Raw genomic sequence first — 72,089 nt, 5'->3', positions numbered from 1 at the left:
GCCTCTACAACTGAAAGCCACATGTTTTAGAGATCAAACTTGCCAAAACCTGAACTGGACATATCTACTGAACAGATACAGATGAGCTCCTGCTGATTCTGCCTAAGTGGCAACTCATAAGTAGGTTTCTAAGTCTTGCAATTCTTCATCTGACTCCAAACCAGAAATCCATTCTTAATCTCCTTGGGGTAACTCTTCAGTGAAACACTAAGAGTATGAGACAAACTCCCCTTCATCACGTGTTGCCTCTGGATCTTCTCAGAATCTTGTGGACCTCAAGAGCCTCTCAAATCCTGAGTGCTGAGAATGCCTCCCTTAAGCTTCAGCACACTCCTAGGTCAGAAGATGAATGAGAAGAGCCAGCAATGGGCTCATAGGTTTTATAGAAACACACTCCTCACAAGGCACCTCTCATTGAGGAGTGTTTGAAAACCACTAAACTCCTATTCATATTCCAGTGTCTGTAAAAACACTGATGCAAATAGCAAGGAACACATTTGGGACTCTGGCAGGTCTTGAGATTGGCGTGAAAATGACATCAGAATGGAAATGCTGACCGGCACCATTTTGCTGTTCAGCATTACAACAAAATGGCGCTGATTGGCCCTGAGGAACAGCAGCATTTCAATATCACTTTGGTACTGGTCTCAGGGCTGGCTGCGACATTTTAAAGAGACATTGCAAGGCAGGTGTAAGTGGGGATCACTCCAGTCCATTTTAGGGAAACAAAGCAGACCCACACTGAAGGGGTAAACAGGGGTCAGGGAGGTCTAAGGCCTTGGCTCATTTGCGGGGGATGGGTGGCAGGGTAGGTTGGAGTTCTGGGGGAGGCCCTGACTGGGCTTGGCTCCACCAAGCCAAATAGGCCTGGGATATAGTTTATTGGTGGGGTCGGAGGGCCCTGGCAGGTCCCAGAAAGGGTTGGTAGGGGCCTCTGGGGGAAGGGGAGGGCTCAGGAGTCCTGTGGAGGTCATTTTTGTTTCTGTTTTTTTTTTGTTTTGGGGGCCTTTTATATTTATTTCAGTTTGGCAATCAAACAGAACTAAAATAAACATTAAAAATAACTGAAAAATGAATTTAAAAAATCCTCCAAAACAAAAAATGTTTGTCTGCACATTCTTACAGTTCCTCAGCTCTTAAATTGTTGGTAACACAGTTTTATTCCCAGCAATCACGGTGAACCTAGAAGATGTGGTAGGCCTGATTGACATACTGAAAAGTAGTAAATCACCTGGACCGGATGGTATACACCCCAGGGTTCTGAAGGAACTAAAAAATGAAATTTCAGACCTTTTAGTAAAAATTTGAAACCTATCTTTAAAATCATCCATTGTACCTGAAGACTGGAGGGTGGCTAATGTAACCCCAATGTTTAAAAAGGGCTCCAGGGGTGATCTGGGAAACTACAGACCAGTTAGCCTGACTTCAGTGCCAGGAAAAATAGTGGAAAGTGTTCTAAATATCAAAATTACAGAACATATAGAAAGACATGGTTTAATGGAACAAAGTCAGCATGGCTTTACCCAAGGCAAGTCTTGCCTCACAAATCTGCTTCACTTTTTTGAAGGAGTTTATAAACATGTAGATAAAGGCGAACCAGTAGATGTAGTATATTTGGATTTTCAGAAGGCGTTTGACAAAGTTCCTCATGAGAGGCTTCTAGGAAAAGTAAAAAGTCATGGGATAGGTGGCGATGTCTTTTCGTGGATCACAAACTGGCTCAAAGACAGGAAACAGAGTAGGATTAAATGGACAATTTTCTCAGTGGAAGGGAGTGGGCAGTGGAGTGCTTCAGGGATCTGTATTGGGACCCGTACTTTTCAATATATTTATAAATGATCTGGAAAGAAATACAACAAGTAAGGTAATCAAATTTGCAGATGATACAAAATTGTTCAGAGTAGTTAAATTACATGCAGATTGTGATAAATTGCAGGAAGACCTTGTCAGACTGGAAAATTGGGCATCCAAATGGCTGATGAAATTTAATGTGGATAAGTGCAAGGTGATGCATATAGGGAAAAATAACCCATGTTATAGTTACTCAATGTTAGGTTCCATATTAGGAGCTACCACCCAAGAAAGAGATCTAGGCGTCATAGTGGATAACACATTGAAATTGTCGGTTCAGTGTGCTGTGGCAGTCAAAAAAGCAAACAAAATGTTGGGAATTATTAGAAAGGGAATGGTGAATAAAACGGAAAATGTCATAATACCTCTGTATCGTTCCATGGTGAGACCGCACCTTGAATACTGTGAACAATTCTGGTCGCCGCATCTCAAAAAAGATATAGTTGCGATGGAGAAGGTATAGAGAAGGGTGACCAAAATGATAAAGGGAATGGAACAGCTCTCCTATGAGGAAAGACTAAAGAGGTTAGTACTTTTCAGCTTGGAGAAGAGACGGCTGAGTGGGGATATGATAGAGGTGTTTAAAATCATGGAGGTCTAGAACGGGTTAATGTGAATCAGTTATTTACACTTTCAGATAATAGAAAGACTAGGGGACACTCCTTGAAGTTAGCATGTGGCACATTTAAAACTAATCGGAGAAAGTTCTTTTTCACTCAACGCACAATTAAACTCTGGAATTTGTTGCCAGAGGATGTGGTTAGTGCAGTTAGTGTAGCTGTGTTTAAAAATGGATTGGATAAGTTCTTGGAGGAGAAGTCCATTACCTGCTATTAAGTTCACTTAGAGAATAGCCACTGCCATTAGCAATGGTTACATGGAATAGACTTAGTTTTTGGGTACTTGCCAGGTTCTTATGGCCTGGATTGGCCACTGTTGGAAACAGGATGCTGGGCTTGATGGACCCTTGGTCTGACCCAGTATGGCATATTCTTATGTTCTTAATAATGTTTGTATTCTCTGTGGACCAATCTGGTTCCTTAGATGTGGAGCTGGAGGTCTTACTGAAGATTCTAAGCAAACACTTTCTGATCGGTTCAGCTTTATTTTATCAGATCCATTTGGTGGCTTGAGGGTGGCGTTCTAGCCTCCCATTTCAGCGACTTGCTGGTTTAAGGCTGGTCAGAGCACTTTTACCTTTACAAATCCCCTCCTCTCTGTTCCCATACGCAGACTTAAGATTACTCCCCTTCCACTTAACCATACCTGAGAAATCTCCGGATTTGGCCTGGAGACTCTGGAATTTTGGGTCTCTAAGCCAACACCCAAAAAAATGTGGATTACCTGTTGCAGAAGGCCCAGAATAAAAAATGACTGGAGCAGTACAGGCCTGAAGGAGGAGGAATATCAGAGCTGTGCAGAGGACAGGCTGGAGTGTTGGTGCCCGTGCAGCAGGAGGACGAAGAGCAGGTGTGATGGCTCCCCCCACCTCGTGGGGAAGAAGAAATAGGCAGAATCAGCCCCTCAGAGCAGGAAGAAAAGCAGCAGTGTCGATCCCATAATGCAGAAGGAGGAAGAAAAGAAGTGTTGGTCCCGTGGGTTCCTGTGGCTAATGAGGATCGAGGTGAGGAGAGAGAATGAGTGTGCCTGTGTGTGAGAGAGTGCATATGTGTGCGAAAGAGTGAGAGATTTGAGTGTGCAACCGTGTGAGAGAGTGCATATGTGTGTGTGGAAAAAGAATAAAATGCATGTGTGTGAGAGAGTACATATGAGTATAGATGAGGGAGAGAAGTGAGTGAGTTTGCATATCTGTGTGAGAGTGTATGGATAAGGATGAATGTGGAGTGAGCGTGTGTGTGAGAATGAGCATGTATATGTGTGTGAGAGAGTGTTAGTGAACATGTGTGTGTGTGTTAGTGTGTGTATGAGAAAGAAAGTTTGTGCGCGTGCTGCTGCTGCTGGCCAGCTGCCTCCTGTACCCCCTGCTACCCCAGTAATCCGTGACATCTCAAGGTGGTAAGAAATCAGAAGTTCCCAGGTATGCACTATACACACCAATGCCGTTCTCAGATCACGTTCCTCCACTTCCCTCCCCTCCCCCTAACTCACCAACCTGCAGATCCCAGATCACTCCTCCACCCATAGAACTGAAAACACTGCTCTTTCTCCCTCACAGATCTCTAATCCTTTCCACCTACCAACCCCCTATCTCTGGTAGTGGCAGTATCAACAGCAGTTTCCGTGATTGTGGAGACTGAGTCAGTCATTCTCATGGATGCTTACTCAACCTGCTTTTGATTCTGTTAGAGTCAGGGGATTGGAATGGTGGGGGTTGGTGGGGGTGGGGGTGTGTGAGGAGGAGAAGAAAGTAGGTAACAGGAGAGCTGATAGATCTGTGTAAGAGGGGGAGGATGGGACAGAGTACTGGAAGGATGTGACCAGAGGTCTGCAAAGGAAAGAATTTTGCCACCCTTCACACAAGCCTAGTAGGCCTATGTGCAAATCCAATCCTGGGCAAGTTTCCCATTTTCTTCTCTTGGTTCATGGGCTGAGACACGAATAGTCTCTGTCCTCTGCTTCCACTAGCCTCCTCCACCCATTTCTGGTTTCTTTGATGACTGTGATCCCTTCTTTTTTTTTTTTTTTTGCTCTAGGGGAATACATTTGCTTTAAGTTTTTGTTTCCTTTTGTGGGCTATTTAAGCAATCATTACTGAATATCTAACAATCCAACAGGATGTTTAGCACAGCCAATTAGGAGCTCTATATAAACGTGTGTGTTACTGAAATGCATTAGTTACATGTGTTGTGTGATTTTACAGAACTCTCAAACAGCGAGAAGATGAGACCCATAACGCACTTCATCAGTCAAATGCAGTTTTGTTTCCTTCCTGCTTCATAAATGAGCTTCCCATTGCGGATAAAGAAAATATGTCGCTCTGATAACCAAAACAGATAAGCACACTTACAACCACTAACACAGCTGGACAACTGGCTTATGCTTAACAGAAAATGTATATGATAGGGTTTCTTTGTCTTCTTTTTAGCAAAATATTTTAGCGGCTCAGTTCGCACAAATTCTTTTTGGCTTCTGGAGGCTGAACAGTGGAACAATATCCAAACAGCAATTGTTTGAAAGCAGGTATTTTGGAGCTATTTAGTAAAAAAAAAAAAAGAGAATATATCAGACCCGGCCTTGCCAGTCACTAATAGTTTCCCTTTGTAATTTTCCATCGTGGGCAATAGGAAGGGTTTGTTTTTTTTTTGTGTCTGTTTGGAAATCTTTCCCTAGCTTTAAGTTCACCTTTTTGTGGGAGGCTTCTGGGGAGTGTGTATATAGCCCATGGAGCGTGCTCAGAAGGGAGTAGGAAGGAGAGTTAGGAGTGGTTGAATGGAGTAGGAGCTTTGCTGATGGTCATAGCCTTATCCTTTGAGGTTGGTGATTAGAAGGAATAGAAAAGGATTTTGCTGCAGGAGGATTTCTGGATTTTTACCCATGTGGAAGGAAGGGCATCCCCCAGTGTCCAGGAGGGCTGGGTCACAGATTTTTTTTTTTTTTGCCCAACCTGAAAGTCAAAGACAAGGGAAAAGAGAAGATTGGGATTTTGGCCATTCCAGTAGGATTCTCTGGGTTTGGTTGAAATCTGAAGACCTGTTTTGATCTTGAGCACATTTCTTGAACTTTGGGATTTTTTGTCATCTTTGCCCAGTGGATGCTGGATTATTGCATCCCAACTGAAGGGGATGGGTTATTGAATATGAATGAGGGTGCAGAAGACAAATTAGGAGGAACAAAATAGACAAGGAAACTATGATTTTCCTGACTCATATTTTTTGTTTAAATCATTTTTATTGAACATTGAAGAAATAACAAAGGTAAGTAACCAGAAACTGCTTCTCATTTTCACTATTCTAGTTTGGATCCTTAATTTTAAATTGAAGTAAACTGTTTATTTTGAACACTAATTGGACTCAGACTATTTTGTTTTTCCTCATTGGCCCGGTGGTGACTGGTACTGGCATTTGTTTCTTTTCTTTTTTTCCTGGGCTTTTTTTGGGTTCCTCTTGCACCTTCTCATCACCAATCATCTGGATCTTGGGGTTTGAAGACGGGGTTTACTGACCATGCCAGGGACCCATGAAATTTTAGCTTCCCCTCTGCTGGTCAAATCCCGGCAACCGCAGTTCCCCAGATGAAGTCTAACCACCAAACAGGGGTCTCACTACATATCTGTTACAGCCTGAAAAAAAAAGCAATTCAGAGTATGCATGAGGAACCTGCTTAGAATGTTTCACTAAAGCTCTCCATTCCAGCCACAAATGTTTACCCAAATACGTGCCTGCCTGTATTCACCTTCAACAGCTCTCAAAGCCCAAGATAGTTATTCCTACCTGAAGCAGGTGTAAATCTAGGCAGCACGCCTTGCTTTCTATGGGAATAAATCTGACATTTAAAACAATTCTTTTAATGTTTGTTTGAGAAAATCTATCTGGAGTAAGCTCCCATATTTTACTCTGTTGCACAATATCCAAAGATATTTTTTTTCAGAAGATGCAGTTATTTGTAAATAAAGGACCAAAGTAATACCACAAGCTACTAGATGATCTGCATAGCAGATATGGTGCACAGACATGCTACTTATTACGTAATCAAGTGACAACTTGGCCAGCTTCTATGGGCACAACAGTCATGCAGTCACAAACAGCATCATACTTGCTGTCATATACATACATATCATCATTTAAATATGCAAAACATCACTAATAATAACTACCCACCTTCCTGGCAGAAACCACATTCCTGTGATTGAGGAATCCTTTCATCATCCTATTCTTCCTTCTGGTAGATGAATGGTATTTATTTATTTATTTATTTATTTATTAACTTTTATTTACCGACATTCGTGAAACTCATCATGCCGGTTTACAAAAAACTCAAAGGAGGAAAGTTACAATATAACAATAACACAGTAAAACTGATAAATAGGTAAAACAATAGCGTAGTAGAGCAATAGTAGAGGGGAGGGGAGTGGGAAAGGGAGGATACCGGGGAGTGGGAGAGGGGAGGCTAAGGGAAGGGCAAAGGCTGGACAGAAAGGAGTGAAAGAACACAAATAGCTGCAACTATATACAGTTGATGATAAGTACAGTCATAATCAAAATTGTAGAGCTAAGGAGGTAATGAGAGACATTTACTTAAAGTATTCACTTAAATATGAAATAAGAAGGGGGTTAGGATGATTTAAGGGCGGTATAGAAGGGAAAAGGGTTAATGGGTTAGCAAAAGGGTATTGGAGGGGCAGGGTGAGTAGGGCGGGAAAGGGGTACAGAGATTTAAATATACAAGGATCTCTTTACCTACGTAGGGATACGGATCCTCTGTAAAAAAAAAAAAGATGTTTGCTGGTTATTCATCAGCCTGAAAAATAAAGTTGGAAAATAAATGTAAGTCAACTTACTGTATAGTAACATATATGCATAATGGCATCCAGTTCCACCAGTATTATTTCTACACAATCATTTTTACCCATGTAATATACATCAGCTACACTATGACTAACTACAAGGACAGCAAAATTGTCATAAAAATTTCATACAAATGCAAAACATTCTCTCTCTATATGCACCATCAAGAGAAAAAGAGGTTCTCATATATAGGATGCACCAGTTCATAACATTACATTGTCAGAGAATACCCAAGGTGGATTAAATTGCATCTTTTGTTATAATTATTGATCACCCTAAGTACATCATTTTTTAACAATTTTTATAAATGCATTTAAAAACATAACTTTTTGTGCTGTGATGATGTCCACATTGCCCAACATTGGAGCCAATGTTTAGTGTAAAAATACGCTTCCAGTGTTATTACCTGGAAGCGTTACGAAGGTAATAGCCTAAATTACGCTAGAAGCAGCCAGGATCACTGAGAACAGCGATCCCGGTACAGAGGGGCCACTTTTGGAGGTAATAGGTGAATGGACGGGTATAAGCCAGGGGTGGTGGAGGCAGATGACGGGGGAAGGCAGAGAAAGGACATTTAAAGTATTTTTAGTGGGGGGGGGGGGGGGGGGGAACGGACGCCTGGGCCAGAAGTGATCATGTTATGAAAGCTGTAAAGTTTCCAAATTGTTAACGTTTTCGCCAAGTTGTGGAATAGCAAAGGGGGTAAGTGGGGTAGATATATGTGGTGGTTTGAGGGTGGGCATCAGGCCGAGAGGCCTGTGACGTGGTTATTTTTTTCTAAGATGCACTACTTACTCGGATATCTCTGAAGCTACCTGGATAAGTAACCAGATATGCTCGATATTTGGCTAGATTAGCCAGATAACTCAACCCTCCCTGGAATGCCCCTGAAATGCCCCTTTTTTATCCAGCTAAATTATAGCCAGATAACTATGTATCCGGCTATAATTTAGCCGGATAAGAGACTGAAAATGACATGTTTGTCATTTACATGGATAACATTTGAGTTATCCATCTAAAAACTTAGGGGGTAATTTTCAAAAGGAGTTACATGTGTAAATGTAGCTACTATTGTAGCAATTTTCAAAAGCCATTTACTCAAGTAAAGTGCACTTATGTGAGTAAATCCTATAGACAAGTCAATGGCATATATTGTAGCAATTTTCAAAAACCCACTTACTCAAGTAAAATGAATTTACTCCAGTAAACCTGGTTTTTACTCGAGTAAATGCTTTTTAAAATCAGGCCCTTAGATTGTAAGCCCTCTGGGGATAGAGAAAAAAACCCTACAGTACCTGAATGTAAACTGGTGTGATATCTCGATTGAGATCGAATATCGGTATATAAAAAAAAATAACAAATAAATAAATAAATAAATAAATGGCATTTGAATATTGACCTCGTTACCATTAAATCATTGTTTCTAAAATTCTTTACAAGCTCTCTGCAATTCCCTATGCTGTCAGGAGCAGCTGTATTATCAAGAAAGTCAGAGATTACCTCACATTTGCTGGATCTGCTTGGTTAATATTGACTTGTGTCACAAATGATATTTCATGCATTTCATAAACCAGTTGTCCCATTTCATGACAGATAGTTACAGAATTGACACTCTTGATGAAGTAGACAGAATGGGAAGTGGCCTAAGAAAGTTTGGTCAAATGCTTGGCATTTCAGATTTAGTGCAAAAAAAGTACAGAATTGTACATAACATATGGGGCGCAGAAATCTGAAGGAGCAGTATACAGTGAGGGGTGAGAAGCTGAGTGTACCCATCAGAAGAGAATTCTTGGGGTAATCATGTATGATCATCTTAAGGTAGCAAAATAGTATATTAAGGCAGTTGCCAAAGTCAGAGGGATGATGGGGTTCATAGGAAGAATCATAACCAACAACAACAAAAAGAGGTACAGATCATTGGTGAGATTTCACCTTTGTGAGGAGTGGAGGAGTAGCCTAGGGGTTAGGACAGGAAGCTGAAAACCAAGGAATCCTGGGTTCAAATTCTGCTAGTTAGTCATGTCACTCTCCAATTTCTTATAACGTACACATTACAAAATAGCCTAGGCGCGTGTATATGTGTGCTCTGTTTTGCAACTGGGCATGCACAGCCGCACACATCTGGGTATGAGCCGCACAAGTGGAGGAATTTTGTAGCAGATGAGCATCCATGCCATGACCAGTTTGTCCGCAAGTTCCCCCCTTCTTGAGCTAGGTCCTTGAAACCCCCCTGGTTCTTTAGCCTGCCCTCCCCCCAGTTACCCCAGACCCCCTTAAACCAGGCAGCAATGCCTGTTTTTTTTTTTTTAAACTTACACCTCCTCCATAGCAGAAGTAAAATTATGCAGCACTGGCCCTGAGCACACCCCCAGGTAAGTACTTGCGTGCACTTCCTTTCGCCTCACCCCAGAATGCCCGTGCCCCACCCACATGCCCCTTTCTCGTTCCACGTGAGATATTCGTGTATTGAGAGATGCACATGCATATATGTGGCTTTTAAAATCCTAGCTTTTAAAATTCACTTTTAAGCATTTTTCCCATAGACACAAAGGGGTAGATTTTTAAAAACTGCGCCCGCGCACGCTGCCCAAAATCGGCAGCCTGCATGCACCGAGCCGTGCAGCCTGCCTCCATTCCCTCCGAGACAGCTCCGAAATCGAAGCGGCCTCGGAGGGAACTTTCCTTCCACCCCCAGCACCTTCCCTTCCCTTCCCCTACCTAACCCACCCTCCCAGCCCAATCTAAACCCCTCCTACCTTTGTTGGACAAGTTACGCCTGCCCAAGGCAGGCGTAACTTGCGTGCCCCGGGCCAGCCGCCAGCGCGCGATTCCCTGGCCCTGGAGCAGTTTCGGAGGCCTTGGCCATGCCCCCGAAATGCCCCCGGGCCGGAACCATGCTCGCGGCCCCGCCCCTGAATGACGCACTGCCGCGATACGCCCCCGACACGCCCCTCCAGGAAAGCCCCGGGACTTACGCACGTCCTGGGGCTTGCGCACGCCGCCGAGCCTATTCCCTTTGAAAATCTGCCCCAAAATGGGAGAAAATCTTTAGTAAATAGATCCCTTAGATTGTAAGCCCTCTGGAGACACGGAAAAATCTACTGTATTTGAATGTAACTTACCTTGAGCTCCCAATGAAAAGTCATGTCAGGGCTTCTATAATGGGGGACATAAGTGGCTCAAATAGCAGCACTCTTTAGGCACCAGCAGGATTAGTAGTGGAAGTCAGCATAGGGCCTGTAAGCCAGCATGCACTCACAGGCCCTGCCGTGTCCTTCCCTTGCATAAGTTTCTGTGGCAACAGAAAGCCCTACACGAAGAGGGATTGGGGGTCACTGCAGGGCTTGTGAACTTGCACTGGCTCATAGGCTCCACACTGACTTTCATTACTAATGCTGCTGCCACTTACAGATCATCATTGAGCTTAATAATAGCCGGGAGGGAGGGGAGGGGAGGTCTGAGTATGCATTTGCCAGTGGATATTGCCATGGTTCCTCTCTACTCATCCACCAATGAACTTATCCAAGAGAAAAATGTTGCCCCAGTCATCAGCCTGCCCTCTCTTCTCACCAGATGTTTTCTACCTTTGGCCCATGGCCAAAAGAAAAACATTGCTACTGACCCTGGCCAAGGGGATGTTTAGAGAAGGGGCGGTTTGAAGGAAAAGATCAGATACAGGAGGGATTGAGATTGGATCAGCTTGAGAGAGATTGGCCGAAGAAGGTGTATGAGGGGGAATAAAAGAAGACTGACTTGGGGATTTAAGAGAGAAGTTGGTGGATGAGGGGATCAGTGAGAGGGAATTTGAGAGATTGAAAGGGATAAGGTGAGGTTGGGAGGTGAGAGAGAATAGATGGGAATGAGTGAGGAGAGAATGAGGATGGGTGAGAGGGAGGTGATGACAGAGGATCAGTTGGGGGTTATAAGAAGGAAGATGACAAGGCCTAAAGTGGCCTAGCAGCAGAGGTCATGGAGGGCAGTATTTTGGTGGATTCTGGGCACGATTAGTACCAATATGGATGGTGGTAGTGGGAAAAACATTGATGTCAGATAAAAGAAAAGATTTAGGTGGGGGGAGGGGCACAGGAGGGAAGTTGGTATTGGGTTGAATATGGAAATTTGTATGCTTATCTACCACGCATGGAAGAATCTTAACTGGGCAAATTGGATGGGGGAAATGTGATCATTTTTTTGCAGTTACTGTACTGCTATTGTTTCTGAGCATGGTTGATTCAAGGAATTCAGAGGAATTGCAAGCTGCTGTTTTTTTTTTTTTTAAGACTTTCTAATTGATTGGGGGTGAATATTTGACTTCCTGTGAGTACTTTTGAAATAATACACAGTTGGTCTCCCAACCAGGTTAATTCAGAATAGCAGAGTCAAAATCTCAGAAAAGAAAATCAAACATAGATGTTCATATTCAGCCACTGTGGGGCTCAGCTAGTTAGCCGGATACATTTATCCAGATGAGTTAACCTATATATTCAGTGGTGCAGCTGTGCCACTAAATATAGCCAGCTATCTTAAAGTTAGCCGGATAAGTTAGGACAAGTGTATGGATCGACTAGAGTTAGCTAACTCAGCTCCTTCCAATTTCACCCCCGGAACACTTCTGATTTATCCAGCCAATTTTTAGCCAGATAAAAAGTTATCCAGCTAGAAATTAACTAGACAAGTGCCCAAATATGGATCTCTGCAGGTCTTAAGCCAAATCAAGCATCAGGCCACAGTCTATAGTAGCAGATAGGCTGAAGACAGTGGAAACAAAAGTGCTGGATCTTATGTATGCTCCTAGGGCCAATCTGCTCTCTCATAACATCTTTTCACAGGTGTGCTATCAGGTTCCTGACTTGTGGGATCCTACAGTACTATGCAAAGGGAAGTATGACTTTCACATTAAGATACAATTTTAAGAGCATTAAGAAATAATTATGTTCAGTATCATCAGTAAGAATGTCTTGATTTGTTTAATATATTATTCTCACAATGTCATATGTGTTTGATGACTTTCATTTAGCATTATCCAACTGTATAAAAATTCGTCATTTTTGGGGGGCCAGCGCCTTTCGACTGTGGATGTTTAGAATGTCTGAGGAATGTTTGTCCAGGTAGGTCAGCTGTGAAAGTCAGTGGAGCTTTGAAACAGATGTGCCCTTCCCGGATTCAATCATGTGTTTAGATTGCTGACATTCCTGCCAAATGTTAAGAGGGGGCCGTAAGTGGCAACAGGGTCAGATGTGGAGGGACCTAATGAGTTAATACCGCCCTGGAGTAAGTAAGGAAATTACTTTTCAACTGGGGCTTTAAGGCGGAGGAATGCGTGGTGCTTTTTCTGCAGAATGGTGCACCAGTGTGTGGGTGTAAAATGAACGCAGGAGGCATGCGATGACTCTAAAAGGCAACACAACAATTGAATGATGCTTCAGAGTGGGCAGAACACAAGGTTGTGCAAACTTTCCTACAAAATATCAGTGCACCACTTCAGACACAAAGTATCCGGATATGACATGACCTCATACACTTTACTACAATGCATCATTTAGACATTTAATGAGATGGAATTTAGGATTATTTATTTTACTGTCTGTTCAAGCTAGGCCCCCAGAGTAGGGACTAGTTCGATGGTAGTCTTTTACATCTTCATTTAATAAGCACTCTCATTTTTTTTTCAATTCCATATATTAAAGTGGAAAGACTATATAAAATACCTAAATCATGCTATATAAAATAGCTTTAATCTGTCTTAAAGGAGCAGGTTTTTATAACACTTTCATGCTTATTTTTTGATAGCAATAGATATTGGCTAAAAAGTACACTACATGGTGAGCAAACCTGAATTTTGCAAAGGAAAAAAAAATACATAGATGATAGCTGCAGCAATGCACAGGCAAGTTGAATCATATAAGCAATAATAATCCAGCTGGAAATAAGCATATACAACATTTAAGTATGTTAATCCAAGCAATATGGCAAATGTGCATGAGGTTTGTAGATGAAGAGGAGTTTGTAATCTATTTTATGCTTCTACAATAAAGGCACATTTCTCTCCCCCAAAGGATCCTGTCCTTTGTTGGTTAGGAAACCGCAAGTGTGACTGGGAAGTTGCTCCAAAGTTATGACAGGAAACAATGCCTTTTAGCACATGAACCCTCTGAATATTAATAGGAAGGGAATAACAAAAAAATCCTGTCAAATTCAGATTTCTTTATCAAAACTGCTACTCAGCTAAAAGCTGTGAGCCAGATATTCAAAAGGTCTAGGTGCCTAGATTACATAATTAGGTGCCTAGGCTTTTGAAATAAAATGTTTGCTGGCTCTGAGTGCCACAGGTGCCTAAGAGGGGGCAGGGCCTAAGGCAGGTCTAGGGTTGGGGCATGGAGTAAGGAGCTCAGTGTTGAGCGTCTAATTTAGGTTATCCCTATACCATGGCCTTACTTTAGAGCCTCTGTTTATAATGCTAAAATTAGTCAGGTGCCAATAGTCAGAAACATGTTTTAGGCACCTATACTCGCCGAATATTTTATTTATCTATTATACTTTTGATTACCTGCTTGCTATATTTGATAAACAAACCTCAACGTGGCAAACAATTAAAATTTAATTGACAATTTACCCTCAGAAGCCCCAAATTTCTTGAACAATAAAACCAAATGGTAACTATCATGGGTAGATACACATGAATTCTTTAAATACTCAGAGGAGATAAGGTCTAGATTACAAATAGTTGTTTTCACAGTAGCCACTACTTTTTCCATCTTGTAAAAGGGTTATTGGGCAAAATTAAGTCGGAGGTCCCGAAAGTTAAAAAAAGTAAAAAAAAAAAAAAAAAAAAAAAAAAAAAATTTGAAATAGGCCCGCGGCTCACGGGTTGAAAACCAGACGCTCAATTTTGCCGGTGTCCGGTTTCCGAACCAGTGGCTGTCAGCGGGCTCGAGAACCGACACCGGCAAAATTGAGCGTCGGCTGACAAACCCGCTGACAGCTGCCCCTCCTGTCCAAAAAGAGGCGCTAGGGATGCGTTAGTGTCCCTAGCGCCTCTTTTTACCGCCGGCCCTAATTTTACCGCCGGCCCTAATTTAAATAAATTAATTTACTGTATCTTTTTCCATATAAACAAGTTTCTTCTTTATCTGTTGATAACATGTTCTCTAATTTACTGGACGTGCCACTAACAGGAATTATCAAATCACGAGGAGCAATTGATATTAGCTCAAATTGCCAAAATGTTTTCCTCAAAGTAAGTAGCAAACTGCTTATAAGACATTTCCAACCCTGCTAAATCATCTACTGGAGACCTGGAATTTGCCAGTTGTTTATCCAATTGAAAATGTTTTTTTGTTTTTTTTTGGGGGGGGGGGGGATTGTTTGCTGCCGATAGCTGAGTAGCATATAAGATTTTTTGGCTGATTTCTTGCCCTTTTATATCTTTACCTCTGGGAACTTGAAAACTCCCAATTTTGCTTAGTCTTATTATTTTTCCACCTATGCTCGAGCTGTCTCATTTGTTGTTCATGAGGCATAAACCTGCATGATACCATGGTGCTTGCTTCACTGGATTTAAACAGTGCGTTTTTTTTTTTCAGGGGCCCAACAGTTGAAAATGCCTTTCAATTGCATATCCCACTGCTCCAGTGACCTTTCTAAAGATTGCTCATAAGGAACAATAGATACTGCATCCAACATTTCTCTCAGAGTATAAACATTCAGTTCAGATAACTGCCTTGAAGTCATCTTAATTCTACTCTGATGCTCGCAAGTGACACATACTGCAAGTAGAAATCAGATTAAAAAATGATCATACCAAGACAACTGGTCTATCAGTAGAGAATCCAAACTAATAAAATCTCTATTGGTGGTAAATACTAAGTCCAGGGTATGGCCAGTAATATGAGTCTTACTGTTAACCAACTATATCTAAATACACAGTCTACCACTTCATAGGATCCCTAGATTAATTCATTGGCTAGTCAGTGACGTGTATTGATGATTTCAATAAAGAAATAAGTGGAATCATAATTTTCATTTTATATGATTTGGAAAAAGTGTAAAGAATAATAAAATTGTTGTTCATCTAACCTATGATTATAAGAACATAAGAACATAAGAAAATGCCATACTGGGTCAGACCAAGGGTCCATCAAGCCCAGCATTCTGTTTCCAACAGTGGCCAATCCAGGCCAATCCAGGCCATAAGAACCTGGCAAGTACCTGGCAAGTACCCACTAATAAATACTTTGGTGGGTAGTATATACGATGGTCTCTGTTAACTAATGAATTACATCTTGCAATCCTATGAAGTGGTAGATTGTATGTTTGGATTTTTGTCATAAATGGCTGGAATTTTCTTGTATAAAAACCAACCTGTACCTTAATACAAGACATTCCCCTATCCTTAACTTCACTGTATACATTAAAATCTCCTAGTATAGTTATGTTGTTCTTAAAAGGTACACAACTGTTATATACAAGGTGGCCCATGGAAAAGTAGCCTGCCTCCAATGCACTGGTATTGAAGGTGGGCTACGTTTCCATGGGCCACCTTATATATTCAGCAAGAAGAGAACTACCACTCATTGGAGCTTGATAAACTGATACCAATTTAAGGTTCTCAGAAAACTTATCAGTTAAATATTCTGAGTCTACCAGCTGTTTCATATTAGTCTCCATCAAACCTATTGAATTGTGAAAAACTATAGTCACCTTTCTTCTTTGACCCATGGTCCTAGGCTGATGAATATACAAATACTTGGATGGGCAAAGGTAAGAGCTTTAGCATTTCCCTCACTTTCCCAAATTTTATTGTTACAAAGAAGACTCAGCCTGTATTCCTAAAAATACCTCATGTATTAAGAAGCTCTTAGAGGTGAATTTTAAGGCCCACGGGTGTGCGCACATGTGCATGCATATGCCAGTTTGCGCCAATGGACGCGGCCATTTTATAATTTTTGTGCACATATGCGCATATGTGATATAAAATTGGCTGTACGTGTGTAAATGTGTGCTCAATTTTATATAGATTCAGGCATGTGTGTGCAAATGCTGCGTCTACTGTGTAAGTGGGGGGGATTTTATAAGGGGTGTATGCCAAGGCTACTTACCATTTTCCCAGTTTGTTCCCAGTTTGCCTAGTGTAGGGATGGACTTCCTAACCCGCCTAGTTTTAAAAGCTCCCATCTCCCCTGTTAGACCCAACCCGTAAAACTCAGCTGACATGACAAGCCCTGATTTTTCTAATTTTTTACTTACCTGACAGCAATAGAAGAAGTAAAGTTACATAGTGTGAACCCCTGGTGCATGCTTGTGGGGTAGATCTTTAAAAAATACACGATCGCGTACTTTTGTTCGCACACCAGGCGTGAACAAAAGTACGCTGGATTTTATAAGATATGCGCGTAGCCGCGCGTATCTTATAAAATCCGGGGTCGGCACGCGCAAGGGGGTGCACATTTGTGCAACCTGCGCGCGCCGAGCCCAGCGCGCGCTGCCTGTTCCCTCCGAGGCCGCTCCTTTTAAATCCGCCCCTGTGCGCGTAAGTGTTTACATCCACATCTCTTGATCTTCCCCAACACATCCATGCCCGCACTGACCCCATCCACTCCCAGCCCCTTTTTTGAACTATTTTATTTGTGCGTGTATCTGGAGATATGTGTATACATGGGCACTTCTTAAAATTTCCATGGCACGAGACACATGCGTATCTCCTGGCTTTGGCACATGTAGGGTTTTTAAAATCCACCAGTTATTGTTTTACAGACCAGGCATTAATTATAAGACTTACTCTATCTTGCTCTTGAACATGGAAGTTAGAAGTACCAAATATTCCTGGTACATATATTCAGTTTTCCTAGATCTTTCGTTTTCTCCATATCACTTCAATAGGCTCCATATTTATGTATCACACACTCTTATAGTAACAGCAATCACTAAAAAAGGCATGGTAGTTTATTTGTAATTGACCAAGTACTAATCAGTCAAATATAAAAAAATAATTAAAACTATTGTTTCTACATATATATAATACAAATTGCCAAAGACACCCTTGTTTCTAAGATTATCATTACCCATTTGCCATAGTTACTCACAGCACAGACTATTATTGTAAAGAAGAAACCTACACAAACGGACTCCTTGTAAAGAAGAAAGCTATACAAACGGACTCCTTTGTATCTATATAAAACTATGCTAAAGCAATGCTAAATCTATGATAAATCTTTGCTAAATTCTAGGTAAATCTATGATAAACCTATGTAAATCCATGTAAATCTATGCTATGGATTCCACTGCCACTATGTAAACCGGTGTGATAACACTAGTTGAACACCGGTATGGAAAAACAAATAAATAAAATAATAAATAAAATAAAAGTTTAACACATGTGACATTATCTCAAAATATTGAGTTTTGGCATTTTAGATTGGTGATATAGCGAAGTGATGCTCAGACCAGAGGAAGTTTTGATTAGGATCGTGTAGGAGATAGTGTATGTTTGCTATGTCAAGCATTCATGAATTTGGTTACCAATGCCCCCTGAGGAAGCCCATTCTGGGTGAAACAAGGGACCCTTGTAGGGGTATTCAGTGGAGAAGTAATATAGACCCAAAGATATTGGGTTATCCATCGGAGAAGTGTGATATATTTGAAGCCATTGAGGTATCCGTTGGGATGGTGGAAAACATATGAGAAAGACTGAAGATTTGGAGTGAAATGTTTCCTGCAGAGAGTTGCATTAATATGGGTATCAACTAGAGAGAAGTGCCATCAATTACCAATGGAGTGTAAAAATATATAATTATAATTATAAGAGTGTATTATTGTGGAGCTTTAAGCTTGACATAGAGGAGTGGTTTTAGGTGCGTGTATGCTGAGTGTGATGAGAGTGATTAGGAGTGATGGTCAAGAGTGTTTTTGAAAGCGAGAGGTTGAATTTTTAAGTATGATACTCTATTGGATATTGTGTTCCTGCATGATTTTGATGTGATATACTGATAATAACTGGAATGCTCTTGAGGAATCACATTACTCCTGTCTTGATGAGTCTAAACTGGCTCTTGATAGCTTGGGGGATTAAATTATAATTTTTAAGATTAGTATATAAGAGAATCAATGGAATAGTATCAGCCACGGTCAATGCTGCCCTTAAAATTTACCAGCCAAAACAAACACTTAGATCCTTTTTTCAGAATTTACTGGCCATCCCATTTTTTAAACAAGTAAGGATACATGTTTTTGTGAGAAACTCCTATTTGTGCAAAGCCCACAGCTCTGGGCCGAGAGAGGTTAAAGAGGAATGCTCTTTTATGAAATTTAGGAAACAACTGAAGGCCTACCTTTTCCAGAAAGTATTCTAAGCTTTCTGACTGAGGATATGCAAGCAGCAAAGAGAGCCTGCTCAATTAATTGTCAGACCACAAGGACAGTATGTTTAAGAGTATGGCTAATTAAGTGATAAGTAATGAGGAGAGATGTCAGTATTTATTATGCTGTGATTGTTACGTTTGGGCAGTGGTCCGGTGTTGTGAACACCGACTTCAGGAGTGACTCCAGGTGGAGAGAGACAGAGACAGCTGGAAGGTCTGTGATGAATGGCTGGGAAGGAATGGGATGCAGGCAGGAGTGAATGGAGCTGGGCGATGGCTGAGATATGGAGCAGAGTACTGGCTGGGAACAAAGTCAATGTCCAGGCAGGGTTAAGGCAGGCGGCAGGCAAACAGAGTCAATGTCCAGGCAGGGTTAAGGCAGGCGGCAGGCAAACAGAGTCAATGTCCAGGCAGGGTTAAGGCAGGCGGCAGGCAAACAGAGTCAATGTCCAGGCAGGGTCACAAGAACCTTATAGCAAGACAGAGAGCCCGAAGGCCACACACACACGACTAGGCAGAGAGCCTGAAGGCCACACACACACGGCAAGGCAGAAGGCCCGAAGGCCACACACACACAGCAAGGCAAGGCAAGGCAGAAGGCCCGAAGGCCACACACACACACAGCAAGGCAAGGCAAGGCAGAAGGCCCGAAGGCCACACACACACACAGCAAGGCAAGGCAAGGCAAGGCAGAAGGCCCGAAGGCCACACACACACACAGCAAGGCAAGGCAAGGCAAGGCAGAAGGCCCGAAGGCCACACACACACACAGCAAGGCAAGGCAAGGCAGAAGGCCCGAAGGCCACACACACACACACAGCAAGGCAGAAGGCCCGAAGGCCACACACAAACACAGCAAGGCAGAAGGCCCGAAGGCCACACACACACACAGCAAGGCAAGGCAAGGCAGAAGGCCCGAAGGCCACACACCCACACAGCAAGGCAAGGCAAGGCAGAAGGCCCGAAGGCCACACACCCACACAGCAAGGCAAGGCAAGGCAGAAGGCCCGAAGGCCACACACCCACACAGCAAGGCAAGGCAAGGCAGAAGGCCCGAAGGCCACACACCCACAGCGCAAGGCAAGGCAGAAGGCCCGAAGGCCACACACCCACAGCGCAAGGCAAGGCAAGGCAGAAGGCCCGAAGGCCACACACCCACAGCAAGGCAAGGCAAGGCAGAAGGCCCGAAGGCCACACACCCAGAGCAAGGCAAGGCAAGGCAGAAGGCCCGAAGGCAACAGACCCACAGCAAGGCAAGGCAAGGCAGAAGGCCCAAAGGCCACACACCCACAGCAAGGCAAGGCAAGGCAGAAGGCCCGAAGGCCACACACCCACAGCAAGGCAAGGCAAGGCAGAAGGCCCGAAGGCCACACACCCACAGCAAGGCAAGGCAAGGCAGAAGGCCTGAAGGCCACACGCACGGCAAAGCAAGGCAGAAGGCCCAAAGGCCACACACAGCAAGGCAAGGAAGGCTAGAGCAGGGAGCCCAAACGAGCTCGATGCCGAGGCACTGGAGTCTAGGGTAGGCAGGGCTATAAAGGAACATCCAGGACATAGAGCAGATGGATTGGGCCAGCCTGGAGAGCCTGCACTTGAGGGACCCCTGGTGGTGAGGCGGTTGCACAGCAGCCATAGCCGTAACAGTACCCCCCCTTCAAGGTCTCCCCCTCCACCTGGATCCCAACTCTGCAGGGAGTACAGCGTGATAGCAAATCCAAACTCCTCTGAAGATGGTGTAACAAATACAACCCCTTCCCAGGATGGCAGAACAGTCCTAAACCCTTTCAGGGGTGAGTGAGCAGGGTTAAACCCCTCCTGGGACAGCAAGGCAGTCCATAACCCCTCCTGGGGCGACAGAGCAGTCCAAAACCCCTCCTGGGGCCAGGCGGCAGGCTCAGGCCCCTGCTGGGGCGGGTGGGCAGGGTCAAGGCCCTCCTGGGATGATGTGAAGATTTCAACCCCGTCCTGGAGCGGCAAGAAGGTCCCAAACCCCTCCAGGGGTGACAAAGCGGCAGGCTTGGACCCCTCCAGGGACGGCAGCAGGACCGGTTCGGACCCCTCCAGGGACGGCAGCAGGGCCGGTTCGGACCCCTCCAGGGACGGCAGCAGGGCCGGTTCAGACGGCTCAGACGGCAGAGTAACAAAGTCTGTTGTGATGTGAAGGGAGGATAAAGATTGTACTGCAGAGGACTTGGTATCTTGAGACAGAGTCTGGAGCTCCCGGTTATGTTTCCCTGGTTTAAAAGTGTGGACTAGCAGCATAGAGAAGGCACAGGCAGCTCTGGATCGTCTTGGAACCCTAGCCTTTAATTGTAACTGATCTGCAGCTGTGGAAAGCAAGGCTCTGCTAGAGTTAATTAGTACATTCTGCTCTTGTCTCTGAGGCTCTAGCATGGAAGTCTTCTTAACCCGGTGAGTTCTAAGGTTTTCAGAATTATTACTTGTTTCCTGGTGACAAGTTTTCTTCAAAGTGTCTTGAAATGAAGGGCTGGAATTCTTTATCCACAAGCTGTTACAGGGAATAACTTTTTTAACTGGGCCAGAAGCTGAATGCAGGGTAGTCCAGCTGACTGTTTTTCCTAATGAAGCAGCTGGTCCCCTAGCTGAGCAACAGGGGCACGGTTTGCCTGGTGGTAATAGGCTTGAGATACAAGAACATTTCCACCATCCTGGCTTAGGAGTAGAACAATTTAAACATTCTTGGTAAACAGAGACATTTCTCTTATAGCAATTACTGCATGTCCAATGTTCTTGGTCGGGGAGTTGACAAGCTAGACAGTCTTGGTAGCTTAAATTGTTCAAGGTTTGATAGCATGCACAGCTATAAAATCTTTGAGACTGAGGCATATTGTAGTTTGTGGAAAAAAAAATGGACTCACCGCTTTGACAAAAAATCCTATCTCTCTCTCTGGAGGGTGGCTTCGGCATACTGTTACTTTTGGGCAGTGGTCCAGTGTTGTGAACACCACCTTCAGGAGTGACTGCAGGTGGAGAGAGACAGAGACAGCTGGAAGGTCTGTGATGAATGGCTGGGAAGGAATGGGATGCAGGCAGTAGTGAATGGAGCTGGGTGATGGCTGAGATATGGAGCAGAGTACTGGCTGGGAACAAAGTCAAAGTTCAGGCAGGGTCAAGGCAGGCGGCAGGCAAACAGAGTCAATGTCCAGGCAGGGTCAAGGCAGGCGGCAGGCAAACAGAGTCAATGTCCAGGCAGGGTCTAGGCAGGCGGCAGGCAAACAGAGTCAATGTCCAGGCAGGGTCTAGGCAGGCGGCAGGCAAACAGAGTCAATGTCCAGGCAGGGTCACAAGAACCTTATAGCAAGACAGAGAGCCCGAAGGCCACACACACACACACACACACACACACACACATACACACACACACACACACATGACTAGGCAGAGAGCCCGAAGGCCACACACACACACGGCAAGGCAGAAGGCCCGAAGGCCACACACACACAGCAAGGCAAGGCAGAAGGCCCGAAGGCCACACACCCACAGCAAGGCAGAAGGCCCAAAGGCCACACACCCACAGCAAGGCAAGGCAGAGCAGAAGGCCCAAAGGCCACACACCCACAGCAAGGCAAGGCAGAGCAGAAGGCCCAAAGGCCACACACCCACAGCAAGACAAGGCAGAAGGCCCAAAGGCCACACGCACGGCAAGACAAAGCAAGGCAGAAGGCCCGAAGGCCACACACGGCAAGGAAAGCTAGAGCAGGGAGCCCAAACTAGCTCGATGCCGAAGCACTGGAGTCTAGGGTAGGCAGGGCTATAAAGGAACATCCAGGACATAGAGCAGATGGATTGGGCCAGCCAGGAGAGCCTGCACTTGAGGGACCCCTGGTGGTGAGGCGGTTGCACAGCAGCAATAGCTGTAACAGTGATATTATTATATTTTTTTTTTGCAATATATTTTTATTATTCTTATTTTAACTCTTAATCTATTTTGACATCTATATTATTAATATTTATTAATTTGTATTGATTATGAGTGTTCCAATTGTAAACCACTAAGAAACTATGTGTTGTGTTTGTGGCATAGTGGACCCCTGGTCGCAATGGAGATGACTTCGCCCATGGGGAGGGACCCCGTGGGGAACCACTGCGATAGGCTGAACTCAGATAGCAGACACAGTACGGATAGATGCTTTATTGTACTGCTGCAGATAGATGGTGAAGGCAGGAAGGTAAGGCACTGATCCAAGAAGTGCCAGTACGTTCAACAGGCTCAGATGTGAAGTCTCACCCAGATGTTCACGATAGGCGGAAGCCCGCAGTGTGGGTAACGACGCAGCTGTTGGGTGGAGCTGGAGCACCGGATCGGAGAGGTACTCCCAGGAATAATGGTGTCTTCCCGATGGTGGAAAGTTGGGACCGAAGGTCCGTGGTGCAGGATATAATGGCTGGTAGGCCCTTGAGGAGCGAGTTCCCGATCGTCAGATATCCTGAAAGAGAAAGACCCCTGAGGAACGGGTGTCTTAGTTAGAGAAGACCCCGAAGGGTAGTTGGAAGCGAGAGACCCCGAGGAGCGGGTATCTAGAGCTTCTACAGGAGTGAAAGCAGCGTCTAAGCGTGTAGCTTAGGGAGGTCAGATTAGCTAAAACTGAAGTCCATGCTAATTCAAGGTGGTAGCGGAAGCGGAGGCTAGATATACCCGGAGGTACTGACGTCATGCGGTGGGGCCGCCCTGAGTTTCTCGCCATGACGTTTATTTGAGCATAGGAGATGTGCGTGCTCGTGCCCTAGGAGGCCACGGGAGTGAGCATGGCGGATGGGGACGCCCATGCTGGTTTGGAAACGCTGAGACCCTCGGCATTCAGCACCGGAGGCAGCCATCTTGCCCAAAGAGAGTGAAAGAGGAGAAAAAGAGGTAAGGCAGAGCGGTCGCAGCCGTTTGCGACCGATGGACGCAACACTTTGATTGACAGTATAGAAACCTTTTAAATAAACAAACAAACAAATAAATAAAGATAGGTTATATGACAGTTGTTATTGTTGATGTGTTTGAAATATTTGTATTAAATTCATATTAAAACTGATTTGTAAATTGTATTGTATTTATAAGTAATATTCTCTCTCTGATCAAATATGTAACACTGATAAATTGTGTAACCCAGTTATTGGTTATGGGGTTGGAAATGTACGAAGTGTAAATCCTATACAATGCCTTATTATCAGTAAAGTCATCTGAGACAGTTTTCTATTGGTGTCTTGCATGGCACTCTGGCTGTCTCTCTCTTCATAAGGTATGCCTTATTATATTATTTGTAGCATTTAATAAAAAGGATTTTTCTCTGCACCTGTTGGCTCTAAGTGTTTATTGAATCACAACAATTGGCGAACAACTGGGACCTGGAGAGGGTGAATGGAACTGCCTCCTTGGCTGTCCTATTTAAGGGAAAGGAGAGACAATGTTTTTTTCCTTATCTTTGTTCTTCTCCCCTCCATAGCTAACTGGCTTTTTCTCCCCACTCCAGATAAGGAAATTCATTTAAGTTGGGCTTTTGTCTTGCTAATCAACAACTGGAGAAAATGTTATAGGTTTATAGGTTAATAGTTAGCTAAGGATGTTCCTTATCAGACTAGGATACATATGGTTCCACTTATGTTGAAGTGCCCATAAGCCAGGGAGACCTCAACAGGTACAATAATTACGTGCAATCCCTCTGTCTAATGTGTAAACATACAACTATGCCAGAGGTAAATAGGCCAAAATCCAAAGCCCAATCATTAAATAAATTTATTAAATGTATTAACTTTATACAACATGCTGGCTTATGTGAAACATATGTGCATCCTAAAATCTAATATCTAGACATAACTAATATCTCATTCATACTACATACATCCAATCATTCAATAAAATCCCAAAACATGTACATTGTAAACATCATGACATTAATTAACATATATTCAAAAATACCCCTGTTAACATCAATCTACCCGCTACATATACATTTAACATATATTTAAATCCTCTACTCAATATCCAAAAATACCCCTGTTAACATCAGTCCACTTGGATGCCTGATGAACCACCCAACCCGTTAATCATTGCATTTGAAACGGTAATTGGTAGAGAAGTGGCTCTTATTGAAGATCAGAAGGATTGGATCAGTTATAATATTTCTAAACAACAGATGGATATTATTCATAATCTAAGCCAAGATTCTAGTATTACTATCAGGGGAGCAGATAAGGGGGGTGCCCTGGTTATAATGAATACTACAGATTATGATAGGGAAGCATGGCAACAACTATATAATGAGCAGTTTTATGAACACATCAATTTAGATCCAGGTCAGGATATAAAAACTCGCATCAACGATGTAGTTACGGAAGCTCAAGGATTAAGATCTATTACTAACCGTGTTGCAAAATTTTTGCATGTGGATACTTTTGTCACGCCTCATATATATTTTGTACCGAAGATACATAAATCAATGGATAAACCACCGGGACGGCCAATCGTCTCAGGTAGGGGTTCACTTTTTGAGAACGCAGCAAAGTACATAGATAGTATGTTACAGCCATTAGTGAAAGATATAAGATCTTATGTGAGAGATTCCACTGCTTTCATTAATATGTTAGAGCAAATGAGTAACATAGATAGTAGTAGTTTATTAGTCACAGCAGATGTTACCTCTTTATATACCAACATACCGCAACAGGATGCGCTTACGATTATAAGTAATTCTTTGGATAAATTAGAGGTACGATCCCCAATAAAACGTATGATCAATCAATTGGCGGAAATAATCATTACTGAGTTTTATTTTGATTTTCAGGAACATTTATTTAAGCAGATAAAAGGAATCCCGATGGGTTCTCTGTTGGCGCCTTCGGTTGCTTGCCTCTATGTGGCGGCGTACGAGGAGAAGTATTTATATACATCTGTTTATTTTGATCACGTATCATTTTACAAACGGTATATAGATGATCTATTTTTTGTCTGGACCAGTGACATGCAACATTTGCAGTTATTTGCACATTTCCTTAATGGATGTGATTCCAATTTGCATTTTACAGTTCAATCAAATAATATACAGATACCATTTTTGGACATCTTGGTTAAATTATGTGATGGCAAAATCATGACATCGGTATACACTAAACCCACCGATAAGAATACAACATTACATTTTAATAGTTTCCATCCGAAGAGACTTAGGGAAAGCATTCCCATAAGTCAATTTTTGAGATATCGCCGTATTTGTTCCACCGTTAACGATTATAAACATCATGCAGAGACTTTAATCCTCAAATTTAGGGAAAGAGGATACCCATCTGGGTGCATTAAACGGGCGTATAAGCGGGCATTATATGCCAATAGAACTAACTTGCTTTTACCTAGCTCTCGTAACCAAGTGACCAGGTCCATTTGTACTTTACCCTTTTCAACAAAATCTCATGTTATTAAACGATGCATTCTTAAACATTGGCACATAATTCAATCTTTACCAGGTTTTGAAGAACCTCCGATATTTGCAATGCGCCGTGGGGCCAGCATTAGATCTTTATTATCTAAGCCACAGGACAAACTGGCTCAAGATAATTGGGGTCAATTCAAATGCGGCAAATGTTCAACATGCCACAATGTGATGGAAATTAAAACATTAAAAATTTTCCATTGGAGGAACAATTTTGTCATCAAGGGCCATTTTACCTGTGATTCTAAAATGGTGATTTACGCCATCATGTGTCCCTGTGAGTTGATTTATATAGGTTTCACTACAAGATCCATAAGACAACGAATAATAGAGCACAAAAGTAGATTAAGAACTAAAAAAACGGGGGCCCCTTTAGTATCACATTGGGGGGAGAAGGACCATGATGTTGACCAATTACGATTTTTTGTCATTCAGCAATGCTGTATACGACAGCAGGGAGACGTCTCAAATATTTTAAGGAAAATCGAGCAAAAATACATATATCAATGGGACACTGTGTATCCCAACGGTCTCAATGAAATGATTGAATGGGAGGCGTTTTATGGGTCTTAAAGCTATGCTGTGAGGACATTTTTTTATACAACAGATTTGATATGGATCACCAGATCATCTGGTTGGTCATGATTACGTTTAATACGTCAATACGAGACGCTGTTGAGCGTCACGTCACAGGAAGTGGGAGATTTAAACACCGGTTAATGTTTCAGTTCGATGGTGGCGTTTCGAAAGAAAGTTAACAGGAGAAGCAGTGGACCGCATATGGTAACATTTGGAATGAAAGGGGAAGTTTTTAGATGAGATACAAGACATATATTGGTAAATGAGCCGTATAAACTTGTTATATAACAGTGTTTGGCAATATTGGTTTAGTTTGAATATGTGTTAGGTTAACTCGTTTATCTTGTTTGAATATATCTTAGGTTTTCATGATCCCCATTGTAGTTGAGTGAAAAGCTTGTTAAACAGAAGCTTATATGAGCGTTAACATGGAGATTTGTTCTTCATTGTGAAGATTCGTTCGAATACGGCCAAGTTGTTATCGGTGGTATATATAAGGAATATTCTTGGGAAAGATCAGCATATAATAGTGGTAAGAGCAAACCTGGGTACTATATGATATTTGGTTGTTTGGTGAGATGTAAAATTCATCGTGTTGATAATCAATTCTTATTTATGGGTGCTTTATTTTAATTTGATACATTACAGCATGGCTGAATGAGAAACATATACATGGAAGGAGATTTATAAATTATTGTGTTGAACACATGATTGGGAGAAGAACTGAGAGATCAGGAAATATTAAAAGCAGAAGATCTATAAAGAAAGTGACCCTGATTTATAACATATAAAGGTTCCCTGAGGAAGCCTGTATTCACAGGCGAAACGAGTGAACTCGTCAAAAAGGAGCAGAGGATTTATATAGATGTTAAATGTATATGGAGCGGGTAGACTGATGTTAACAGGGGTATTTTTGGATATTGAGTAGAGGATTTAAATATATGTTAAATGTATATGTAGCGGGTAGATTGATATTAACAGGGGTATTTTTGAATATATGTTAATTAATGTCATGATGTTTACAATGTACATGTTTTGGGATTTTATTGAATGATTGGATGTATGTAGTATGAATGAGATATTAGTTATGTCTAGATATTAGATTTTAGGATGCACATATGTTTCACATAAGCCAGCATGTTGTATAAAGTTAATACATTTAATAAATTTATTTAATGATTGGGCTTTGGATCATAAGCCAGGGAGAACATGCTTCTGGAATCTGTAAGCAGGCTATTTTGCCCTAGGTAGATAATGGGGTGGATTTTAAAAGGGTTACACGTGTATATTATGCGCGTAACCCTGAAAACCCGCTCCTACGCGTGCCGAGCCTATTTTGCATAGGCCTGGCGATGCACGCAAGTCCCGGGGCTTGAAAAAATGGGCGGTGCAGTCTGGGGTGGGGAATGGGCGGTCCGGGGCAGGGAATGGGCGTGGCCAGAGGCCTCTCCACTGCCGCTGGGATCACGCACCGGCACTTGGCCAGCACGCGCAACCTTCGCCTGCCCAGAGGCAGGCGTAAATAAAAAAATAAAGGTGGAGGGGGATTTAGGTAGGGCTGGGTGCCGGGTTACATAGGGGAAGGGAGGGGAAGGTGTGTGTGTGTGGGGGGGGGGGGGGGGGCGGCGGAAGGAAAGTTCCCTCTGAGGCCACTCCGATTTCGGATTTCGGAAATTGGATTTCGGAGCTGCCTCGGAGCGAACGGGGAAAGCCATCAGGGCTCCCCTAGGGCTCGGTGCGCGCAAGGTGCACAAGTGTGCACCCCCTTTTGTGCGCCGACCCGGATTTTATAACATGCGCGCAGCTGCACGCGCATGTTATAAAATCGGGCATAGATATGAATATCTGGCCCAATGTTAATAAGGGCAAAACCAGCAGATGTCATAGAATATGAATACAATTGACTTTATTGGTTTGGTTAAGGGTACCTAGACATAGAGTAAGATTGCTTGTTTATTAAAGATGTCTAGTGTGAGTGTCTGTGTGCTTGATAGTGTTTTTGTGTATGCTGCAAAGAGCTTGTGTGCTGTGTGATAGTTTAACTCTCTGCTCTTCTTCCGATAATGCATGTTTGATGCTGCTTTTCAGCATGAATGAATGCGCTTTCCCTGTAGGGGTTTGATAACATGTTTAATTGACTTGAAAAAGTCTCAGTCTTTCTTTACATACAGCTGGGGGTGACTTCATTAGTCTTGATAAGCTTGCCATGCAGGAGGTGGGATTTCTCCTCATGGTATCTCTCCATCTATGTAATAAAGACTGCTATTTTGTTTCAAGGTAATCCTTACTGAATGGTCTTATGTTTCTCCATCTAAGGAGTTAACTTCATTTTGAAAAACCTCTGTCTTTTTATACTCCCTGTCAGTTTTACACATTACAAGGGAAGAATGCTGAAAACCAACGCTTGCTCTGTTTGCAATATAGCCGTGCCTGCCTGATGCTTGCAAAGAAAAAAAAAGGGAGACTTTTGAATACAGTATGCTGTTGCAGCTGTGTGCCATACAATATGTGTAACTGCTACATTTACTGCTGTGATTTCTCATTTTCAGCAATCTAGCTCTGTGCTGGTGGGAGTATTGATTTATGTGAATGTCCAGCAGAGCTTGCTGAGAATTTGTCCGAGTGTGTATGAAAAGAGGGGGAACATGTTTAAAAAAAGAAAGTAAAAAAAGAGATGGCACAGAAAAGGAATACAAAGATGAATTTCCTAATACTATAATTCAGCTGAAATATGGGAAAGCTTTTGATATGGAAAAAAATTGGGAAATGGATTAATAAAATGTTAGGACCCATGGCATGTCAGCTGGGGGGGGGGAGGGGTCTTTTGATACTGATAATATTACAAAGTCATTCAAAGTTTATTTCTTTATGACCAGAAAGTTTCTGTAACCAAAGCCATGTTAACTATGTTTCTCGATGAGGGCAATTAACGAAAATGTGAAAGTCAGCTGAGAACATTACAGTTGGAATTGCAAATACTGTCGTGTTAAGAAGGATTCTGTCCCTGCTTAAATGTTGCCACCACCTCCTCCCCTTCCTATTCTCACAGTGCCAGAACAAGATCTCTTTCCCACTCCTCCTCCCTTTCCTTCAGATGCATCTACAGACTCTTATCGCTCCTTAGTAGACACATTGGTTACAATAAATAAGAGTCAGGCTACATTAGCACCTTTGAGGTTACAAACTCAGCCCTGCCCTCAATGACTAGGAGAAGCTGCTACTTATGATGAGAGAAACTTTGACAGCTACAGGAATTTGCTCTATCCATGAGAGACTGCCTAAACTGAGCAATTGGCGGATGCTATACTCAAAGAGCTATGGGTGGAAGATCTTATATTTGATGATGTAATGTGTATTTTAAGGTCACATTTAACTGATGAACAATTTGAGAACTGGGCTATAGCAATTAATTTACTAGATAAAATGAGGTATATGCATACTTTACTTTCTGGTAGATCTCTGGTAAATCTTATTGATGGTATTAATTTAAATGAAGTTGAAATGGCTATTAATTTACACATTTTAGGGGATTTGATAACTTACTATCCCTCCAAACCAAACAAGATTGTGATCAGAGCTAATATTCAAGGGAAAAACAAATCATTTGGTGATTTTTGTGCATGATTTCTCAAAATATGGAAAGTTAATGCTGGCATAGATGTAAGCCCCCGTGTGCATGTGGGCTCACAACATGCATTAAGGCAAGTGTGGATCAAGCCTTAATTATTTATGCTCCCATAACTTGGGAAGTATAAGTAAGAATTTGTAAGAACTTCTGTCCAAGCTGAAAGAACTGTAAACATTACAGATGTAGCAGAGAAAAGAGATAGCTCTGTCACTCCTACCGTCTCCCCCAAGTAATGGTGAAGGGGGATGAGGTAACTGAAGGAGAGGCAGGAGAGCCTCTAACCATCGAAATGGTCATTGCCATTATTGTGGAAAACAAGGTCACTGGAAATTGGAATATACAAGGTGTAGAAGAAGGCAAACTGACAAAAATATGGGGGTGGAGTGCGGCAGGACGGTGTCTAGGATACTGCAACACTGCTCCATGGCTACAAGCAAATTGGTCACAACTAGGTCTTCAGCCATAAATGACCCTGCAAGGTGCCAAACAAGAATCTCCTGCAAGGGGTTAAGGAGGGAAGCCTGTTTTATCCTTGGGCTGCTTCACCTACACAGCCTAAAAATGTCAATAGTTACAATTGACTAGGGAGAAGGCATATATGGGTATTTCTCTTATTGGTGCTGTTTTTGTGTTGTCTGGTTCCTTCACTTCTAATAGTTTAACTATAGAAGTCCACCTGGAAGGTTTTCCTCTCAGCATGATTGATGACTCTGGAGCACAGCAATCTCTCCTCAAAGTAAGTGATTATCATAAGCTCCAAGAAACAAGAGATTCCCTAGATATTGTACTGTTTCCTGGATAAGTTGTAATTTCTTAAGGTCCACCTTATGGCCTTTGTGAGCTAAGGCAGTGAGTAATATGGTTAAATCTTGTAAGTGGCTCTGTCGGTCTGTGGAACAGAGCAGAAGGTCATCTACTTATTGGACTGGGAGGTAGATCTTCAAAAAATACGCGCACGCGTACTTTTGTTCGCGCACCAGGCGCGAACAAAAGTACGCTGGATTTTATAAGATACGCGCATTTCCAGGACACTATCCAGTCCAGAGTAAGACTGTACCATCTCTCCCCTGCTGCCTCTGGTCTGAACCAACTTTTGCTTCAACTACATACAGAGGCCCACCTAAGTCCTGCCGGCCCTGGCACCCAAAGGTTCAACCCACGGGGAATGAGGGCTGGTAAAGGTGAAGCTCCAGCGGCCTCTGTCTATCAGCCCACTCCGCCTGCCGACGGTGGGGACCCATAGGTCCTTACCTACCAGTTGCGTCAACCCCACCTCGGCCCAAGGGTCCACCTTCCGGCGCAACACTGCCTTTGTTAAAAATGCAGGGTTAAACATGCAGGGTATGCCATAGTCACTGTACATGATATCGATTCAGCCCCTTTACCACCTGGGACTTCAGCCCAAGCTGCAGAATTACAAACATTGACCAGTGCACTCCAGTATGCACAAGGTAAGTGTGTTAATATTTATAATGACTCCAGGTGTGCATGGGGGTGGTACATGACTTTGGGAGCTTGAGGAATAAGAGAAGATTTCTCACCTCTGCAGGTATCCCCATTCACCATGTCCCACTCATTTCTGCACTCCTGGATACAGTCTTACTTTCTGCTTCTGTTGCTATTATGACATGTGATACTCATACAAATACACAAGAACAGTATCCAGGCGCAATGCCAATGCTAATACCATTGCAAAACACGCTGCTCTGAAGGCAAGCCCCCCTCTCACTTTGGCAGTCATTGCCTCTTTCTGGCACAAGATGTTATTGATCTGCAGGAGGTTGCTCCCAATGAAGAAAAAAAGGTACTGGATGAATACTAATTTTAAATTACATGCAGATGGAGTATGGTACCATTATGATGGTTGCCCAGTTGCACCCCTCTCTTTGTTGCCTTATCCTTCACACTATAGCCCAAGTAGGAAAAGATGTGATGCTTTCAGCCTTTCGTAAAGTATGGTATGGCCCTGGGTTTGGACAAGTAATTACAAAGTTTGTGCAGAACTGTTTAATTTGTACCAAACCCAATGTTGCTTCTGAAATTTATATTCCTCAACAAGCTCCACTGCCACCCTAGGGCCCATATGTACAATATAAATGGATTTTACTTGTATGCAAAAACTCAAGGTTATTAATATTTTTTGGTAATTGTAGATTGTTTTAGTAAGTGGTTGAGAACAGTCCCACACACACTAATACAGCTGCTACAGTGGCCAATATTTTACTAAAAGAATATATCCCTAGGTGGGGAGTACCTGAATATATTGATTAGTGACCAAGGACCAGAATTTCATGATAAGGTAATTGAGCAAGTAACTGCTGCAATAGTCATGAGATATAAACTACCTTGTCTACACCACCCTCAATCATCTGTACAAGTGGAATGAATAAACCAAACTATTAAAACTAGATTGGCTAAAGCTGCATATGAAACTGGGTTACCCTGGCCAGAGGTATTACCAGTAGTCTTACTCAGTATTAGGGGTATAAGAGCTTGAACCACAAATTTAAGTCCATTTGAAGTAGTTACTGGATGTCCTATGCCAGTACGCCCTCTCCAGGAGTGAATCTAATTGAATGTGATTTGTCTTAATGAATCAATAATCTCATACTGTAAAATACTAACTGAAGCTATTTCTAGGGTTTCTCATTAGGTCAAAGAGACCCTGCCAAAATCCAACGTGGATATTGCGCATGGAATACAGCCTGGTGATACTATTCTCATTCGAATCTTCTTCTGGGGGACAAGTCTTGAGCCTCACTGGGAAGGGCCCTATCAAATTCTACTCACCACTGTTACGCCCGTCGGTCAAAGATGGCTGCGACCACTAATGCTCACCTCTTTCTTTGCTGCCTTGTCATCTCTTGGCCAAATGGCGGCCTCCGCCAATCACTGCCGACCAGCCTGGCGTTCCTGGGATGGCATGGGCGCTGCTAACCGCCATCTTGGTTCAGGAATCACTTAGGTGCGCGTGCGCATGGGCCACCTTTGTACATGTCATGGCGGGAACCTCGGGGGTGTCTCCTCCGGATGACATCATCCACCTCATGTACTTAAGCTGGCTGGCCCTTCACTTTGATGAGTTACCAAGGAGTTCCCTCGTTGCTGAATTCTGCTCCATCCTTGGCCTTCTGGTTCCAGATCCTATGCTTGGCGTGAGACACTCCGGGTACCTGCTTCTTGGGGGCCGTGCTCCGTCTCTGGCTATCCACTTCTCGGAGGGCCTTTCTGCCTTGGACTTTTATCTTTCCCGCTCCCCGAGATCTCTCCTGGAACTACCTCCTGTGAGTACCTATTTCTACGGACTTCAACTATTTTCAGACCTCGTTGTGGGATCCTCTTCGGTATTCCCTGTGCCTCGGGCCACTACCACATCAACCCAGAAGGAACCACTCCAGGATATCCTGCTTTGCAGGTCATCACTGCACTATTGCTACAGGAACCTCATCGGGGTTCCTGCACTTCAGACTACCAGCTCATTAGCAATACTGAGACACCTCTCCAGCCTACCCCACTCCGCGGGCCACTACCAGATTTTCACATCTGAGGTATCACCTTGGGGTATACCCCTCTGCTCTGAACTTTACTTATACTGCTTTCCCTGCTCCGCAGGTTGTGCCTTTCTCTTCTCTTAATAAAGACTCTAACCCACAAGTGTGTCTGAGACTCTAACCCACAAGTGTGTCTGAGACTGTGCCTACTGACGGTGAGGCTCACAGGGCTCCTCCCTGTGGGTGGAGACATCTCTCACCTCGGCCCAGGGTTCAAACTCTTACAAGACATAACAACCACATCTACAGCTGTAAAGGTCAAAGGAAAAAAGCCTGGATCCATGCCTCCCACATCAAAGCTTTCAAGCCAACGCCAGGAATAGAAGCAGATGACAACAGACTGGGAACAGAAGCAGATGACAGCGACCATGAGTAAAAAGATAAGCACAGACCAGGAAGAAGATGAATCCTTAAGGCAAGGAGGGGGCATAATAATCCATCATTTCTTTGGCTCCATTGTTCATTAAAGACAGTTCATGCAGACTGTTATTTTTTACAATCTATATCTATAGAACGAGACTGGCCTTTGGTTATAATGGATATAGAATTCTTATATACTGTTATCCCACAAGATCGGGCTTTAACAGCCATTATAGATTTGCTATCTACCTGCCCAGCTCTTCAAAGGATTCCCATGCAGTATATCATCCAACTGATTTCATTTGCCTTAATAAGAACTGTTTTGTATTTGAAGGTAAATACTATTTACAGATCCATGGTACTGCAATGGGAGCAGTTATGGCCCTTGATATTGGTAATATCTTTGTTGCAGCCTTTGAGACCTTATACATTTATAATAATTCATGGTGTGATCAACTCGTGTGCTGGAAATGCTATATAGATGATATATTTTTCATATGGAAAGGTTCTGTGGCCACTGTACATGAGTTTCATGCTTGGCTTAATTCCTTGGACGCTTGTCTTAAATTTACTATGGAATTTCATCATCAAGCTATTTCCTATTTGGATATTCATATACAGAAATGTCAGAATTTTTACAAACAAGTATTCATCATAAACCACATGAACATAACAATTTGCTGCGATTAGTCAGTTTTCATTAGAGATGTGAATCGGAACTGGAATTGGTTCGGATTCCGGTTCCAATTCACATGTGGGTTGTTTTGCATCAGGCCCGATCGCGGTTTTGTTTATCGGCTGCACCCGAGCCGATAAACAAAAAACCCACCCTGACCCTTTAAAACGAACCCCTTAGCTTCCCCCACCCTCCTGACCCCCCAAAAAACTTTTTACAGGTACCTGGTGGTCCAGTGGGGGTCCTGGGAGTGATCTCCCGCTCCGGGCCGTCCTCCCGCTCCCAGGCCGTCGGCTGCCACTAATCAAAATGGTGCCGATGGAGCTTTGCCCTTACCATGTGACAGGGTATCCGTGTCATTGGCCGGACCCTGTCACATGGTAGGAGCACTGGATGGCCGGTGCCATCTTGTGCTCCTACCATGTGACAGAGGCTGACCAATGGCACCGGTAGCCCCTGTGACATAGTAAGGGCAAAGACTATCGGCGCCATTTTGAATACTGGCAGCCGACGGTCCGAGTGCAGGAGGTCGCTCCCGGACCCCCGCTGGACATTTGGCAAGTCTTGTGGGGGTCAGGAGGGTCCCCCAAGACTTGCCAAAAGCAATTGGTGGTCCAATGGGGGTCCGGGAGCGATCTCCTGCACTCGGACCGTCGGCTGCCAGTAATCAAAATGGCGCCGATAGCCTTTGCCCTTACTATGTCACAGGAGCTACCAGTGCCATTGGTCAGCCCCTGTCACATGGTAGGAGCACAAGATGGTGCCGGCCATCCAGTGCTCCCTCCATGTGACAGGGTCCGGCCAATGGCACGCATACCCTGTCACATGGTAAGGGCAAAGAGCCATCGGCGCCATTTTGATTAGTGGCAGCCGACGGCCCGGGAGCGGGAGATCACTCCCGGGAACCCCACTGGACCACCAGGTACCTGTAAAACGTTTTTGGGGGTTCATTTTAAAGGGTTGGGTTGGGTTTAGGGGTTATTTTTGTGTGCCGTTTTCCCCGCCCTCCCCCAAAACAATAAGGGAACCCCCACGATCAATATCGTGGGGTTTTCCTATCGTTTTGGGGGAGCCCCCGATTTCTGACGATTTTCAAAATATCGACGATATTTTCAATCGTCCGAAGCCCGATTCACATCCCTAGTTTTCATTCCACTAGTTTTAAGAAGTCTCCCTATTGGACAATATTTCAGGCTACATCATTTGTGCTTAGACCATAATGATTTCAAAATTCAAGCCAAATATATGGCTGAGCGTTTTTTAGATTGAGGATATCCTATGTCATGTATGCAGTTGGCATATTAGTGAGCCCTCTACAACAATCGTGATTATCTCTTTTTTAAAAAAAAAAAATTCACACTAGGATTCAAATCGGCAAACCTTTTAGTATCTCATTTTTATGGATCTCCATCACACATTTCAAGACATTAAATGGACTGTCTTGGAAATTGATCCATTTCATTGGAAAGGTGGTGATTGGGTCAAAAAACTCTTACAAGAGCAAAGATTGATTTTTCGCATGAAAACAGGTACACCCTTTGGTTTAAACAAAGAAATAGAGTGGGCAGCGTTACTCTGATTTAATCAATTTTCTTGCCGCTCTGACATCTTCATATGTAAATAGATATCACACCTGGTAGGTGTGTATAAAGAAGGCAAAATGACAGCACTCTAGACCAATGATGGCCGACACACATGAATGCTCTTGGTGCTCAGTAAGTGCTTTCCAACTAAAATATCATTGTCCCACTTTAAATTTCATTTTCTTGATTTTCAATTCTTTGACTTTCTATTTCAGAGGAACCTTGTATGGGCGCAAAAGTGAGAATCTTGGTGTCACATTAATGTGAACATATTCACCCACATCAGTTTAAAATATGAATGGAAGCCCCTGAAGCAGACATCTGAAACATGGTATCATATCATGTCGGCCTTGGGCTTTGCTGAATAACCTTTCTGGGGAAGTATATTAATTTTATGAGTATTTAAAAAATTCAAAAAAATTCAAAAAATTACTGAGTTAAAAGGAATTGTCACTAAAGGACCGATGATTATATATGACCCTTAGTGGTGAAAATACTGAATTCTAAATTAAATTCAACATCAGTGAGGTGTTATGATGGTCCAACTTTGTTAAATTCAAGTTTTTTTTCTGTGAACACTCTATTATGGGATTATATGATATTTATTAGATTTTGCATGCAACATGTTTTCTCCTATATTACTATTTCATTTGCATTTTGTTGGACTCTTTTTGTTGTGATTGACAAATTGTTTAACCCAGTTATTGGTTTCGGGGTTGGAAATGTACAAAGTGTAAATCCTATATGATGCCTTTGCCTTATTATCCATAAAGTAATCTGGTGTCTTGCATGGCACTCTGTCTATCTCTTTCTTTCCATAAGAGATGCCTTATTATATTATTTATAGCATTTAATTAAAAAAAATTTTCTCCAGAGCTGTTGGCTCTAAAAGCCACAAGTGCTTCTATTAATACAGGTGGTTAAAATCTATGGCTGAATCTTTAATTTTTGTCAGACTTCTTAACATAGAAACATAAAATATGACATCAGATAAGGATCTGAAAGCCCATCTAATGTGCTCAATTTCATTCCTAGTAGATTGCCATAGACCTCCAAATAATCTCTGGCTTTCCCCTCACTGCATTGTAATTAGGGATTCTCTGTGTTGATCACAGGCTTTCTTGAGTTTCATCATTATTTTGTCTCCACCACCTCCACTTAGAAGCCGTTTTATGCATCCAGCACCCCTTCTGTGATTTATTCTAATTTGTTTGAAGGGAAGAAAGGAGATCAATAACATTGTATGTGAGTAAGAGGACTTAGAAGTGGGGGTGTCTCTCTGTGAGGAGGAGAAACAGATCTGATTCATGTGCAATTTGTTGAAAAATTCATTTTTGCTATGTAAAAGCAAAATATTCAAAAAAATATTTTGGCAGAACTGTACAATTATCTCAAGAAAAATCACTAAGAATAATATTATTGAGATGTGTAAAAGAGTGAACAATTCTAATGAAGTAGAGAATAAATTCTGCCATCGGACTTTTTTCTACCTTACACAGCTCTCAACAAATGTCTATTAAATGTAAACATAATGGCACTATTTGTTATATTCAACTCCTGCATGGAAACTACTTGCACAGTTTTGTTTATTTGTGATATGTACTAGCTCATTAGAACTGGCAGAGTACTGTAGCATTCACAGACGGATTATATATGAAGCCTGGATGATTGCAGATTGTGATGACCTTCGGACCTGGTTTTTGGGTTAATTGTGTTCTAGAATCATTGGCTTGCATCCCACGTAGTGTGTCTTAAACATTTTAGCAAGTTTACTAGGGATATGCATTTGTTTTAAATGAATGTGTAAAACTGTAACGAATGAGGCCATTTTTTGGAATGTTCTGAATTTAATGAATTAAACATGACCTTTCATGGAAATATCTAAAAATTTCAGGATAATTTAATTTTCGGGAAAAATGCCCTCCTAGCCCCTCCTCAGACCTTGCTCCTGCCCGAAGACAAGCCTTGGGGCAGGGTCTGGGTTAAACTGGGGCCTCTTTGAGCCCCTCCAATCTTCCTTTCACTGTCACAATACTTCGGGGCCCAGGCCTACCCAGCTGCCTCCAGCCCCCCTCCCGCCCACTTATCCATTTTGTGGGGTCTGATGGTGGCATCAGCATTGGAAAGGGCAGGAGCAATGTCCACTCACCCCTGCCCTGGCTTGTTATTTTTGAAAATGGTGCCACCAGCCCTCCTGAGGGCTTTGAAACAGCAAATATGCACATACATGCTACTTACATGCATATAGGCTATTTTTACACGTGAATCTGCTTTGAAAATTCAGTGCTATGTATGTACTTTTCCAGCAAGTGAAAGTGCACACAGCTTTTGCTTTCAGAATTAGTGCAGAGCCCACAGGTAAAAAGTGATTGCAGTCTTTCTTTCAATGCATACAGTTAAAAAATTGCCTCTAAAAGATCTCTTTGAAGGTAAACTTAATAATAAATAAGGATCTTTTTTCCTGTAGTGTGAATTGTGAGCTCTGCAATATCTGCTGGCCTAAGGCAATTTGCTGGAGAGTCTGCGTGAATACAGCTCATTTCACAGAATCCAGAATCAAGCTACAGTGCTACCAGAGGTGAAAGAAACAATCCTTAGCAAGTTCTTGCACCTCTCTCCCTCAAGGTTTTGGGAAAAGAAAGCTATATTTTTAATCACTGGGGCATTCAGTAGTATGTAGGTATGGTCGGCTATATTAAAATGTTGTGTTAGTAAACACAGTTATGTAGTTGGTTAGATTGCCCCTGTATAAGTCCCTGGTGAGATCTCACTTGGAATACTGTGTACAATTCTGGAGACTGCACCTTCAAAAGGACATAAACAGGATAGAGTCAATTCAGAGGCTGGCTACTAAAATGATCAGTGATCTTCGTTCGAAAGCATATTCGGATAGATTTAATGATTTAAACATGTATACCCTGGAGGAAAGGCAAGATAGGGGAGATTATAAAGACATTCAAATATCTGAAAAGTTTCCATACACAGGAGGTGAGCCTTTTTTTTTAATGGAAAGGAGGCTCTAGAACAAGGCTCATGAGATAAGGTTGAAAGGCGTAGATTCAGGAATAATCTTAGGAAATATTTCTTTACAGCAAGGGTGGTGGATATGTGGAAGAGACAAAAAAAGTATCTGAATTCAAGAAAGAATAGGATAAATACAAGGGATCTCTAAGTAAGAGTTGGGAATTATGATGTTAAATTAATTAGATGGATGGGCAGACTCGATGGGCTAAACAGTCTTTTTCTGCTGTCTTGTTTTTATGGTTGAAAAAAGACCAGATTCTTTGCATACAACATTTTTCTAAACTGCCTAGTAGTTTCCTACAGCATACCATCTAACAGGATAATCCAGGTGAAGACAAAAAAAACCCAACAAAAACAAGACAAGCAAAACCGAAAATTGGCCTTGTGCACCTGCAGCAAATCCTATAGCAGTGAAAAGAATTCCTCCCAGATTTCAAATATGGGGAAGCATCTCAAGGCCCTGCATCAGCATTTTTCCCTAACATCAATTATATCATCCTCCCCACTGACAGGTCAGTGAATTATAAGCTTCAAATGTAAAAATTATTCATTCAAGCAATGGCAATTATCGGCAAAAATGTCTGCTTCACTTATAGTGGATGGCAAGTTACAAAACCTCTACCAACATTTTCTGTTTCCTATCCGTGCATGTGAATGGATATGAATAGGGCAATGAGGGGAGATGCCTCGAAAACAAGAGTTTCATTTCTAGGAAATTTTTTCACTCTTTCCCAGCTTTTATTTTTCAGTGATTCATTAGGTGAATATTTCATGGAAAGGGTATTAAACCATCGTCAGAAGTAAAAAAAAAAATAAAAAAAAAGAAATGATGAAGATGGAAAAATGATTAGCGAGGTCCATTTTTTCCATTTTCCTTTTATCTCATGCACCTGTGTTCAAATTCCGCCAAGCGAGCATAAATCTTTTAGCCAGCTGTCAAAGCCACATATGCAATAAGCTGATGTGGTCCCAGCCATGTTAACATTTCACTGTGTGGGAATTTTAAAGCCCAAGCAGGTTTAAACAGCTTGCCAAAAGTAAGGGATAATGGACTTCCCATGAAACTCCACTCATTCAAACGTTAAGACTGTTTTTGCCAAAACTTACACTGTGGACTCGATTAACAAAATTCAAGCTATGAACTTACGAGCCTTGTGGACGCAGGCAAGGAAAGTTTTCTGGAACACTTATGCTTATAAAACCTTAAGCTACATAAACATTAGTTTTTAACTTCTTTCGCTGGTGTTGCAGTTCCAAAAGGAAATCAACTGCATTATCTGGAGGGAGCCGCAGTCTGTGGCTGAGCGAGACGGGAAGAAGGGGAGGCGCGTTAAAAACAGGGGAACTTACCTACCCGCTCTCCTGAGTAGCTGCAAATGAAGGCTCATGGTGCCATAGTCCAGCCCAGGCCGGTTTCCATGGAGCTAGAACAAAAGAAAAAGAAAAAAGAAAATCAACTACCCTAGGATAGCTCAGTTAGGACATGCAGCCCATTTTGGGGCAGAAAGAAACATGATTTTTAAGCATTTATTTTTTAATTCAGGTGTACAATTTTGTCTCAGAACTGCCAGGGCTAAATTCAGGATCAAATGTAAAATTCACATTGTGGGGCAGATTTTAAATACTTGCGCGAGCGTGTACTTTTGTTCGCGCAGCAGGCGCTAACAAAAGTACGCTGGATTTTATAAGATACGCACGTAGCCGCGCGTATCTTATAAAATCCGGGGTCGGCGCGTGCAAGGGGGTGCACATTTGTGCAACCTGCGCGCGACGAGCCCAGCGCGCGCTGCCTGTTTCTTCCGAGGCCGCTCCGATTTCGAAGCGGCCTCGGAGGGAACTTTCCTTCGCCCTCCCCCCACCTTCCCCTCCCTTCCCCTACCTAACCCACCCCCTGGCCCTATCTAAACCCCCCCTTAACTTTGCATGCGTCGGCCGGCTGCCCCGCTCCGTGGTCCGGTCCCGGGGGCAGTTCCGGAGGCGGCGGCCACACCCCCGGAATGCCCCCGGGCCGAAACCACGCCCACATCGCCGCCCCCGAAACGCCGCGCCCCACCCCCTAAACGCCGCGTCATCCCGCCACACCCCCGCCACGCCCCTGACAGGAAGCCCCGGGACTTACGCGCGTCCCGGGGCTCTGCGCACACCGGCGGCCTATGCAAAATAGGCTCGCGCAGGGGTTTTAAAATCCGCCCCTAAGAGCACAGCAGACGTCTTTACCTGATAGGCTACATAGAGCATCCCAGTTTTCCTAACATACAAAATCAGTCTCAAGAATACATTGGTCTAAGAAGAGAGCAGGTACTTACAGGTCTTCTTTCCAATAAAAATATATTTTCTCCACTTTAGCATGTGAAACTTTGCCAGCTATCACAAGCAGCACCAACACATCACTTTGCATGATAACAATATGTGGAATGTGGAAAATAAAATAATTTTTAATCACGAGATCTGTGAGTTTGTGGCCACCATTTTAATTGCTAAGATCCTATAATTCATGATGGATCAATGTAAACTGCAATAGTTTGTGCAGTGCATTCTGTTGACAAAGTATCGGCTATGTTGTGTTATGTGAACTTTTGATTTAAATTGTTTATGTAACTTGCTGTACAGTACACTGCTTTGTAGCCTATGGGGAGAGGCGGTTGATACATCTATAAATAAAATAAGCAAGTATCCTCATCTTCTACACTTTGGAGATTTTTTGCTGTTATATAGTGGCAAACATAATTTTGCTTAGTTGTGGCCAAGATATCACAGGATGTGACATATTAGTTTTGATATTTGCAACCTCTGAGTGGGACGGATCCTTTAGATGGCACCCAGGGGCACAGAGGTAAGGAGATGGACCCTTTCCACACACAGTTCTCTCAGTCTCTCCTTGGATAGCAATTCACACTCTTAGTTCCAGGGCTTCCTGTGGGAGGGAGCAATAGTTTCAAGGCCCTTTTGCATTAGTCCCAGTCAGTGACGTAGCCAGAATTGATTTTTTTGGGTGGGCACAAGGTTAACATGGGAGGGCTGAAGGCAAGCAGGTTGGATACCTACTAATTGTATTCTTATTGATAAATAATGCCATATTCTGCATCCTACAATGGCTTTCTAAGTAGTTTGCAACAGCCATTATGCATCATCCATGAAACTTTAGAATATTTTGTCTCAATTATTTCAAGCATTTTCCAGCATTATTATTCATCTGTATTTTATTTTTATATTTATTGCAGTTTATAAATGCACAAGTATATCATGTGAAAAGCAAACAAAACCAACAATCAGATCCAATCAATCATGTAATAAAACAAAAATTAATGTATTTTTTCATGAATCCTCTTTGCAGAAAGCCAGAAATAATCAGAGCTACAATAAAATAGCATTAATCTTCAGAAAAGGTACAGAGCAGAGCTAGGACAAATCACATTACAACTAACATGAAAAAAAAAAATCAAATTCTGGTGTCATCTCAGCAAAAAATATCCCTCCACTGTTATTTTGTGAAGTAACACAAACTCCTGCAAAGAAAGAAACATCTAGTATCTTTCCATACCATACAGTTATAGCACTGACTCTCAGGACTCAAATAACAGCAACCTTATGAAAAAGCACCAATGCAAATAGTACACCAGGCCCTAGAACATTAATACATCACCTACTGGAATAACAGAACAAGCTGGACTACTACAGAGAAACTACATGTGAGCAGAAATACTGCACTTCAATTACACACACACAGGCAAAACAGAGATGGACCCTTACCTAATATAGAATAAGAGACTACAAATTAGAAACAGAAACAGGCAGACAAAACCAAATTAGAAAGCCTGAGAAACTAGACTTTGAACAATGGAATACTGAAGAAAGAGCAAAATACAAAACTACTTTAAATGCACATTCTCAAGGATGGTATATTCAAATTGCTAAAATCTCAAAATAATTTTTTTTTTTTTTACCTTTATTGTCTGATCTATATATTTTTCTAATCAGTTGGTCCTGGACTCTTTTTCCCATTTTTCCCTTGACACTCATTTCTTAATTCCTTTTCAGTGTCTCTCTTCTAATATTGTCTTCTTCCCTTCCTCTCTCTCACACACGCTTTCTCTCACAGACTCCCTCACACACTCAAGCTGTCATTCTCATATGCTCTCCCTCCTCACACATAAACTCACAATCTCTACACACACACACACACACAAGCTCTCACTCTCTCTGTGCATAGTTCACACAAGGGTCTCTCAATGGAGAGCTGCAAAACTGGATTATAAGAGCAAAAAGCAAAACAAAGTAGGTCAGGCTTCAGGCAGACCCACCCAGGGGAAAAAACTGACTAAAATCCACAACCTATCTAAACAAAAGCCAAACCAAAATTCATGAGGATTGATGGTGCTTGAGGATAATAAGCAGCTAGGACACACCATCTGCAGTTTCCACATGGGGGATTAAAACCCAGACCCCACTTGAATGGTATACTCCTTTTTGGTTAGGAAAACCAAAGGTTCCCTACATACAATTGTACTCATAAGTTTATATACCCCTGGCAGAATTTGTAAATTGTGTATGTGGCGTTTTTAAGAAAACATGAGTGATCAGACAAAACACATCTGTTATTTTTAATGTGTTTCAAATTAAACTATCAGCACAATCATTAAACAAACCATAGCAATAAGGGAAATAATAAAATGTTCTTGTTCAAAAGTTTGTATACTCATAGTTATTAATATTGTGTATTGCCCTCTTTTTTTTTTATCAATGACAGCTTGCCGTCTTTTGTAATAGTTGTGAAGGAGGCCCTTTAGATTCTCATGTGTTAAAGCTGCCCATTCCTCTTGGCAAAAAGCCTCAAGATCCTGTAAATTATTTAGTTGTCTAGCATGAACTGCGTGTTTGAGTTCTTCCCAAAGTGGCTCAATGATGTTGAGGTCAGAAGACTTGTGATGGCCACTCCAGAACCTTCACTTTCTTCTGCTGCAGCCACCAAAGCTCGACATGGCCTTATGTTTCAGATCATTGTCAGGCCGGAAAGTCCAAGTGCGCCCCATGTGCAGCTTCCTGGCTGATAAATGCAAATTCTACTCCAGTATTTTCTGAGAAGATGCTGCATTCATCCTGCCATCAATTTTGACTAAATTCTCTGTGTTGCTGTAGCTCCCCCTCCCCCCCCCAAAAACAGCAGAGATCCACCTCTCTGCTTCACGGTAGGGATGGTGCGCTTCTCTTCGTAGGGGTAGATTTTTAAAGTTATGCACGGGCGTAGATTTGTTCGCATAACCTGGCATGAACAAATCTACACCCGATTTTATAACATGCGTGAGCTGCCGCTCGCATGTAATAAAATCCAGGGTCGGCGCGCGCAGGGGGGGTGTACAATTGTGCAACCTGTGTTATCGCCGCGGTCGCCGCGTCAGCGACCGGGCTCCTACCTCCTCAGCTGGGTCCGGGGGTCTGCCGCAAGCAGCGGGAGCCAGGGCCGGCCTGGCCGCATGGCGGTGATCCTCCCTCGTGGAGGACGCTGCCGAGCTCGGGAGATGGCTCCGCCCCCGAAGGGGAACGCGCGCGTGCGAGGGGCCGGCTTTTGACGGTCCAGCACCCGGATGTGCTGAACCGCCCCCTCTCTGACGTCAGCACCGGCGGGGAATTTAAGTCGCCTTCACTCCTTCCTACTTTGCCTTGCAACGAGTTCACTTCGGTGGATTAGTTGCTGCTCCAGGTGCCCCTGTTTCTGCTTGTCAGTCTCAGCATTCCAGTTTCCAGTTTCCTGTTGCCTGCCTTGATCCCGGATTGTCTTCTCGCTTCTGATTCCTGCTGCCTGCCTTGACCACGGATTGTTTCCTCGCTTCTGATTCCTGCTGCCTGCCTTGACCACGGATTGTTTTCTCGCTCCAGACTCCAGCTGCCTGCCTTGTTCACGGTGCGTCTCTCTCTCCTGCCTTCACGCCTGTTCCAGTTCCGGTCCGGGTCTTCCACGCCAGTCCTCGCCTAAGTCCCAGCGGTCCGGGTCCCTACGGGCTCCTCCTGGGGGGACCTCGGACTTCCAGGGTGAAGCCACCTAAGTCTTAGCGACCCGGGCGTTCACAGCTCCTCTGGGGGCGTCACGGGTTTCCAGGCGAAGGTTCATCTACGGCTGTGCGTGTCTGCCTCCCGACCACTTCCCAGCAGGGGTCGGCCCAAGGATCCACTTCCGGATTTCAACAGTTTGCAAGGCCATGGATCCGGCAGACCTCGCCGGCTTACAGGCCATCCCGGGTCTGGCTCAGCGTCTGGTCCAGCAACAGCAAGTGTTAGACTCCCTGGCCGCCACCGTGGAACGTTTGGCTATGCGCCTGGACGCCGAACCTCAGGCTCCGGTTTCGGTACCTGTACCCGCACCAGTTCCAGTGGTAACACTCCATTCGCCCACGCAGCTTCCGGCTCCGTCCAGATATTCCGGAGATGCCAAGGCTTGCCGCGGTTTTTAAACCAATGTTTCGTGCGTTTTGCTCTCCTGCCCAATCAGTTCCCATCGGATGGCGTCAAAGTGGCCTATATCTTTTCGCTCCTGGATGGGCGGGCATTGAATTGGGCATCTCCCATGTGGGAGAAGAATGATCCAGCATTGAGTAATTTAAATCGATTTGTGGAGGATTTCAAGGCAGCCTTCGATGAACCTGCACGCCTGACCTCTGCGACCTCTGAACTGCTCCAGCTCCGGCAGGGCTCGCGGCCTCTTGCAGATTATGCTTTGGAGTTTCGCACGTTCGCCCTAGAAGTAGGCTGGCAAGATGATGCTCTCCGAGGCGTGTTCCTGGAGGGTCTGGCAGCCCGGATCAAGGACGAGTTAGCGGCCCGCGACCTGCCGGAGGACCTTAAAGGCCTCATCGACTTGGCAGGACGCATTGACCGTCGGCTTCAACAAAGAGCTAAGGAGGGGCGTCCTTCCCGACGATTGCCCTCATTCTCTTCTGTGCCCTCCAGGTCAGCGAACTCGGGGTCTCGGGGCCCCAACGCTCCGACTGACACTCCCACGGAGGAGCCCATGCAACTTGGGAGGTCTTCTTTGTCACCCGAGGAGAGGCAGCGTCGTCGCGACCTGAGGCTGTGCCTGTACTGTGGCGGTAAAGGTCATTTCCTTGCACAATGCAAGGAACGGGCGGAAAACTCCCGCGCCTAGGGGTTCGAGAGGAGTGCTCCCTAGGCTGTCTCCATGCAGCTCCTCAATGTACTGTACCAGTGACCTTGAGATATCCCGGTGGTTCTTTTCAGACCCAGGCCCTCATCGACTCCGGGGCTGGAGGGAACTTTATTACAAAGGAATTGGTACAACAGCTTCAACTCGCCACACAGCTTCGAGAACCCCCCTTAAGGGTTACTTCGATTCAGGGCACACCCCTGTCTGGTCGTATTTCCACGGTTACCACACCACTTATTCTTCAGACTGGCTTGTTTCATACCGAGAAGATTTCATTCTTGATTCTGGAAAGATCGGTACACCCGGTGGTTCTTGGCTTACCCTGGCTTCAGCAACATTCGCCTGAGATCCGCTGGAAGGATTTCCAGATCACCCGATGGAGCTCCAAATGTTTCCACTCTTGCATTCAACCTACGAAGGGACAACAGATTCTGCTGGCAAATACCGGACTCTTATTACCGTCTCCATATGCAGACTTCGCAGATGTGTTTTCCAAAGAGAAAGCGGAACTGTTACCACAGCATCGACCTTTCAATTGCGCTATCGACCTGCTTCCAGGCTCCACTCCTCCTCGTGGAAGAGTATACCCCTTGTCTCAGCCTGAGACTCGGGCTATGTCAGATTATATTGCCGAAAATCTTGCGAAGGGGTTCATCCGGCCTTCAAAGTCTCCCGCAGGGGCGGGTTTCTTTTTTGTTGCCAAGAAGGATGGTACCTTGAGGCCGTGTATAGATTACCGCGGACTCAATGCCATTACGAGGAAGAATCGCTACCCACTTCCTTTAATTCCTGAGTTATTAGACAGACTTCAAGGAGCCCGAGTTTTCACGAAGCTGGATCTCCGAGGGGCGTACAATTTGGTCCGTATCCGTCCCGGGGATGAATGGAAGACGGCGTTCAATACCCGGGACGGGCATTATGAATACCTTGTGATGCCATTCGGCTTGTGTAATGCTCCCGCCGTGTTTCAACACTTAATGAATGAGGTTCTTCGGGATTTACTGCACTCATGCGTAATCGTGTATTTAGACGACGTCCTCATTCACTCTCCTGATCTGATCTCCCACCGGCAACACGTTAGGCAAGTCCTCCAGATCTTGCGGGATCATCAGTTATACGCAAAGTTTGAGAAATGTCTCTTTGAACAAGAGGCCTTGCCCTTTTTAGGGTATATTGTCTCTGCGACTGGATTCCGTATGGATCCCAGCAAAGTGTCCGCCATCAGGAAATGGCCCCGGCCGGTGGGTCTAAAGGCTCTACAACGTTTCCTAGGATTTGCAAACTTCTACCGACACTTCATTCCTCAGTATTCCCGATTGGTGGCGCCCCTAACCGCTCTAACCAGAAAGGGCGCGGACCTTCGAGTATGGCCTCAAGAGGCTTGTAGAGCCTTTGAAGATTTAAAAGAGGCATTTCTCCAGGACACCTGTTTACGACATCCAGACCCGACTCGGCCTTTCTTCGTTGAGGTGGACGCCTCTAGTATGGCCGTAGGGGCAGTCCTGTCTCAGAACTCTAGTGCCGGTCATCTCCTACCCTGCTCCTACTTTTCCAAGAAGTTCTCTCCAGCTGAGGGCAACTACGGGATAGGGGACAAGGAATTACTAGCAATTAAATTGGCGCTGGAAGAATGGAGACAATGGCTGGAAGGGTCTCTTCATCCGGTGACCATTTACACGGATCACAAAAATTTAGAGTTCCTGAATCAAGCCCAACGCCTAAATCCCAGGCAAGCGCGTTGGTCGCTTTTCTTTAATCGCTTTGATTTCGTTTTGAAATATCGTCCAGCCTCAAAGAACGTTCGGGCGGATGCCTTGTCCCGTTGCGAAGTAAAGGAAGAAAAAGAAGAGGTTCCACAGCATATCATCGATCCTGCCAGGATCCAGGTAGCCAGTATCACTGTATCTGCTCTTGGGCGAGTAGTGGTGGCCCGCAGAGATCGCAAAAAAGTTCTCGTCTGGGCTCACGACTCCCTCTCCGGAGGTCACGCCGGAAGAGAGAGGACTCTCGATCTACTAAATCGCTACTATTGGTGGCCCAAGATACGACAAGATGTACGGTTATATGTAGATTCCTGCCCGGTCTGTGCAAGACAGAAACCTCTCAATGGCCGACCCTGGGGTCTTCTGCAACCACTGCCCATACCCACGGAGCCGTGGTCCCATATCGCCACGGATTTTGTTGTGGATTTGCCAGTATCTGAGGGTAACTCGGTAATATGGGTTACCGTGGACCGCTTCTCAAAAATGATTCACCTCGTTCCTCTGCCTAAATTACCTTCAGCACCAGAGCTAGCGCTACTATTCACACAGCACATCTTTCGGCCCCATGGTCTCCCGCAGAGTATTGTATCGGACAGAGGGCCACAGTTTACTGCTCGTTTCTGGCGTGCTCTTTGCAAAAAGTTTGGGGTGCAACTGAATTTGTCCACAGCATTCCATCCGCAGAGTAATGGACAAACTGAACGCATGAACCGGTCGCTAAAAACTTTCCTTCGAAGTTTCATCTCCGAGAGAGGGACTAACTGGGTTTCCCTGCTACCTTGGGCCGAGTTCGCCTACAACAATCATACTCATGCAGCTACTGGACAAACCCCCCTTCCAGATAGTATTTGGTCACCATCCGAGACCTCCTGTACCTGTTCCTATCTCTGTTCCTTCGCCAGCCGCTCAGACTGTTGCCCGTCAGTTCCATCAGCAATGGAGAATAATTCAACAGAGACTTGTCACAGCCTCGGAGAAATCCCAACGGAGTGCCAATCGCCACCGACGGCCAGCCCCAGTGTTTCTACCTGGCACCAAGGTATGGTTGAGTACCAGAAACCTCCAGTTGCCTAACCGAACTCGTAAGTTGGCACCTAGGTACTGCGGTCCCTTTCAAATAGCAGAACGTATTGGGCTAGTTTCTTACCGGCTTCGCCTTCCCTCTTCTCTCCGCATACATAACGTGTTCCACGTTTCCCTGCTGAAGCCTGTGATACTCTCACGGTTCCATCGTCCAACTACGGATGCACTATCTTCTTCCTCTGAGGATCCTACTTACCGAGTACGGGAAGTCCTGGATACCCGCTTCCACGGCCGTCGTTGGGAATACCTCTTGGCTTGGGAGGGTTGTGGTCCCGAGGAGAATTCTTGGGAGCCGGCTCGGAACATCTTGGACAAGTCACTGCTACACCAATTTCATATGGACAATCCCGGAAAGCCAGGGCCTCTGCGGAGGGGGCGTAAGAAGGGGGGTACTGTTATCGCCGCGGTCGCCGCGTCAGCGACCGGGCTCCTACCTCCTCAGCTGGGTCCGGGGGTCTGCCGCAAGCCGCGGGAGCCAGGGCCGGCCTGGCCGCATGGCGGTGATCCTCCCTCGTGGAGGACGCTGCCGAGCTCGGGAGATGGCTCCGCCCCCGAAGGGGAACGCGCGCGCGCGAGGGGCCGGCTTTTGACGGTCCAGCACCCGGATGTGCTGAACCGCCCCCTCTCTGACGTCAGCACCGGCGGGGAATTTAAGTCGCCTTCACTCCTTCCTACTTTGCCTTGCAACGAGTTCACTTCGGTGGATTAGTTGCTGCTCCAGGTGCCCCTATTTCTGCTTGTCAGTCTCAGCATTCCAGTTTCCAGTTTCCTGTTGCCTGCCTTGATCCCGGATTGTCTTCTCGCTTCTGATTCCTGCTGCCTGCCTTGACCACGGATTGTTTCCTCGCTTCTGATTCCTGCTGCCTGCCTTGACCACGGATTGTTTTCTCGCTCCAGACTCCAGCTGCCTGCCTTGTTCACGGTGCGTCTCTCTCTCCTGCCTTCACGCCTGTTCCAGTTCCGGTCCGGGTCTTCCACGCCAGTCCTCACCTAAGTCCCAGCGGTCCGGGTCCCTACGGGCTCCTCCTGGGGGGACCTCGGACTTCCAGGGTGAAGCCACCTAAGTCCTAGCGACCCGGGCGTTCACAGCTCCTCTGGGGGCGTCACGGGTTTCCAGGCGAAGGTTCATCTACGGCTGTGCGTGTCTGCCTCCCGACCACTTCCCAGCAGGGGTCGGCCCAAGGATCCACTTCCGGATTTCAACAACCTGTGCGCACCGAGCCGAGCAGCCTGCTTCCGTTCCCTCTGAGGTCGCTCCGAAATCGGAGCGACCTCAGAGAGAACTTTTTTCTGGGCCCCCACACCTTCCCCTCCCTTCCCCTACCTAACCCACCCCCCAGCCCTAACTAAATCCCCCCCTACCTGAGGCAGGCATAACTTGCGCATGCCACCAGGCTGTCGGTGCGCCATTCCCCGGCCCAGGGGCTGGTTCGGAGGCCTTGGCCATGCCTCTGGGCCGGCACCACGCCCACGGGCCTGCCGTGGAATGCCCCCGAATGCCCGGCCATCCCCGACATGCCCCCCAAGCAAAGCCCTGGGACTTACACGCATCCCGGGGCTTTGCAAGCGCCGGCGGCCTATGCAACATAGGCGCGCTGGCGCACAAGTCCCCTGCGCATGTAAATCCGGCTGGATTTACGCGCACAGGGCTTTTAAAATCTGCCCCTTAGTGTTTATGGTTGTGACCGTAAAGTTCAATTTTGGTCCCACCACTCCAAATTATTTTGTTCCAGAAGTTCTGAGGCCTCTCTAGGTGCTATTTGTCGTATTGGAAGTGGGCTGTTTTGTGGCATTGGTGCAGCGATGGCTTTTTTTCTGGCAACTCTACTATACAGCCCATTTTTGTTCAAGTATCTTCTTATTGTGCATGCCGGCCTGAATTTGTCAATAGGCAACTAGGCCTGTACCTAGAGTGGCAAAACTCAGGTGGTGGTGGTGGGGGGGGGGGGGGGGGAGAGGAGTGAGTACCTGGTTCCAGGGAAAGCTCTGAGAGGACGATGGTAACTCACAGAAGTAGTAGGCAACGATGACTTCCAGGCAGAAGTGAATTCCGAAAAAGTCCGGGAACGAGGGCCCTCAAAGAGCGAGTACCAGTTTCAGACTGCAATCTACAAAGTAAGAGAGAGAGAGCGAGGCCTCCAAGGAGTGGGTACCCCTGGTAAGTCTGAGGAGGCAGAGTAGCTTGAAAAATTGTAGCGAGTCTGTTGCCATTCCTTGCTAACTCGACTTGTTAGCAATTCAGAGACCTTTAAATATCTGAAGCAGATGACATCATCTCAGGGGGACGCCTCTGAGGTTCGCGCCACTTCAGGTACTTGAGATGGGGCCGTGCCACATGCGCACTCCTAGGCATCAGGTCAACATGGCGGATTGCAGCGTCGGGCCTGTCCGGGGACGCCGGACGAGGTCAACAGAGAGACGCCGCGGCAGCCAGCCTTCCAACAACCCCGGAGGGAGTCGCCGATGTGGTAAGGTGGGCGGAGTGGAGACGTCGGGCAGCAACGGTCGCAACAGGATCACTGGGGAAGAGTAGAGAGGCTGAGGGATGAGAGTGGATCAGATGGGTGGAAGGGGGAAGTGTTTGCGTGTGACAGAGAAGGGATTGATTCTGGTGTGTGTGTGTGCCAGATAGAGAAGATAGAGAAGAGTTATAAGGGGGAGCAGGACCAGAGCACAGTAGGGATACCTCTCTCCTTCCCTTTCCCCTTCCCCACCCTCTGCAATTCAAGTTCTCTCTCCCTTGATCTCAGATTCTATCTCCCAGATCCTGGAACCTCCCTTCTTTCCTCTCTCTTCTCCTCCATATCCTGGAACCCACCCCCAACATTTCCTACTCCCTTTCCCAATCCCAGAGCCTCCCTCCCTCATTTTATCCCATCCCATATTTCTGATTTTCCCCCTTATCTTGATCTCCCATTCCCAGTCCTTTCTATCTCTCCTCCCCATCCCCAATCGTCTTTCCTTATTATACTTCTCTCTTGTATCCCCAGTTCTTTTACATCCTCACCCCATTCCTAGTCTTCCTCCTTTCCTCTCCCCACCCCTTGTCCTCTCACCCTCCTCTTCTCTTCTGTTCAACCCTGAGATCTACTTCCTGTACTAATACTTAAGATCTCTTTTCCTCACCCAATAAAAAGATTAAATTATACAGATACAAACATGGTTGGAAAATGACCTAATTTTTATAATATGAGAGATGGAAATGTTTGCCAATATGCTTCAGATTTTTTCAATTTTTGGCACAGAATCTATGCCTGAACTGCTTCTGCAAACTGTGCAACCGACCCTTACACCTCCTGCTTAGGATGGCAAACTCCTAAATCCGTCTCTGTGCGCATGCTAAAACACCCACACCACTTTGTTTCAGAGAAAGCTGTATTTCAGTAGAAGTTGCTTGTGGGTTATTCCTGGCAGTTGTTTCTGAAATCTTTCTTGGTCTGGCTTGGTATTAACAGAACCCATAATTTTCCACTTCTTGACCAGAGTTTGAACAGTACTGATTGGCATTTTCAAATATCTGGATCTCTTTTTATATCTTTTCCTGATTTATAAAGTTGAACTACTTTTGCTTGCGGATCCTTTGACAGTTCTTTTGCTTCTTCCATGTTTCAGTAGCCACCAAAGTCAGTGCAACCCCGGATGAAATGCAAAAGGGTTTCTAAAGAGCTAAGAAACTCATTGACTATTTATACACAGAGACTAATTGCAATCAATCAAGGCACAAGTGTAGATACCTACTCTTCATTGCCATCTCAACCTGTGTGTGTCAGCTTGAATGTATTAGCCTGTGATATCCTTGGAGCAGTCTAAGACAGGAGAAGGTCGGAGAACAGACCAGGCTGGAGTCTGTCCTGCTTTTCAACAGTTTAATTACAAAAGGTTCAGCAAGACAAAATCAAAATGGCTGCTTACCTCAGCAGACTGACAATGCAAGAACAGTTTTCAACAAGAGCACAGCACTCCATTACAGCTTTCTTCTTCTCCCTGGGGCCTTTCTAACTCTCTCAAGGCCTCACCTTTGTATCCCTTACCTCAGGGAAACACCCCCATCCGAGTATCCCTTTCCTGTCTGTCATAAGGTGGACCGGGTCAGATAGCTGGAGCCGGTCCGTTAAGGCAGTCTGAGGCTCTCTGTCATATATGCTATCATATAGCCCAAAAATTCAAAGGTATGCAAAATTTTGAAGAGGACCATTTTATTATTTCCCTAATTGCTATGATTTACTTAATGATTGTGCTATTCTGTGATGCATAATAGTTTTAATTTGAAACACATTAAAAATAACAGACGTGTTTTATCTAATCACTCATGTTTTCTTAAAATACTAGTCACTGAAGGATTATTTATTTATTTATTTATTTATACATCTATATTCCGCGGTATCCAACGTTCTATGTAGAGAACAAATAAAACTGTCATGAAAATTAAACAGATTCATGCCCTTCAGTGGTCCCAGCATTAAAATCTCAGCTAATGACCGAATTTAACGTAGCTTAATATTTAGATTTCTAAATCTGTTAGTCTTTAATGTGCCAATAATGTCTCTGTCGTTTTTACTACTAAAGACTAAAATGGTTATCTCTCTGGGAGTTTTTTTTTGTCTGCTTCTTAAATGCATTATATATTCAGAATTCTCCATAGGAAAATATTGGCAGTCTGCAATTATTTAATTACCATTTACTTGCACTATCACATCTCTGCCTGAGGTGAGGGATGAGAAGGTGCTCTTCCCTCCTACGAAAGTTCAGAACAGGTCAAATATTCAAGGGGGGGTGGGGGTTCTCTATGTGATTTTAAATACTGTGGAAGGGCAAATTAGGGGGTCAGAGTTCCCAGAGGTGTGGCAGATAGAGAGTCAGTGATAATGTTTTTAGAAAGCTTGCAACTCTGCCTCATCTCAGAAACTCTAAGACTTGCCTCCCACCTTTCCCCCAGCATTTTGCCCTGGAGAAAGAGGAGATGGGTGAAGGGTGGATGTCTTTGTGTGGCATATTGTCTCTGTGCTGGTACAAGGACATTAAGCTCTCTAGGCTTGTGCCCACACCCCCTGCCCTCATCACATGCAATTAAAAATTCTGCATTTCTAATAACCAAGTTTACATGAAAAAGGGCATTGAAAGTATAGTCTTCTGATTAAAAATATCACAACTCTGCAAAAAAGCATACTTAGAATGCATATGGTATTAGGCCTATTGTAATGCATGCTCTGTGTGGGCTTTACCCTCAGAAAGCCCAGAGTTAATTATTTTATAATTACAATATAGTAAACCTCTCTGTAGCGTATTTGGGCCTGTTGCAGTCTCAGGAAAAGCTCAGGAATACAATAAGACTGGATTAACTTAATTCTGGTGCAAGTATTTATTTGCAGTGCTTCTGTTATGATTCCTCCTGTGGCGCATCTGAAGCCAGGGCCTCGCCTGGGCCATTGTCCGCATCCGGCTCCACGGCCTGGAAGGCCTTCAGTGTTTGGGGCCTGCTCGGGGCCTGTTCCGCTGCGGCCTGGATGCTCTGGTGTGGACCGCACCCTTCTCCTAAGGGGCGGGCCCGTGGCTCCTCTCCACTCTTATGGAGCCAGCGAGGGGTGGACCATCTGGACTCCTCCCAGGGAGTTGCCTGCTTCTGGGCTATAAAAGCCTTGCTCCAGCACTTATGCTTCACCTTGCATTGGAGTTACACCTCTCTGGAGGTCTCCTCTTCCAGCGCTCCATCAGGCCTCCGTATCTGCTTAGCTTGGTGTCCGTGTCTTGCACGCCCTGATGTTTCATGATATTCCTTAGTGTTTGTTCCTGACCCTGATGTTTTTAACTTGCTTCTGACTGCCGGAGTGCAGTGACCTGCTTTAGACTGCCGGCGTGCAGTATTGCTTTAGACTGCCGGTGTGCAGTACATTTCCCTGGACTTCTTTGTGCAGCATTCTACCTTCCTGCGCTGCTTCCGCTCCCGCGGTTGTGGGACAAGGTGGTCCGTGACCAGACCAGTCATGCTGGCCGTGTAGGGCGCCCTGAGAGACAGTGCCAATGTCTGAACCTCCCTGCTTGTTCCAGAGACTACGTCTACAGTCTGTGGTTCCCGAGTCTTCGTCATCTGTTCCTGATCCTTCGTCTGCCCACGCCCTGAGTCCGGCCTGCTGCCTCTTGCCATCTCAGCGGCAGGTCCGAAAGGGCCGGGAATGGTCGGAGGGCTGTTCATCACCAACACTCCACATGTTGGTTCCAGTGGCATGCAGGTCCGGCTGGGGGTCGGGCCCACGCTACAACTACCCTTGGTGCAGGATCGTGCCAGGGGCCCAAGGGCACACTCCCTCTAAGGGGGACTGCTCTCCTAGCGCCCCCTGGTAACAGCTTCAAAGATACAGAAACCAAAATAGTAGCTCACCTTACGTCAGGCACAACTAACAGGTAGACATAGTGTATATAGGAGTACTGTGAGGTCCTACCAACTCCCTGGGGCCTCCCCAAGCTTTCTAGGCCTGGGTTTATATGGTAGGGTGAAGGGAACAACCATTTATCCAGATTCCCTTGTGGCATTCTGTCTTAAGGATGACTGGGTTAAAACCCTGAGCCAAGATTTTATAGGTAGACTAAGGGAGTTGCCGGTACACTCTGTTGCATACTCTCCCCCTCAGCTGGGCCTTGTCAGACATGCCTGGAGCACACCCTGGCTCTATCTCAAGTGCCTCCCCCCTTCGGCTGTACTGTCTTCAACATCCATGAATTATCTCCATAAGGTTGCAAAATGGGGATAATCTTGACCCAGGACTACTGGATATGGAAGCTTGGGGACGGCAGTTGCTTCTAACACAACTTGTCCTGCGGCAGTCAACAAGAGAACGAGAGAGATTGAACACTTCAGTTCATCCCCATGTGTACATGTCAATGTCTCTATTTTCTTACAGTTGATGTGACCTTGACAAAGTAAGTCCAGGGAAATAAGCATTTTGCTATAGCTGGAATCTACAAAGGCCTGGGTAGAGGCACCCTCCAGTCACCCACAAAACTGCAGCTTTGGAGTTTTGACAACCTGTGCTCCCAAGGGTTTTCCTAGATGTCATTAACATTCTGGGGCTCTGTCCCCGTTCTTTGCTCCTTTTCACGTCGTTCTGCTAACTTGCCTTTGCATGCCAGGACATCAAGCCAAGGACATTTTCCTTTGAATGACCTTCTGTTTTACAGAAAGAACACCCTGTCAGGTTGGCCTGGTTTCTGCCTGACCTGGTTCACTTAAATACTCTTTGGTTTCTGGTTGCCTATATGGACAGCGGTCTTCTTCGTGCCCGTTTTCCACATAAAGGGCACAAAAAGAGAGGGTCTGCAAAGCCCCATATCTGGATTGTTCCCACCTCTCCAGATTCCCTTTTTTTTTCATTGCTGCTTCAGGGCTTTGGTTTTAATTATGTGCACATCTACCTCATGCACTTGCTGGGTCACCAGGCTTTGACCATACCAGTCCTTTGTCAAGTGTCCTTTGTTCCCAAAGTTAAAACATGTAGACGAGATTGGCATCCGGAAGCCGGGTATGGAGACTGAGCTCCCTACCCCTGAGCCATAAGATTAGACTGAGGAAAAAATACAGCAATATTGGTTATTTTACAGAAATTAATACATTGAGTCAAATTCTCAAATTCAATAGAATTTATCTTTAAAAGAACATGAATTGAAGAAACTTCTTTTGATAACAAGTAACTTTTTTTTAATTTATGCAATTTTCAAATATAACTCAAGACAATACACTTGAATAGAAATTAAGTGGCAATTCTTACAGAATACATACATTTATAAAGAAATAAGGAACCTTCAGGAAAAATTAAAAATAACATAGAAAAATCACCACAATCAAAGTCCTCAAATGGGGGATAACAGTGTCACCATTTCAAGGTATTTTGGTTAGAAGGCTAAGTATAAGGAAAAGCTGGCTTTATCAAGGGCCTATACACTGAACAAACTACATTCTATCATAGATGGTTACAGGCCAATGCAGTAAAGTGCGGCCGCGGTTACCCTGCTTCTACCCCGCCTTCTACTCACAATCTGGCCGCGTTAGTCCAACCCGCGATTCACTATCCCCTTTAACCCATTCTTACCGCCTCTTTAAAACAACGAGTAACCCCTTCCGCCCGCAACATGTATATGAGATGTAAACGATCGGATTAGATATTCCCCCCCATTCAGTAACGCGCGCCCTGACTATCGCCTTTTTAACCTGCAGTTTAGCCGCGCGTTTAACCTGCTAATTTACCGCCTACCCCTACCCCTGCATTAGAGGCAAGGGTAAGGGTAGGCGGCAAACTTTCCCCCAGCCCTCGCTCACCTGCCCTGGCCGCATCCATGGGTACCGGTCTCCGGGGCAGCCCAGTCCTCTCCCCTCCTCCCGAAGCAACGAAAAGCGAAAAAAGCGAAATTTGGGCACTCAAGCAGCCGGCGGCAATCCCCATGCAAAGTTAAACTTACTTTTCCCGCAGCCCTCCCCCGGAGATGGACCGCGGCCCCCCTGCCTTCCGGGGGTAGCCGGCGGCGATCCCCTCGCGACCCGACACGCAAAGTTAAACTTACTTTTCCCGCAGGGGATTTCAAATGTCATTTCAAATGTCATTTGAAATGACATTTGAAATGACAGGTACCAGCGCCCCCAGGATACTGTATAGGCGCTGTATAAAGTGCCTATACAGTAAAATGGGTTGCGCGGGCCTAACGCCTCATGGACGCTTCTTAGACGCGGCTTGCATTTGCAAGCTATTTAAATACAGTATCGAGCGGTAGGTGAGCCGGGCTGTGCATGCGGCAAACGCGGGTGCGCCCGGCACTAATGCAGCTCTTCCTACCGCTCCTTACCGTATCGGCCCGTTAGTTAGGCACAGGAGTCGAAAAGGATATTGAGGATATTTTATTAGGCAAGAAAGCAGATAATTGAGATGGTTGGAAAAAAATATAAGAGGCATTTTGATGTTTTATGATACATTTGCAAGGGAACTTTAAAATAAAAAAAGCTCCCAACTCCAAAACGTTTGGTTTAAGTAATAGGAATTGCTTCCTCTGCTTTGACAAGTCTGGGAAAACCTGAATCTTCATATTCAAGAAGAGATCCAACTTATGGCGGAAGAACATTTTAAAAATCCAATTTTATCTGATTCCTTCAAAAAAGAGACTATCAAAGTAGCTGGCTTGACCAATTCTTTTTGAGATGTTTCCAATAAGGCAGTAACATCCAAGGGTGACTTTGCAATAGGAGAAAGCATGGATATGTCATTAGAATCAGCAGGAACCTCTTTGAAAGATGGTACATAGTAGACACGTGAAATGAGTGGAAATGCCTTTTCAGGAATCTTCATAATATCCAATAAATATTTCTTCCACATTTCTTTGGGGGCCTTTGTGGGATCTTTAGGGAACTTGATTTTCAAGATTTTCCAGCCAAGAAGAAAGCCATTGATTTTCCTTAATAATATTTTGTTGTAGGCTAGCCACATTTCCCAAATCTTTTTTACATGAATCACAGTTCACCTTAATGTCAGTCATTTCAGATTCCACAGATTTCAAATGGCCATCCAAATGGCACAAAGAATTAGCCAATGGATTAATCTGAAGGGCGATATTGTAATTAAGTGCCTGGATAGTGTCCCATAAAGATTCTATAGTTATTATTAAAGGTCTTACTAGTTCCACTGGTTGGTAAGCAGGAAATATAGAAGTTAATTCTTCATTGTGCCTTGCAGCAACGTCGACAGACGAGTCCCCCGCCTTCCCTGGATCTTCTATCGGCTCTGAAAAAGGAAGCACTGAATAAGGCATAACAATAGGGGTTATGGCGTCTTTAGAATCTCCAGCAGATGCTTTTCCCCAAAGCTGATTCAGTGCACGAGCCTCCACAGGGTTGGAGGGGGCAAATCGTTCCACTGAAAAAGAGGTGGAAAGCTCTGGGAGGGGACCAGGTTCCACTGCTTTCTGGTCGGCTTCGAGCAAGCTATGTCCTGGAGCAAGCCCTCTGCGGCGCCAATTGGCATCCACAGGCCCAGAACAACCGAGGAAGACGACTGCTGAGGTAATCCCCACTCTCTGGCTCTTCTCTTTCTGTCAGAGTAGGGCATTTTGAGGCAAAACCCCCCCAAAAACTGGGCTCGAACAAGGTAGCTCAAGCACGCCGAGCCAGTGCAGCCATCTTCATAACAAGTAATATTTATTTAAATACCTTCCAAGAACACCTTTAACAACCTCAAGTGAAATATTCAACATAAGTATATTTCCTTAACTGTTTGCTTTTCACTACTTTCTTTTCCCTTTTCAGGTTTTTCAAAGAACTTCAAAAATTAACTTTTATTTTTCTTTTATCTTGCAAATACAAGGATTCACCAACAGAAAAAAAATCAGATAATTAACACAAAATTGTAGTGTAAATTTCTTAGACCAAATATATGATTCTTTTCTCAAAACATTTTCACTTTTTGTCTCTTTCAGGTTTCAGGTCTTTCTCATAAAATTATCAGCTAAGTATGAATTATTTTCAGTACTCAAGAGGTGAGAGCACTAAATTTCTGTCAGTCTTTCCTTGTGTCCCACTTTGTGTACCAATTTCTGAGTGTACTTGAGTATTTCTCTGTGTATTTCTGTCTGTGCTTCTCTGTGTTTCTGGGCAGAAATATATTGTCTTTGTAAAAGGTGTGCAAGATATAACTCACAGTTCTGCAGTCTTTGCTGGCGATGCTGGAGTGTGTAGGTGCACTTTCTTCTTGAACTCTTTGATCTTCTGGTTCTTGTTCCACTGGTCCACATCCAGCCAAAATACAGCACCTACTATCCTGAGCTTTAGTAAAATAAAAAAGAGAGACTACACTTTATGTGGGTCATCTTCTGGCAGAATCTATATACACCTATGTCTCATTCACTAGAACCATTGGGCTGAGTTATGTACTACCTAATAAAAAAATGTAAACAATTAAATACATGTGCTCTTATCTATTTCATGTCAACTACTTAAATTTGCTATTCTTTCTCTGATTATACGTATGTCAATCTTACTAGTATACAGCTCTAGCAGAGGAGGGCTTTAGTTAGTGGAGAAATCTTCTTTAATTTTTTTCTCCTAGGTATTAAGTAGGAGATTTAGTTTGAATAATATTAAAAAAAAAACTAAACAAGTCTTAAAACTGCCCTTTAGACTAGCAATTCACTCTGCCAGGGTACTCGTGCAGAGGCAGTATCTGAAATTATGTTCCAGTCAGCTTTTACAGTTTCTGGTTCTAATATCAGCCTCTGACTGAACAAATCCTTTGGTCTATTCTCTCAAGTCACAATCAAACAAATCAAATTCAAGTTTTATTTCACTCAGCTTTAAGTAATAACCTCAGCAGATTATTATTTTTCCACACATCTCTGCTGATAGCTTTAAGTTTTAACTAAATTTCCTACTACACAAAGGTTCTTTTTCCAGTAGAGCTGTTCAACTGGGTTAGAATACAACCCACATCTGCCAAAGAAAAAGCAAATTTCTTTTGTTCTCTGACAAAAACAAACAAACAGCAAACAACTTGTTTTTCTCACTAGCTCCAGCTCCACTGATAATGCTTCTTGTCCTCTCAAAGCCTCTGTCTGGTCTGTCGCCAAACAGGTTCCCTACCCAGGTGCAGAAGCAATAAGCATAAGGCACTGCTCAGCTCACGTATTTGCTTATCCTCCCCCCCCCCCCCATCCTCTTTGGCAACTGTTGTTATGTGTACATTTCCTTCCTGATGAAAGTTCTAGAGGTGAGCAAACAATTACTTGAAAACATGGTGCTTTCAACAAGCCTATGGATCTGAAACTTAAAATACTACTGAAAGCTGGAATCCACATGCTATTTCTTATCTATTTATTTCTTAACTATTTTAATCTTATCTTAGCTTTTAGTTTTTAGTTTACTACGATTAATTTTAATTAATTATTCTTATTGTTTTATCCATTTTATTGTATTTTCTGCTTCCTACTTGTATTTTAGTTATATTATAAACCGTAAAGATAGAATCATGTGTTCTGACCCACGGTATATAAGAATTGCATAAATAAATAGGGGCGGATTTTAAGAGCCCTGCTCGCGTAAATCCGCCCGGATTTACGCGAGCAGGGCCCTGCGCCGGTGTGCCTATTTTACATAGGCCTACCGGCGCGCGCAGAGCCCTGGGACTCGCGTAAGTCCCGGGGTTTTCTGAGGGGGGCGTGTCGGGGGCGGGCCCGATCCACGCAGCGTTTTCGGGGCGGGATGCAGCGTTTTGGGGGCGGGTCCGGGGGCGTGGTTACGGCCTGGGGCGGTCTGGGGGCATGGCCACGCCCTCCGGACCCGCCCCCAGGTCGCGTCCCGGCGCGCTAGCGGCCCGCTGGCGCGCGGGGATTTACGTCTTCCTCCGGGCAGCTTAAATCCTCCGACAAAGGTAAGGGGGGGGTTTAGACAGGGCCGGGGGGGTGGGTTAGGTAGGGGAAGGGAGGGGAAGGTGAGGGGAGGGCAAAAGAAAGTTCCCTCCGAGGCCGCTCCGATTTCGGAGCGGCCTCGGAGGGAACGGAGGTAGGCTGCGCGGCTCGGCGCGCGCCGGCTATACGGAATCGGTTGCTTTGCGCGCGCCGATCCAGGATTTTAGCGGCTACGCGCGTATCTACTAAAATCCAGCGTACTTTTGTTGGCGCCTGATGCGCCAACAAAAGTATGCCAAATCGCGCTTTTTGAAAATCTACCCCATAATAAATAAATAAATAATTAAAACAACCCAGGCTCTCACTGTTAGCGCTAATGCAGCTCTGATGATCCCTCTCCCAAATCCATTCTTCAGGGGCTCAGGCAATACATTATTTATTTTTGTTTTTTTACTCTGTTACATTATGTACACCAGTGCCTTATTAACTTTAGAGGCTTCAGAGCTATATTCTTTACAAGTATCCAACTTGGGTCTCTTTATTGATCTTTACTGGCCAGATTCCATTTGTTTGACCTGTTTCAGCCCTCCTGTATTTTTTTTGTTTAGTATCTGCAAACTGAACTGGTTAAAGACTTACAGTTTTTGTGCTAACATAGCATAGTAATGGCAGCGGAAAAGGACCAGATGACCCAGTGCTAAAAGAAATGGATTTGCAATAAGTAAACGGTGCTTTCCAACACAATTCTGCATGCTAAGGAAATCACTTTAAATATAGTAAAGCACTGTTTATCTGAAGGTTCACTAACTGGAAACTCATCCAGAAAAATATTCTGGTCCCCGGGAGAATCTTTAATTATCCAGAATTTGTGTGCCGCACAGATGTCATAAGCCAGCATCTCAGCCTTGTTTCCACCTCACTCACATGGCATTTACAGCTGGCACAGCCATGGTATATCAGCAGCATTGCTCCTTTCCTGTTCCCAACATTTCTGCCAGCACTACATGAATCTGGTGGTGCTATAGAAATAACAAGTAGTGGTGGTGGTGTCAATTGTGAGTTTGCAAAAAAAGGCCCAAAGACTACATTTCCTGCTTACAATGGGGTGTTGGAAAAGTGTTCACAAGCCATCCATGTGTTCAGATGCAGTGGTGGTAGATCATCAGCATTGCTCTTCTTCTGTTCCCAGCATTTGTGGCAGTGGTGAGCCAGGCAAAGACCCTTAACCAAACTTGGAAAATCCAGTTCAACATTGATCCGAGGAGTGAAAGAGCTATGTGTGCTAGCCATAAAATAGGCAACATCTATCTTCTACCATGGTCTTGGCATAAGCCATCTGTACTTTCTTTCTTCAGCCAATGGATCAAAGAATAGAATTGCAAACTCTGCCTTCTACAGCACACTCTACTGTATCTCCTGTCTTCGGTCAGTAGGTCAAGGAATGGAGATGCAAATTGCATCTTCTTCCATGACCACTAACATACTGAATGTCATGTTGTGCTGTAACGCTGCTAGTATGGTTTAGAAACTGAGACTTGTCTTCTTCGCTAGGAAGTATACACTATTCTCTTCTGTTTCTGAGGTGTCACCCCTGAAGAAGGCTTACCAGGCTTGAAGTCACAGCATCCACCTGCTCTAACCAAATACCAGATGGTTTGAAGTCCTCACATGTGCACTTGTTCTTAGTTTCAAATAAATACAGACTTTTTATGCACTCCAGATGTGCAAATTTCCATTCATCTTTTTTTATTATTTTACTGGCTTCTATTCAATAATTAGTTTTTCTTTGAGCAGCCATTTATTTATTTTATTTATTTATTTAAAAACTTTTATATACCGGTATTAGTATGCATACATCATACCGGTTTACAATGTAACTTAAAAGGCAGAAATTACAATGAACAGGGAGGGCGAACAAGGAGGAGTATACATAGAGCAGGAGGAGGAGGAATTAGAGCAATAAATAAAACTGCAACGGACTATTTACAGGAATATACAAGGCGTAGGCAAGATACTTGCGGAAGTCAGTGTATTTAATCAGGGTAGGCTGTTTTGTTCCATTATTGAAAAAAAAAAATCTATTATCCAGAATGATCTCGATCCCAACCATTCTGGATAAATGGCGTGTTACGGTCATACAATAAAATGTATGAACACTTTCTATTTTTCTTTGTCTCAGCATAGACACATTGATACTGTAACTACTATGTTATTTGTTTATGCTGAAGTCACAGAAAACATGGGAATACAGCGTGAAACAGAAAATGCTAATTGTATTTAAATTTTTTTTTTTTTCTGGGACAGAATCTAGTCATGGACCAGTTCCTTTTAGCTAAACTATTTTGGTTAGTGCATCTGCTGCTTTAACTCGGATTGCTGTGTCACTTTTAAAATGCAGTATAGCATGCAGTCACTAATCGGCTACAATATCCATCAGCTGGATTTTGGCATTTAGTATAAATAATTTATTTTTCACATTTTTAGATCACATCAGTATCTAGTGTTAGCATAATCTCTAGCAGCTTCCCTACTCATCTTTCGATCCATAGCAAGCTACAATGTCCGTCTACACATTACCCTCTCATGTGTACTGTGAACTGCATGACGACAAAATGAAGGGGAACAGCTGGAATTTGACATAGCAGTCTTGAGCAGCACGTCTACAAATAAGTCAGCTCATTGTCTGGGCCCTCGGGAAATGCATTTTAAAGAAAATGCTTGTGCTTTGTTTTCTGAGCCTCCTTATAGACTCCTTGGCCATTTTGCAGCTTTGACATCACCTTGCAATTTTGGCAGTAACTATGAATGCATTTACAGCCATTTATTAACTACTTCCCTGGCTGGTATATACAGGCAGCTTGAAGTGGTGTACAAGTTTTAATAAGTAATTCAAGTGCATCTTTAAACCCTGTCCTTAAAGAGGAGCTTATTGTCGTGTCCCGTGGCATCACGAATGCTTACTGAGAATATGGAAAAATAAGTGAATGCCATTGGTTATATAACAGTTTGTTACCGCATATTGCACTTTATCAAATACACGAACATCCATTAGTTCATCATTGAGTAGCTGCTCATGTTGGCCAGTAGTGGCCCCTATTAAAAATCACAACTTGAATGTTAATGCCGTAATATAGAACAATCACTGATTAATAAGAAAAATATTACATAGGAGGAACTTTAGTTATTGTCTGTATAATTGTTTATGTCATTATATAGTTTATCTTTTTGCAATAGCTGTCTACATCTGGAAATGTAAATAATTCGCTTTTATGTTTTTCAGGACAAATATTGAAATATACCACAAATAAAGGGGCTTACAATCAGTTTCCAGTTTGTAAATACAAAGGACTGAGCTCATTTTGCAATGAATCTACTTTAAACTACTATTACATCCGTGGCCAGTTGTAACTGTAGCTGTACCATGTACCATCAAGCCTAGCATATCTATTTAGCTCTTTTCATTTAGGCAATAATTCTTCCATACCACAGGCCTCTAAATGAGCTGTTATGCCTGATTATGAAACCACACACACATTTGTTGGCTCAGGTGCTTTACCATGACAAAGCCTAGTAACCAAGATGCAACCCCAAATGATATCAAATTACATTTAACAGCATTTAAATGAAAACAAACTGGACTGTATTCAAGTCTGGTGGCAATGTGATCGGTGATACTTTTGCTAGTCGCATTCTGAAAAAGTCAGTATAAACATAACATTTTTTTTGGTGCTAGAACACTTAGGGGCGGATTTTAAAAGCCCTGCTCGCGTAAATCCGCCTGCCAGCGCGCGCAGAGCCCCAGGACTCGCGTAAGTCCCGGGGTTTTCTGTCGGGGGCGTGTCGGGGCGGGGCCGATCGACACAGCGTTTTGGGGGCGGGATGCGGCGTTTCGGGGGTGGGCCCGGGGGCGTGGCTTCGGCCTGGGGCGGTCCGGGGGCATGGCCGTGCCCTCCGGAACCACCCCCAGGTTGCGTCTCGGCACGCCAGCGGCCCGCTGGCACGCGGGGATTTACTTCTCCCTCTGGGAGGCGTAAATCCCCGGACAAAGGTAGGGGGGGGGTTTAGATAGGGCCGGGGGGGTGGGTTAGGTAGAGGAAGGGAGGGGAAGGTGAGGGGAGGGCGAAAGAGAGTTCCCTCCGAGGCCGCTCCGATTTCGGAGCGGCCTCGAAGGGAACGGAGGCAGGCTGCGCGGCTCGGCACGCGCCGGCTGCCTAAAATCGGCAGCCTTGCGCGCGCCGATCCTGGATTTTAGCAGATACGCGCGGCTACGCGCGTATCTACTACAATCCAGCGTACTTTTGTTTGCGCCTGGAGCGCGAACAAAAGTACGCGAACGCGCCGTTTTTAAAAATCTATCCCTTATTTCTTGTAAAGTACCTGCCTATCATAACGAGAGGGGTACATGGAATTGTTGGTAGAAAAGTAACATTAACCACAAAATTTATTAGGTCCTGTTCTTCTGGTTTACTTTACAACCAAGTTTTTATTCTTATATGATAATTTGGGATCATAAAGGTCTTCTGCATAAATCGTAGTAATACTTAAAGAAGGCTATCCTTGTCAAGTTTCTGGAAGTTTGCATCACTACGGTAGCATGGTGTAGATGTGAATCAGAGGCATTTTCAGCTACTTGTACTCTTCTAGTCCTATATAACTTAAAGTTAAGCTTTATGGAAGAATAGTGACAATTGGGGGTGCCTTGTTGTTGGCTGAAGGCATTCTGTGACCTTCAGAGCACAGAATGTGCTTTACTAAAGGTTCAGTGTGAATAATTTAGGCCTTTTCAAAACTGTCTCTCCATGCTTTACAGTTAAGTATCCACTTATGAGCTGAATGATTAATTCTAAGGGTTCATGGTGCTAGGCCTCCATTAAATCCTGGGGACCCCTGTGGACTATAAGACTTGGGACATCTTAGGTCTTATATATGATTATGCTTTGAGCAATTATTTCATAATTGCATTTTTCTAGTGAAATCAGAGCTCATAAAAGAGAGCAGATTAAAAGCCCTGGAAGATAAATTTATGTGAAGAACAGATGTAGGGATGTGCTGTTGTTTTGTTTAGCATGCACTATTTCAGTGTGCAGTAAAATCCATTTACTCTGCATTAATAGAATTTAATGAGAACTACCGGTATGTGGGTTTTAGCACTCACTAAAATGATTTGGTGCATGCAAAAACTAAATGACACAAAATGAAACAAAACAAAAAAGAAACAAAATGACAGAAATGAAAATTTTTCACCTGCACACCCCTATCAAGCAATGGCAGTATAAACTGAGCCCATGCAGGCAGTTGTGAAAGTGGTTTCAATGATGTGGATGATCTTTGTGCACTAACCTACCAAGCTTCTAAACTGTTTTCAGATGGTAATGATTTTTTAACTGGATTTGAACTAGCAACCTTGAGGTGAAAGGTTCTGTATTCCTATACCACTCATTAAACCAACCAGTTCCTCAAAGCAAAACTTTCAAAATGTAAAATAAAAACAATTTTATTGCATGAAAATCATAGTTCGGGACTATTAACACTATATCAGATTTTGATTTTGATTGCTAATACTAAGTTACAAATAGTGTATGGCCACTTCAGCTCTAGAGAGAATCATGGAAAAATCATGACCATCTGATTTTTTCCCCATATTTTAAATTAATTTATTGAGAATGTAAATAAAACAAAACAAAAAAAAATCAGTAAATAAAATACAAATTGTGTTGATCCTCGTTCAAACTGAAATTTATCGATATATTTAGAAAACTACCATAAAGATTGCCATATTAGGGACTAAAGAAATAATAAACTTATAAAGTATTTATATATGCATTCAGAGGGTGATGCTCAAACTGTTTAAATGGTTAAACACGTGTTTGAAAATTGACCCGCAACAGCACATGTACTTTTACCATCAGGAAAAAATAGGCGGGGTTAGATTGGGGGAGGAGAGGTTCATGCAGATAATTTATTGTGCATACTTAGCACCTGCTCCAAAGCTGGTGCAAAGTCCATGGCTGCTTTATACTACAGTGTGCATATTGGCCCCCAGAGGGGACCGCCAGTCTCTGCGAGGCATATGAGACTACTTGCCCCCACAATGGATATCCAGGTTTTATTTGTACAGAAATACCATTCCTATTGGTTAGGACTGATATTTTAATTCATGCCTTTGCCCATCAAATGTCGGCAACATTTCTAAATGAGAAACTGCTCCAGCTCTGTAGTGGAACGTGCACCTAGGCTTTCTTTGACTAAGATCCAAATTGAGTAGTACTCAGAAACCTTGTTTGCCAAGGATATTAATTCTCAGACTGATATAGACAGGCTTACTGCTCTGTAAGAAAAATATAGACTGCATTTTTTTAAATTATGCCAACAAAAACCTTACCTTAGTGCAGCAAGCCCTTGGGGGAAAAAAATAAATAAATTATACTGTAAAGAACATTTATAAAATTGGGTTGAGGCTGACCTGCAATTTCTATGATGCCATCTGGTTTAGGCTTGGGTTGAGACAACGTTTTCTCATGCCGATGCAGAGGATATGCAAATATCCTCAAATACCCATGTAGGATAGGGCTGCTACTTGGATAAAAAAAGGCTGAGGGGTTAGAGCAACAGGAAATGATTCATTTACTACCATATACTTTGGCATTTTAAATAGTTCTTTGAACTCTTCCTTCTGTGTATCCTCCTAATGATCCTGACAGGGATAGGCTGGACCTCTGCATTCAGACATGAAAGTGGAAATCACCATTTAAATCCAGGCTGAAATGTGGAGGAATGATACAGTGACAAGAGAAAGCTGAATACCTAGTAATTCAGCAGCAGTATAATCAAAGTCTGCTTCAGATGCTTGCATTCTCAGGGATTAGAAAAGGATTAGAACAACAATAGATAGTATAGTACCTGCGTACAAAAAAAAAAAAATCCGACTGAAAGATGGCATTCCTTGTTCCGTTAAAAAGGGGCAATTAAGGTATTTAGGAAATCTAATGGGATTTTTCTTGCATGCAGTTTTTTAGTGGAAGTTGGCAGCCTGTACTACTGGAGACTAATGGGGTGGGAGGGGCTGTCAAGGCAGCGCATTCACGAATGTAAGTATCAGACGCTGACAGGGGCTTCATGGGGGCAAGTTTCCCTAAGCTGCCTAGCGGCAAGCGGTGCCCCCGGTACTTTAGGAACTTCCGATGGATTTCAAGAGTAAATACCTGCTCAGTATCTCTTTGAAAATCCACCTAAAAAGTGATGCGGCTACTAGGCATTTGGAAATGACACGCAGATATTTGCAAATGTAGCATACTCTTATGTGCATAATTCCCCCCAATCCCACCCCCTCCAAAAACTAGGTGCTTACATTGAGTTGTCTGGCAATTTTTCTTTTTTTTTTTGAAACCACAAATCTAGCCGCCCAACTCCTCTGTTGAGAAGTTAGACTCTTTTGAATATTGCCAACTACATCTGAGCCACATTCTGCGATGGTGCTGAAACTACATAATATAATATGCCGTGCTCAGTTACCGTAGCATACAGACGGCATCCTGGCTGTCTGACCTTCACAACTGTTTCAGGACTCAGGCCTCCAACTAATGTGCCCGGAAGCACTACTTTAAAAGAAATGAATGGCATTTTCATAAGAAGTCATTTTTCCCCCATAATTTCTGCTTTTACCCATTTGCTAAGAAGAAAAGATAATGGCACTCAAGAAATATCCACAAAAATAAATGAATAAATAAATAAATAAAGTAGTCATGAAACAAGTAAGGATGGGTGAGGAGAACAAACCCAGTGGTAGACAGGGCAGAATAAGCCAGGAACAAATGAGCCAGCATGCTAAAAAGCCAAAGGGGCTAATACTTAAGTTGTTCAGTTCCTTAAAGGCTTAAAACGATGCTGCCTCCGGAGTAATACTAATAAGCGCTCACATACACACACAAGAATCAGAGACAAGGCAGAATAAAGATTAAAGCCTCTTTATTAGAAACAGAGGCTCCTAAATCCATTTTTTAAATATTTACTCTGTTTTGGGTCCAGTTCAATTCCAGCCTCAAAGTAGCAGCCTGCAACCTCATTATGTGATCACTATGGTAAGCTTAACTAACAAAACCAGTATCTTAGTGGACAAAAAGGACTAAAGTGCTGGTGTTGAAGGAAATAGACAAACATATGAAAGAGTTGTCAAGTGGTTCACTGGATAGAAGAGCATAATTAATTAATGCATTTGCAATAGCTAACATTTAAATGCAAATGCAGCGCACTGCCTGGTGTTGAAATGGAAACTGGGGTCACATTTTAGCCAATTAAATGTGCGTGTGGCCTTCACATTCTCCAAAAGTTATACAGCATTAGATATGTCTCAGCTATGGAAAAGATTTTGTAGCTCTTGGGTCACCATGGGTCCCAGAAAGAGGGGAGCTCTTATGTTCATGGCCTGGTGGTAGTGTTCCACAGAAAAATGTTTTGTGAGCATACTCAACTCTAGGAGTGTGTGTTCAGTCAGGGCCAGTGCAAGCATCTTTGGTGCCCTAGGCAAAGCTGTGGTCATTCTCAACTCCTGCCCCAGCTTAACTACTGGAGATAGTGGATCCAGCAAAGTGCACCCTTCTTTGGAGGTATTGGCTCTGGTTCAGCACCCCTCTGGACCTCACGCTGGTAGGATTTTGCCCCTCCCATAATCTTGGCACTCCAGGCACTTGCCTAGATTGCCTAACAGAAGCAGGGGCAGAAACTGGTGGTTGATGTGTGAAGCAGTGTGAGAGGGTTAACTGTCTACACGGAGCTGAGACAGAGAGACTTCCAAAACAGATGGCAGTGTCGGGGAAGTCTATCTCCTAGTGAAGCCTAGAGCTCCTGGGGGAAGTATGCAGTTTAACCTGTATGAGTGTCTAATTTGGTAAGTATAGGGGACCCCCCCCCCCCCACACACACACACTTTCCATACACACACACACCTCCTAAGGATATGCTAAACCTTGTCTTATGGCATCTACATAAAAGGGGAAACATGATAGTGAATGACTCATACGATCATTTCCTCAAAAAGGCCAGGAAACATAGCGCACTTTGCTATCTTTAAGTTTTCCATGGGAATCCTGTCTAGAAAGGGAGTGATGTGAAGTGTGAAACAGACCCACTTATTGAATATAGAAGAAAAATATCTACAACTGTGTGTATTCAGTTTGATCCTGTGGAGCATCTTTCAACTCTTTTCATCTGTAAATTGAAATCAGACCAGTTGGAAGCATGTTTCTAGAGTGTTTGCAGTTATTCTGCAGTCCTGACTATACTAAAATCAGATACCAAAGAGAAGATTTGTTCAGCCTTGCTACTGAGCACTTTCTCTTGGGATTCATTACACAACTCAATTGACCACTTCTTAAAGAACCCATAGACCGGGGTTCCCAAGCTTTTCTAAAGGAGGGACACATAGAACATTTCAAATCTCTGAGAAGGCTGAAGGTAGGGAGGGTCCTCCTCCCAATTTGCTGAGCTGGGGGATGGGGAAGGCTGGGAGGAAGAGATCTCTTCAGAGTTATTTGCTGAGTAGGGATTGTGGGTGGGGGGCAGGGTGGATTCATTTCTGGCCCTTTCAGTGATTTGAAATTTTGGGAAAAGGGGGAGGCAGGGTTCCCAGAGGTGTAGTAGATACAGTATCAGTAATATTTCTAGATTTTTCCAAAGCTGGCATCCTCAACAACCTTGCCCCTGCCTCCTCTTTTATCAGTACTGTCCACCTAGGGAAGTACAGGGCAGAGAAGAAGAATAAATGGCAGAATGACCTACAGAACCCAGTGCCTAACTCTGGGCTTGCACCGCTGTCCACAATGGCTGAACGCTCCATATGGCTATGCTACAGCTTCTCTTCTTTGTCTTCAGCCCAGGTGGCTTCCCTTGCATAAGCCGCACTATTGCCAGCAATGCATAATGCAACCTATTGGTGGTGGCCTTGCATGGTCCTACCCATGCTATTCTATGTTGCTACTTGCACTTTTGAGTTCATGTATCTGAGCTAGTGGTAGTAGCAGCAGAATGTGCTCCAGCCACCATCACTTCAGGTCAGACCAAGCTCTTTCTGCTGTTACTGCCAGAGGCCAGATGAAATTCCTCTAAAGGCTGCATCCGGCCCTCGGGCCATTGGTGGTGACTTCTGTTTTAAAAAGAATCATCAGTTCAATTTTGCCAATATTCAACACTAACTTATTCTCAGTCATTCAGTG

The 72,089-nt window shown here is 44.0% G+C and overlaps 2 long non-coding RNA genes across 2 annotated transcripts; both read right to left on the bottom strand.

Annotated features, from left to right (window-relative positions):
* Positions 1-5,753: 5,753 nt before the first annotated feature.
* On the bottom strand, positions 5,754-7,271 carry LOC115089317. The gene is made up of 3 exons (XR_003856066.1): positions 7,209-7,271; positions 6,630-6,690; positions 5,754-6,091 (listed from the first exon to the last, which is right to left on the bottom strand). It is a non-coding gene; the product is annotated as an uncharacterized LOC115089317 (long non-coding RNA).
* A 33,585-nt stretch (positions 7,272-40,856) lies between these two features.
* Positions 40,857-61,167, bottom strand: LOC115089316. Its single transcript, XR_003856065.1, has 4 exons — positions 61,042-61,167; positions 60,180-60,304; positions 59,161-59,267; positions 40,857-40,931 (listed from the first exon to the last, which is right to left on the bottom strand). It is a non-coding gene; the product is annotated as an uncharacterized LOC115089316 (long non-coding RNA).
* Between the last annotated feature and the right edge of the window lie 10,922 nt (positions 61,168-72,089).

Source organism: Rhinatrema bivittatum, chromosome 4, assembly GCF_901001135.1.
Source record: "Rhinatrema bivittatum chromosome 4, aRhiBiv1.1, whole genome shotgun sequence".
In the NCBI taxonomy this organism is placed as follows: domain Eukaryota; kingdom Metazoa; phylum Chordata; class Amphibia; order Gymnophiona; family Rhinatrematidae; genus Rhinatrema; species Rhinatrema bivittatum.
The sequence above is the reverse complement of the archived record's forward strand: the minus strand, read 5'-3'. Positions and strand labels throughout refer to the sequence as shown.